This window comes from Lolium perenne, chromosome 3, assembly GCF_019359855.2.
Source record: "Lolium perenne isolate Kyuss_39 chromosome 3, Kyuss_2.0, whole genome shotgun sequence".
NCBI classification, from domain to species: Eukaryota; Viridiplantae; Streptophyta; class Magnoliopsida; order Poales; family Poaceae; genus Lolium; species Lolium perenne.
In genome coordinates, this window is record NC_067246.2 from 211,455,085 (window position 1) to 211,527,173 (window position 72,089).

Below are 72,089 nucleotides of genomic sequence, written 5' to 3' on the forward strand. Positions count from 1 at the left end.
TAGAGAGGGGGCACAGGCCCACCAAACCCTAGGCCGGCGCGGCCAACGGGGGGCCCGCGCCCCCCTATAGTGTCGGCGCCCCTTCGACCTTCTGATGCCGCCTCTTCGCCTATATAAAGCCCCTGGACCTAAAACCTCGATACGGAAAAGTGACGGTACGAGAAACCTTCCAGAGCCGCCGCCATCGCGAAGCCAAGATCTGGGGGACAGGAGTCTCTGTTCCGGCACACCGCCGGGACGGGGAAGTGCCCCCGGAAGGCTCCTCCATCGACACCACCGCCATCTCCATCACCGCTGCTGTCTCCCATGAGGAGGGAGTAGTTCTCCATCGAGGCTCGGGGCTATACCGGTAGCTATGTGGTTCATCTCTCTCCTATGTACTTCAATACAATAATCTCATGAGCTGCCTTACATGATTGAGATTCATATGATGATGCTTGTAATCTATATGTCATTATGCTAGTCAAGTGAATTTTACTTATGTGATCTCCGGAGACTCCTTGTCCCACGTGTGTAAAGGTGACAGTGTGTGCACCGTGTGGGTCTCTTAGGCTATATTTCACAGAATACTTATTCACTGTTATGAATGGCATAGTGAAGTGCTTATTTATATCTCCTTATGATTGCAATGTGTTTTGTATCACAATTTATCTGTGTGCTACTCTAGTGATGTTATTGAAGTAGTTTTATTCCTCCTGCACGGTGTAATGGTGACAGTGTGTGCATCCGTGTTAGTACTTGGCGTAGGCTATGATTATGATCTCTTGTAGATTATGAAGTTAACTATTGGCTATGATGGTATTGATGTGATCTATTCCTCCTTTCTTAGCATGAAGGTGACAGTGTGCATGCCATGTTAGTACTTGGTTTAGTCGTATTGGTCTTTCATGCACTCTAAGGTTATTTAAATATGAACATTGAATTGTGGAGCTTGTTAACTCCGGCATTGAGGGTTCGTGTAATCCTACGCAATGGTGTTCATCATCCAACAAGAGTGTAGAGTATGCATTTATCTATTCTGTTATGTGATCAATGTTGAGAGTGTCCACTAGTGAAAGTCTGATCCCTAGGCCTTGTTCCTAAATACTGCTATCGCTGCTTGTTTCTTGTTTCTTTGCGTTACTATCTGCGTTACTACTGCTTGTTTACTGTCCTGGGCAAAGCACTTTTAAGTGCCGTTGCCACTGCTCATATATATTCATACCACCTGTATTTCACTATCTCTTCGCCGAACTAGTGCACCTATTAGGTGTGTTGGGGACACAAGAGACTTCTTGCTTTGTGGTTGCAGGGTTGCATGAGAGGGATATCTTTGACCTCTTCCTCCCTGAGTTCGATAAACCTTGGGTGATTCACTTAAGGGAAACTTGCTACTGTTCTACAAACCTCTGCTCTTGGAGGCCCAACACTGTCTACAGGAAAAGGAGGGGACGTAGACATCATCCTGCAATTGCATCTTTTTGTCTCTTGTTTTTATTTTCACTAGTAAGGCTTAATGGAAGACAACAACAAAATGAGAGATCTTTATGAACTTTATCTTGAATTAGGACATGATGTGTTTGAAGAGAAAATTAAAAAACCCATGAAACTTATGCATGCTAATGGGAATGTTATTAGTATGAATGCTTTGAACACCATTGTTGCTAATGCTATGGAAGAATTTACGCTTGGGGAGGTCGGTTTTGATGAAAATGATCTCTTTAGCCCTCCGGGTATTGAGGAGAAAGTTTATGTTGATTATGATATGCCTCCCATATATGATAATTATAATGATAGTGGTCTTTTGGTGCCGCCTACTATGGAGGATAAAGTTTATTATGATGATACTATACCTCCTATATTTGATGATGAGAATAATAATGATAGCTACTTTGTTGAATTTGCTCCCACTACAACTAATAAAATTTATTATGCTTATGTGGAGAGTAATGATACTTTTATGCAGGTGAATAAGAATGCTTTATGTGATACTTATATTGTTGAGTTTGTTCATGATGCCACTGAAAGTTATTATGAGAGAGGGAAACATGGTTATATGCATCTTAATAATATTAAGTTTCCCCTCTTTATGTTGATAATTTTGAAGTTGCGCTTGTATTGCCTTCTTATGCTTGTCACTTTGTTCTTCATGAATTTATTTGTGTACAAGATTCCTTTTCATAGGAAGTGGGTTAGACTTAAATATGTTTTGAACTTTCTTTTTGATGCTCTCTTTTGCTTCAACTCTCATCCTTGTGCGAGCATCGTTAAAATTGCTGAGCCCATCTTAATGGCTATAAAGAAAGAACTTCTTGGGAGATAACCCATGTGTTTATTTCGCTACTGTTTTGTTGTGTCTTGGAAGTTGTTACTACTGTAGCAACCTCTCCTTATCTTATTTTATTGCATTGTTGTGCCAAGTAAAGTCTTTGATAGCAAGGTTCATACTAGATTTGGATTATTGCGCAGAAACAGATTTCTGTCTGTCACGAATTTGGGCAGGGTTCTCTGTAGGTAACTCAGAAAAATCTGCCAATTTACGTGCGTGATCCTCAGATATGTACGCAACTTTCATTCAATTTGAGCATTTTCATCTGAGCAAGTCCAGTGCCTCTAAAAAATTCGTTTTTACGGACTGTTCTGTTTTGACAAATTCTGCCTTTTATTTCGCATTGCCTCTTTTGCTGTGTTGGATGGATTTCTTTGTTCCATTGACTTCCAGTAGCTTTGTGCAATGTCCAGAAGCGTTAAGAATGATTGTGTCACCTCTGAACATGTGAAATTTTTATTATGCACTAACCCTCTAATGAGTTTGTTTTGAGTTTGGTGTGGAGGAAGTTTTCAAGGGTCAAGAGAGGAGGATGATATAATATGATCAAGAAGAGTGAAGAGTCTAAGCTTGGGGATGCCCCATGGTTCATCCCTGCATATTTCAAGAAGACTCAAGCGTCTAAGCTTGGGGATCCCCAAGGCATCCCCTTCTTCATCAACAATTTATCAGGTTTCTTCTCTTGAAACTATATTTTTATTCGGTCACATCTTATGTACTTTACTTGGAGCGTCTGTGTGCTTTTATCTTCGTTTTGTTATTTTCATTCTCTGAATAAATCCTTGTGTGGGAGAGAGACACGCTCCGCTGGTTCGTATGAACACATGTGTTCTTAGCTTTTAATGTTCATGGCGAAGGTTGAAACTGCTTCGTTCATTGTTATATGGTTGGAAACAGAAAATGCCGCATGTGGTAGATGCTATAATGTCTTGAATAATTTGATACTTGGCAATTGTTGTGCTTATATAGATCATGTTTAAGCTCTTGCATCATGTACTTTGTACCCATTAATGAAGAACTACATAGAGCTTGTTAAAATTTGGTTTGCATGATTGGTCTCTCTAAGTCTAGATATTTTCTGGTTAAGGTGTTTGAACAACAAGGAAGACGATGTAAAGTCTTATAATGCTTACAATATGTTCATATGTGAGTCTTGCTGCACCGTTTTATACTTGAGTTTGCTTCAAACAACCTTGCTAGCCTAGCCTTGTATTGAGAGGAATTCTTCTCGTGCATCCAAATCCTTGAGCCAAAAACCATGCCATTTGTGTCCACCATACCTACCTACCACATGGTATTTCTCTGCCATTCCAAGCAAATACTTCATGTGCTACCTTTAAACAATTCAAAAGCTATTATCTCTTATTTGTGTCAATGTTTTATAGCTCATGAGGAAGTATGTGGTGTTTATCTTTCGATCTTGTTATTTACTTCTGACAGACTTTCACAATGGACTAGTGGCTTCATCCGCTTATCCAATAATTTTGCAAAAAGAGCTGGCAATGGGGTTCCCAGCCCCAATTAATTAACTTGCATTAATAATTCTCTTCACATGTTTTACTCTGATCTATCAGTAAGCAACTTAATTTTGCAAATAGACACTCCTTCATGGTATGTGATTGTTGGAAGGCACCCGAGGATTCGGTTAGCCATGGCTTGTGAAAGAAAAAGGTTGGGAGGAGTGTCATCTAAAAAAATAAAAAAATAAAAACTAAACTAAAGTACATGTGTAAACAAAAGAGAAGAGGGATGATCTACCTTGCTGGTAGAGATAACGTCCTTCATGGGAGCCGCTCTTGAAAGTCTGGTTGACGAGGTAGTTAGAGTACCCGCTACCATTCGATGACAACAACAAACACCTCTCAAAACTTTACTTTTATGATCTCTATATGATTTCAAAACTTGAAAAGCTCTAGCACATGATTTAATCCCTGCTTCCCTCTGCGAAGGGCCTTTCTTTTACTTTATTGTTGAGTCAGTTTACCTACTTCTTTCCATCTTAGAAGCAAACACTTGTGTCAACTGTGTGCATTGATTCTTACATATCTACCTATTGCACTTGTTATATTGCTTTATGTTGACAATTATCCATGAGATATACATGTTACAAGTTGAAAGCAATTGCTGAAACTTAATCATCCTTTGTGTTGCTTCAATGCCTTCTACTTTGAATCTATTGCTTTATGAGTTAACTTTTATGCAAGTCTTATTGATGCTTGTCTTGAAAGTACTATTCATGAAAAGTCTTTGCTATATGATTCAGTTGTTTACTCATTGTCTTTACTATTGCTTCGAATCGCTGCATTCATCTCATATGCTTTACAATAATGTTGATCAAGATTATGTTGGTAGCATGTCACTTAAGAAATTATCATTGTTATCGTTTACCTACTCGAGGGCGAGTAGGAACTAAGCTTGGGGATGCTTGATACGTCTCAAACGTATCTATAATTTCTTATGTTCCATGCTAGTTTTATGACAATACCTACATGTTTTGTATCGTTTTGTATCGTTTTGATGCGTTTTCCGGAACTAATCTATTGACGAGATGCCGAAGTGCCAGTTCCTGTTTTCTGCTGTTTTTGGTTTCAAAAATCCTAGTAAGGAAATATTCTCGGAATCGGACGAAATCAATGCCCAGCATCTTAGAATTCCACGAAGCTTCCAGAACACCCGAGAGCCGCCAGAGGGGAGCCCTGGGGGGCCCACACATGTGGCCGGCGTGGCCCAGGCCCTGGCCGCGCCAACCTATTGTGTGGTGGCTCCGTACCCCCTCCGACTCCGCCTCTTCGCCTATAAGAAGGTCCCTGACCTAAATCTTCGATACGGGGAAAAGCCACGGTACGAGAAACCTTCCAGAGCCGCCGCCATCGCGAAGCCAAGATCTGGGGGACAGGAGTCTCTGTTCCGGCACGCCGCCGGGACGGGGAAGTGCCCCCGGAAGGCTTCTCCATCAACACCACCGCCATCTTCATCAACGCTGCTGTCTCCCATGAGGAGGGAGTAGTTCTCCCTCGAGGCTAAGGGCTGTACCGGTAGCTATGTGGTTAATCTCTCTCCTATGTACTTCAATACAATGATCTCATGAGCTGCCTTACATGAATGAGATTCATATGAGCTTTGTATCACTATTAGTCTATGTGCTACTCTTGTGATGTTATTAAAATAGTCTATTCCTCCTTCACGGTGTAATGGTGACAGTGTGTGCATCGTGTAGTTCTTGGCGTAGGTTATGATCATAATCTCTTGTAGGTTATGGAGTTAATTATTACTATGATAGTATTGATGTGATTTATTCCCCCTTCATAGTGTAAAGGTGACAGTGTGTATGCTATGTTAGTACTCGGTTTAAGTTGCAAAGATCTATTATGCTCTAAAGGTTACTTAAACATGAATATCGAATGTTGTGGAGCTTGTTAACTCCGGCATTGAGGTGCTCTTGTAGCCCTACACAACGAATGGTGTTCATTATCAAACAAGAGTATATGTAGCACAAAGAAAGAGAACTTATTTATTATGTGATCAATGTTGAGAGTGTCCACTAGTGAAAGTATGATCCCTAGGCCTTGTTTCCAAATACTGCAATCATCGCTTGTTTACTGTTTTACTGCATCTTTACTTCCTGCAATATTACTACCATCAACTGCACGCCAGCAAGCACTTTTAAGCGGTTACTACTGCTCATATTCATTCATACCACTTGTATTTCACTATCTCTTCGCCGAACTAGTGCACCTATACATCTGACAAGTGTATTAGGTGTGTTGGGGACACAAGAGACTTCTTGTATCGTGATTGCAGGGTTGCTTGAGAGGGATATCTTTGACCTCTTCCTCCCTGAGTTCGATAAACCTTGGGTAATCCACTTAAGGGAAACTTGCTGCTGTTCTACAAACCTCTGCTCTTGGAGGCCCAACACTGTCTACAAGAATAGAAGCACCCGTAGACATCAAGCACTTTTCTGGCGCCGTTGCCGGGGATCTGAAGAAAAGTTACACCACAGAGAATTGCCTCCCATGGCAACACATGGCGATGAAGAGACCTCCGGGAGATGATTCCCCTCTCCGGCAGGGTGCCGGAGGCGATCTCCTGAATCCCCCGGGATGGGATTGGCGGCGGCGGCGTCTCTGGAAGGTTTTCCGTATCGTGGCTCCCGGTACTGGGGGTTTCGCGACGAATATTATATGTAGGCGGAAGGGCAGGTCAGGGGGCGTCACGAGGGGCCCACACAGTAGGCCGGCGCGGCCAGGGCTTGGGTCGCGCCGCCCTGTTGTGTGGCCACCTCGTGGCCCCACTTCGTTTCCTCTTCGGACTTCTGGAAGCTTCGTGGAAAAATAGGCCCCTGGGCGTTGATTTCGTCCAATTCCGAGAATATTTCCTTACTAGGATTTCTGAAACCAAAAACAGCAGAAAACAGCAACTGGCTCTTCGGCATCTCGTCAATAGGTTAGTGCCGGAAAATGCATAATAATGACATATAATGTGTATAAAACATGTGAGTATCATCATAAAAGTAGCATGGAATATAAGAAATTATAGATACGTTTGGGACGTATCACCGCCATGTTTACGAGGCAAAGCTCGTTCAGGCTTGGCTCCCGTTTGGCAACGTGGCAACATGTCCTCAAACGTGCATGGAGCGTATCCCCTCCCCCTTGTGGCTCTTCGTTTGGTCGTGGATCGGTGACGCAGCCACTCTCGCACGCATCCCCTTCTGGTTGCCGGCTGACAGCACCGCCTCCCGCTCACCAGCTCACCACCGGCAAGGATTGGGAAATTGGGAGGAAAATGTTTTATATATGAATAAGCGTATCTATTCTGGCAGAACACATCTCATACTGAAAATAGTTGCCGTGCATACCCTAAAACGCTTTTACGGTACAAGTGTTATGATATCTAGAGTTGCTCTTACTACATACGTCTCCATCGTGGAAATTGCTACCTTGCCTTACTGGCAACCAACTTGAGTTGCCCATCATTTCCATTCTTTCTACTCCCTCTTATTTGCACTAAGACTAGTCATAGTGGGAAGTAACATAGAGTAGTAACATGCACATGTTACTACTCTATGTTACTACCTTCATAGTGGTTAGTAACATTAAAGTAGTATCATATATGTCTTCATTAATTAGCTTATAAACTCATTGTATCTTGAGAAGTGTGATGTTATAGTAACTAGCTATGTTACTCCATCCTCCTCTCTCCTCATTAACTCACTGCCACATAAGCAAATTTGCTGAGTTGGACACTTAATTACTAGTGAAGTTACTCCCACTATGAGTAGTCTAAGACTGCTCATAGTGGGAGTAACTTAGCTAGTAACATCACACAACCCAAGACATTTTGGTGACATGGCATGGCAATTAATGAAGAAAGAGAGTGAGGTGGTAACTAGCTATGTTACCATAACATCACACACCCCAAGACAAGTTGAGTCTACACCATAGTAAATGACACAATGCATGATACCACATATAAGTTACTACCCACTATGAAGGTAGTAACTTAGACTAGTAACATATATCATGTTACTAGTCTAAGTTACTCCCCACTATGACTAGCCTAAGTGTCATGGTTTTATTAATGGAGTAGTACTAGTACAAATTTGAACTAAGACCCTGACATTATTATGGATTGGAGGAAGTAGTGGGTTTTCTCTCTTCTTCGCCTCGTGTGGAATGTGTGGCGTGGCACCACACTAGGTGATGGTCGCGGTCAGATGTACTCCCTCCATCCGCAACTAAGTGCACGTTTGGACATATTTTAAGTCCAACTTTATTAACTTTAACTAACTTTCTAGAAAAAAGGTAGCCGTATTTATAACATTAAATTAATATTCTAGATTCATGTAATTAATAATATAGTACTTCGATATCATGTATGTTCCTGTTGTATTGTAAAATTATGGTCAAATTTAAAAATATTTAAATTCTAAAAACAGAAAATATACACTTATTCACAGTTGCTACGCGATAGTCGTCCTAGATGACTAGCACGAAATGAAGGCACTCGACCGCCATTGTCGGGCACAAAGGCACATGGCCGTCGGCCAATAGAGGGAGAGAGCAGCCGTGGCGTCAACTGGGGCGAAACCACCCCTATTGGTGCGGTTCAGTGATCAAAGGAACTCAAGCAGGTCATGCAGAGGTTGGGCGGTCAAAGGAGCTTCTTCAGGTTATGCAGAGGATATTCTTTTGTACTCAGTAACATATTAAATCGGAAGAGAATATACTCTCACGCCATGTTCTGAGACAACCATGACCACACAATGCAGCTCACACAGTTTTAGGAATGGTAACTACATTGAGCACGCACATAACAAATAGTTTGGATTATTTCCATCGAACTGAAGGAACCAAAGGGCGATCAGTATAGTTAGCGCACCACTAACAGGCTGCAACGAACAACCAGCACCTCAAACAAACAACCAGGCGACTACTGAGCACAAGTTCGAAATAACTAGATTGTTCAAATATGTAAACAAAAGGTTTCCAGCAGCACACCAGTGACAAATTTAAAGTCCTGAGTGAAGTTACCTAAAATACCGAACTGAAGAAAATTGAACATAGTAGCAACTACAGAGCAAGCCTCATATATAGAATGGCACAAGAAACACCCAGGCAATGATAGTCACCATTACTTCGCCTCCTTTTCACGATTCCACTGTTCAATCTTGGCCCTGCGCTCCTCACTGTTCTCCCTGACTGGGCTTCTTGCACGCCTCGGAGGGCTGCCACCATACCTACGCCTTCCTCCATCATCCTGCCTATCATACCTGCTGCTCCCGCCCCGGCGTCCGCCGCCACCACCACCACCGCGTCGGAAATCATCACCACCACGGCGGAAATCCTCACGGCCACGGTAGTCATCATGGTCACGACGCTCTCTCCTATGCTGTGGGCTTGGGCTGCGGCTCCTTCCTCGCTGCGACCTCCTGTAACGTCCAAAGAGTTTCTTCCTGAGATCCTTACCAATCTGCTTCACATGCATGAAGTTGCAGTGTCCACCGCGTGTGCAGGTATTCTCCTCATACTGCCTGCAGGTCGCTTCACGGAAGTCAGTCACAGGAGAGAAGTCCACAATTATCAGGCGACCAGAGTAAAAGCGTCCCTGAAGAGCTGTATGAGCTGCTGCTGCCTGATCTTCTTCCCTGAACTGAACATACACATTGCCTATCATGTGATCAGAAAGGTTATCACAGACGTTGAGGGTCTCAATCTCACCAAACTTGCTCAGTTCCTCAAAGATATCCTCATAGAAATCTTCAAAATGCTCCTGCATCTTGCGGGGATCAATCGGCTGGCCTTGAGCATCAACCCCAGGGGTGATCATATCAGGGCGCTGATACATGTTCATGAGCACAATTGTTGGTGATATGGTTGGCCTGTTATGGATGCGAGAGCAGCGATCCCCATGACGACAAGCTCCAATCTTGAAGTAAAACGGGCAGTTGACCCTATCTTTCTCCGTACCAAATATTGAAGCCAAGTGCTCTGCCATTATGAAATCAGTCGAGTTGACAAGAAGCCTGCAAAGACGAATGCATGGTGATGAATGTTATCCAAAACATGGGCTACCATACTCCCATATGCAGAAGGCTCACACTCATTAGAAGTAGCAGATATATAATCAGCTTTTGTCAAGTAATCTGTGTAAGTGTTATTTCTTAGATTCCTGACATAAAACAAAACTTAACCATGACTTGTGTTAGACCTTTAGCAGTACAAGCGTGTGTGATCTTGTGACTATAATTTGTGATGTTGAGCCGCTAGTTGATGCAAGACATAGAGAAGGGCAAAATGTAGATCCAGATTCTAATCCATGTAAAGTTGCACGTCAAGTATGCCTTGAGCACAAATAGTTCAGATTATCTTTTCCAAGTGAATGAGGCTCTAACAACCCACATCCACAACTTTATTTATCTTTAACATTAACAGAAACATTCAGTAACTTTACGAACTTCATTTGAACAATGAGGCTATTTGCTCAGGAAAGGAGCAATAACTAAGACCAGAAGTACAAGGTATAACCGATGTCTTATTCTTGCAAGACAACACTAGTCCAAACCCCGTCTTATGACCTAATCTGCACACTGACTCAAACTGTCAATGTTAGAACATGCACGGTATGAAATAAAACACATACAATGTTGCAACATTTCTCCAATTGTAGCCATTATCTATATTCTGAGTCAGTTATTTAACCTAAATCCATAGGGTGTTCAAATAGTAAAACCAAAAGACCAAATCCTGCAACTGCATAAACAAGAAAGTGTTTCAACTAAGATGCTTAGCATCTCTGTCCCTGCAGCTGCAAAAGAGACTAAGAAACCAAAAGGCAGAAAGAAAGAAACTTTTCGCCTTGCACAGGAATACTTCCTTCTCAGGTCGTCCAACATAGAATTCTATTTCGTCCATTTTAAAACCTAATCTGCAGACCATTTTAGATAGTTAAAATCGCGGAATAAGGTCCAGAAAAAGTATACTACTACCGTAAAACTACGGTACATACAGAGCACTCCTCAATATGTGTAATTACATCAAAATTTTATGCTTACAGAACACAAGTAAATAAATGCTAACATAATGCCGCTACAGTTGCTCAAAATTGTAGTGTCGCATCTACCACAGCCATAAACTTGCACAATACAGCCACATATATCCAACCACCTTACCCCCCAAAAAATAAATCCAACCACCTTAGTTGCAAGCCTTTTGAACATTTCTAGAAAATTTGAAAGGTTGTTTTCTGGAAACATACTACTTCCCTCCATCCCACGAAAGTTGTCTGAAATTTGATGGATTCAGACGCACCTAGACACTAAATAGTATCTAGATACATCCAAATTTTGACAAAACTCAGACAGTTCCATGGGACGGAGGGAGTAGAATACTCCTTATAAAAGGTAAACCTGAAGTGTCTCAGGCGAGGAGTCATGCACTTGCTGTTGCCATGAAATCCACACTAATAGAGTTAATCATGCAATTAGTGTGGGAGGCAGATTCCGGCAGATCCAACTGAGATGAACTTACATGCCAACTGACTGGCACGCAAGCGCACTAACACAAGCACAACAAACAACAAATCAGATGTGATACTACTCGCTGTGTATCACCGCAATGCAAGCATATCCCAACACATGCTATTTTGCGTGCCCCCCATCAATCTCTCTGGCCGCAAAGAAGAAAGCTTCAGTAACAACTTCCACCAGATGAAGGTATTGCCCCCAATCACATACCCATGAAAACTATAAAGCGGGTGGTTTATCACGGGAAGGTCAGGGCAAATAAGGCTTATTCAGTTGCAATTTTATGGCTATGATAAATTCCTCTACACGGGTCTACAAACAAAATCTAATTCCCTCAATCTCAAATCCAGCGTACTAATTGACAGATTCACAGCATCAAATCGAATAGGGGGTTGCGTCAAGATCTGATAAAGTGAAGGGAGAAGAGCTAGGGTTTTACAGAACACAAGTAACATAATTGGCTGCTATGGTTGCTCAAAATTCTGGCGTCGCATCTGTCACAGCCATAAACTTGCATGATACAGGCTGACAGGCAAATATATCAAATCAACCTATTTACAAAGCCCCCACTAGTATAGGAGTTACCACGCAATGCGTGCGGATGGGCAGATTCCGCCAGGTCCAGCTGAGATAACCTAGCACGCCAACTGAAAGGCAAACGAACGCTCCTGGCTAACAACGCATACTATTTCGCGAGACAATCTGTCAATTTTTCTATGTCCCGCAAAGAAGAAAGTTCCCAGTAACAACTTCTACCAGATAACGGTATTACCCCGAATCAAGTACCGAAAAGCAGGCCTCGGAACGGGAAGGTTGGGGCAATAAGGCCGATTCAGCGGCAATTTTACGGCTGTGGTAGATTCCTCTACACGGATCTATAAACAAAACCTACTTTCCTCAATCTCAAATTCAGCGTACCAATCGACAGATTCGCGGGGCCGAATCGAGATCTGATAGAGCGAAGGGAGGAGAAGGGCTAGGGTTTTAGAGGGGGGGAGACGCGCACCTGTGAAGCGACGAGGGTCGGAGAGCTGCGGCCGCCGCGTCGAGAGAGAGAGGAGAGGACGAGCGAACCAGCAGCGTTTGTGGCGGCGCGTGGGCGGCGTCCCGTGGCTATATACTACTGTACTTCGATAGGCCCGGTAAGTCGGTCACGGTCCTGACAAATCAAATCGAAGGCAAAAGAAGTAATGGGCCTTGTTGCGGTGATCTGGCCCGATAAGAACCACAGAGAGCACAGCCCAAGAGGGCATGGGCCCAACAATCGTCTTCTTTCTTGTTGCCTAATCTATAATATCTACAAAGTTCATCCTTTTCTAAAAAAAAAATCTATAAAGTTCATACCCACTAACAAGCAATTAGTAAGCAATTAGTGTTTGCAAGCTTAAACCTCGTGCAGCCACATCGTCTCTATTATTTGTGTCCATTAGATAACAAATATGTGGTCTACATTACTGTCACGGTTCTGCAGTGTTGTGCTTTGGGCTGTCCTCTGTAGACTCTTGCGCTTCAATGGAAATAATAGGATGACGTTTGGTGCTTGCTCTCACCACAGTTAATATTGCTAGATGCCAAGATACGAAACGATTGGGGCATTTAACGGATGATGATGCATCCCGTCGATCGGTCGGGTCGGCTGTTTATTATCCTCCCTCTTCACCTTTCTTTTCCACCAGTTCTCCATAGCCTAGCACCACCGGTCCTGACAAATGAGGTGGGTGGCCGCAGTCGTATCAAACGACGCAGCTGACAGGGGCACCGGACGGCCTCGACAAAGACGTATCCCACCGACCCACCGGCAATGAGCTGGCGACGGCGTATGGCGCGGGAAGCTCCCCTTTTCTTTGTTCGCCCCATAGTGATGGCAGCAGCCGCGGCTCAAAGATGCACAAGGATTTAGACGACTATTTCCTCGACAACCACGTCAAAGCAGCAGCGATTGGGAGAAATTTTGGTTGTGTTCTCTCTATTGATCTGAAGATCCAATGTGTTAATTGTGTCTGTCGCACTCTTGGTTGCAAGTTAGATTTATGGTGTTATAACTTGCGTAGTAAGTTAGCACAACTTTAACAACAACTGGTTAAAATTTATCAACCGTGTGAGTGCCCTTGCAAGTAGTTTCTTTGCGAAGGGGGGGAACACATCGGCTGGGTTATGTTTGCAGAGTATAGAACTGTTAGTTATGCACTCTCTTATCTATTCTAGCACATGTAAGTTGTAAGTGTCTCTATAGGTTTTTAGTGCTTGCGCCCTGCCGATTAACCCCGCAATATTGCCTATGACGTCCTCTTGCGTTCTCTAAGTCCCATGTGTGCATCAAGTACAAAGGATGACTGGTTGACGAATGCGTATACGTCTTTAAGTCTTGTTAAGTACGAAACCGTACTTATTTCTGCTTTGAGACATAACCGGGTAGGTATGAAGATATGTTTGATGAAGACGACGTTAACCGGGCATGGTTATGGACGCCACTGGTTATCTTCAGAACTCTTAGTCCAATTTGTATCTTGTTCGTACTGGGACGTATTTGATCTTCTGTACGATTCGGATCTTTGTGTTGTATATTTGTATTCTTGGCTCGCTAGAGTCGTTGTTGTAATATATGTTTCTTGTGGGCTCTATTGTAAACCTGGTGTAATGTTACTGCTCGTGATAATTCCACCGACATCACGTGCATGTTTCGACGTGTACGAGTTGTTGGTGGGCGTCTCTAAAATCGATATCGTGCGGATTTTGGCGGGATCGCTGAAGTCCTCATGGTACCGGTTCCAGGGCGTCACAATAGGACCGTCCGCGGCGACGCAAATGCAGCCCAAATATGCGGCAGGTTTGCGTCTCCGCGAACGCTGCGTGGTCACGCCGAGCGTCCACCTTTTCTTACCCGGCCCCGCACGTCAGGGACAGCGAAATCGACCGCTTCGATTTGCTTCTTTTCCCCCTTCTTTGCTGCCCTAGTGCGACGCCACCACTCCCCACCGCCCCGCCGCACCGCCGCAGTATACGCCGTCTGCTAGGTTCTGGCGTGCACTTGTCGCCTGTTTGGGGGCCAAACTCTGCCGGTTGCTCCGCCCGGCCTCCATCCCACGACCTGTTCGGTCAATTGCGTCGGTAGGTTTCTTACCCGTGTTTTGGGCACTATTGTGCGTGGCCATTGATCCGCAGTTGCTACCCACGCAAATGGACATGTGGCAGATGCTGGATAAGTTCCGCGCGGAGGCCGTTGACTCCTCTTCCGACGAAGAGTCCGATCAGTCGACGTAGACCATGGCTACTGTTGCGACCTCCATCCTCCACAAGTACAATGCCAGCTAGATGCCGGTGCACCGGGGCTCTGTGAAGGGCCGCTCAAAAAACCTCCCGCGAAACAGAGTGGAAGGACACCTCCGGCTCCGCAAGGACTACTTCCACCGCACCAATCCGTTGTTCCAGGAAAAATTGTTCCGGCGCCGGTACATGATGTCAAGGGACCTGTTCATGGTCATTCTACGGGGCGCTAGAGACTATGACCCCTACTTCCAATGCAGGCCCGATGCAACAGTTGCGCTAGGCTTCACCTCCGACCAAAAATGTTCAGTAGCTATTCGCATGCTATCATATGGAATGGTTGTTGATATATTCGATGAGTATCTTTGAATGGGTTAGAGCACCTGCTTTGAGTCCATGTACCGGTTTTGCCGAGCCGTGATTGTCGTGTTCGGACAACATTGTTGTTATCTATCAACGAGTCTAGAGGGTTCTCAGACATGATTGACATCATAGCTTGCATGCACTTGGAGTGGAAGAACTGTCCATTTAGATGGCAGGATCAGTACAACGGCCATGCGGAGAAACGCACGGTCATTCTTGAAGCAGTGATATCTCAAGATTTATGGATTTAGCATTCATTGTTCGTCACCCGGCAAAAACATGGTCGTTGAAGACCATGCATGAGGTGATGACATGCTGCGTGGTCATGCACAACATGATCGTTGAGAACGAGCATGTTGATGGCCGCAATAAGCACCAATGGGATTTTCAAGGTGAGATGGTTGCATCAATCCCTAGGGCATTATCCTGGGAGGAGTATCTGCATATGAATGTAGAAGCCATTGACAAGATTGTGTCCAAACGCCTACAGACGGATCTGATTGAGTATCAGTGAGCATTGGCTAGCCATGAAGACAATGCCTAGAAGAATACTTTGATGTAGACTTTTAAAATTTTGGATGTAAACAATTTAAACATGTTTATTTTGTTGTTTTAAAACAATTCATTCAGATGCGCAAATGCGTCAGGCTACTGGAGACACCCAGGTGCAAACGAACGCGCACAAAAGCGATCATTTTCATGTTCGCCATGCGACGTAAACGAACGCACGCGGATAATTTGGACGTTCGAAATGCGTCGCCCGGTTGGAGATGTACTAAAGGAAAACTAGATGACACCTAGCTTTGCCCAGTGCTAGCTGGTAAGTAAGAAACCATGCACCCCCACGTTCCGCATCTCATAAATCCCACATTTTTCAGGCGACAACACATGCTCGCTAACATGCAGGATATGAGACAGATCACGCCGCCTTGTAAAGGGGCATACAGTTTTGACAGGGTGGGCGATCATTCCCGCGGTTGCCTGTACTCGATCATCTCCGGGCAGTAGCGCCTGGACAACACCTCAACCTGCTCGATGAAAGGCTTCTCCCTGTGGCCGCCAATGCCACGGACTATCTGGTTCCATCTTTGGCGGCAGACTTCACCAGATCTGAGCAGAGGGAAACACCACAGTTTATCATAACCAAAAGGATAGATAGTACTGTAACACAATTCGTTTCTTTTGGAATACACAACACAGAACAAAGAAAGTAACAAGTGCTAGTGTATGTCAGGATTACCGACAGGGTTTATTGAACTATGTGCATGATCCAACCGCACACTATCCCTAGCTATTATTGTCCATTTACCTAATGTTATAGTATCTCAATAAACAAAGCAAATAGCTCTGTTAGAAAACTCATCAAATGTTAACGGTAAAGACGTTGGCTTTTGCTTCATATCCTTCAAAGCAAATATTATTTACTCCAACAACAAGGCCATCTTAGTTTGATCATAATGCATTCGAATGTTTGGGACTCTTGAAGTCAACATGAACTTGATTGACTCGGTATAAATAAAAATTCGGTAAGTTCACCATACTACTGTGTGATTAGGAACATGGTGAAGTTGAAGGCTGTGAGCTAAATTAGCAGCAACACTCACCTGTGATCGAGAAGGCTGTCCCAATCGACATCTTCGACACAAACAGCATCATCCTTCTGGAGCCTGTTTTTATTTTGTTAAGAAATTAGCACATGGAGGTATACGCTGTTTTCATGACAAGACACTTAAAACATATGTGAAAAAAATCAAACATATCATTTTCAATACACTATAACTTCAACTGCAATGCAAATCAATAGCAATGAACAACTCGACAATCAATAAGAGTGTATGATGGCCTCTAAAAGTTCTCCTATCAAAATCATGTTTTGTGCATATACAGGTTCCAACTAACTCTCCTAGGCTACTAGCCCATCGAGAGAGAAGTAAAAGATTTGTGTTCTGTTGTGTTGATATAAGCTTATGTGCAAATTAGGTGAAAATATGAAACTGTGTAAGATGGATACAGTATATTATGTGGCATCTATGCATGCTACCTGGCAAGACCTCAGGGGGGAATAAAAATCTTCCCCAATCAAGGACAACTCCACAATTCTCAATGCAAAAACAAGCCAGAACAAATCAACTCGAAATTCCAATAATGGCATAACTTCCTTTTGCGGGAGACATAGATGACCACAACTGGGTGCTCAGATGACTACCTAAACATTGGACCCGCAGCTTACAGCAACATTGACTCAATCCTACTGTTTATTGTTGTAAATGAGCCAGAGATGATCTCTTTTAGTTCAAGAAATAAAACAGAAAAGTCATCACACTTTGATCACTAAGGGTGCATTTGGTTCGTGCCCATCACTGCCCTGCCAATATTGGAACGCCAATAATTTGGCGCAAGATTCTGCCACCCTGGGGTTGCCAAAATTTTGGCAACGATTTGTGAAGGAAACACTACAAGGGACATAGGCAGCCAAATAATTGGAAACAAACCAAACAAGTGGCACATCAATCAGCATGACCAATATTTTGCTATGGTGAGTTGGGAACACAAATCAAACAGATCCTAAGAGCCTCTACAGCCCGGAACTTTCCATGGAATGTTAGTTTACAACCAAACAAAGCCTACAATGGAAGTTAAACATGGTGCAAGCTACCAAAAATAGAGAGGGGAAAATTATCGGATTTCAATTTGTCCTCATTACGTCGTGAGTTGTGACCCTGTAGGCCTGTACAACAGAAACATAGACGGCTTGACCAAGCAACATAAACATGACCACGGAACATAAGCATTACACTGAAGTCCCTAATTCTATAGTTCACACCTTCATGGTACTATGTAGACCAGAGCACTATTAGCATCAACCATGCGTCCATAACTTTGGGAATTACTGAAGAAATAAGTTTATGGACCGGAACTTGCGTACGCTACAGCCTACTCTTATCAACAACTGTTTTTTTGTAACTCAGATACAAATAAGATGCAGTGTCAATGGTGAAAAAACAATTGCCATAAGAGTGTACAAACTTACGCTTCCACCATTAGATAATCATCAACATCTGCCCAGATTCCTTTCCTAACCATCGGAGATGCTAATGTATTGTACCTGAAAGTGCACCGGAAATTAGTGGTGCCAACATATAACTTCCATGCAAGAGTAACCGTGTATATGCATATAGACACACAGGATGGGAAACAATAGTGTGCACTAAAGAATACAATGTACAAAGCGTTTACTACAGATTGAGTGAGAAAACAAAGCTGTAGTAGCAAACAGAAGTACTAACCACTTCAGGCAGCAATTCTTGTGATTACGGGTGGTTAATTTATCACTGATGGCCTCCCAGGCAATGTTATCCCTAAGCTGTCACGGACAATAAGTAAACCAACTCATCAGATTCAATCATGATTTATGTGATTTAGCAATATAACTGCTAGAAACATGGAAGCTAGAACGGAGTATAAAATAAACACAGTTCAGACCAAGAAAACTGGACTGAAATACACAATACCAACAACAGAGGTAAATTACAAACCTTCCGATTATCAGGATCTTTTATTTGATGAGCTTTTATACGCAAGTCAAGGTTCACCAGATCGAATAACTTTTGATGCTCATCCTGTGTCCAATGTCCTGAAGAAATACCAGTCAAAGAAGGCACTTATCTCGTGAACGAACTTTCCATATGTTTAACTGATACTCAACAACTTAAAACTGGAAAATAATCATCTACAAAAAGTTTATGATTGTGGAGCCGTATTAGCACCCAACTTAAAATGGTGAACTATTTTTTCAGTAATTTCAATATTAGCACTAAGCAAATATGTTAGGTTTGTTGCTGTTGCATATTCCATGCCTGCACCAAATATTAACTAGTATGCAGAGTTGGGCTCAGCTACTGCTATAATTATACTTCAACATGACCAATATGCGAGTGTGACAGAATGATGTGAGAAAAAACATACCCGAAAAATAAAAAATACTATGCAAAAGAGTTATCCACTGTAAGAAAATAAACATGTGCATCTTTAAGCTAAACATGTGCATATTTGCTAAACATGTGCTGAAATATTAAAGTTTGAAACAGGAAAATTAGGTATAATATGATACAATTTGGTAGCAACCGGCACCTTTTTTCAAGTTCTCAGATTTTATTCTTCTCCAAGTATCTTTTACATGGATATCACACTTCCCAAGTTCACGTGCCAATGTCTTCCACTCCGTGCCATTTTTTCGGACAAACCTTCATCATAATGAAGTGATCTAATCTTAATTACATGAAGCAACAGCAAGGCATACTGGAACTTTTCTCAATAACAAATATCAAAAAGTATGCTACATGTAAGAGAGATGTATTGATGAACTTCACAAGGTACAACACAGTCTAAATCATAGTATCCAACTCGCAGCAGGGCGAACATCAATCTCCACAGCACTATCTCATTCATGATCCACCATGATCTGATATGGGCTGGTGCAAAATTTAATTTGTGGGGAGTGGCAATCCCATATCGTTGCTTGATAACAGGGGTGCATTCTGATGGTGATGATGCCATGAGAGATTTACACCAGCCACCACCCTCACCAATGCAACTAACCTTTGTCATCATCAGATCTCGCTTCAATGCCTAACAGATCAGGACACCGTTGGCCCTGTTGATCAAGCATATCTTCATTCCCCTTCATCTGCAACTAGAAGAGAGGGCTGTCGTCTAAGAAGATTGGGGACAGTCGCTTGAAGGAAGTGGGTGTGGGATGGTGAGCCAAAGTAGATAGATCGAGACAGTGGTGGCAGCAATAAGAAGCCCAAGCAGTGACATGGAAAAATTGCATTAGCTACTGAAGCAGCAGAGCCAGGCCGGCAAAACAAACCTGTATCTTCCTTTTCAATTTTTCAACTCCTAAATACTCACATTTATATCAGTTGCAAAGGAAAACTAATGCATGCAAATCAACTTCTATACACCAGAATTATCGGGTTTGTGAACTGTCTGACAGGAGAACCCTATTTTATCATATCAGGAACCACGAACTATGTATCAAGTAACTTTTCTATGAGATCACAAAGAAAACCTACAGGCAAACTATGCATATTAAACATAAGACAACACGCACCAAAGATACATAAATATAAGTTCACGCAATTAACTATTTTCTTGATTATTTACGGTTTGCTACAGATAAGCACTAGCTAAAGTCAGTTAGCTAATATATTAGTGGCACTTGAGGGTTGTTCTATCCAACTTTGGTGGCACACATAACCACCAAGCAAATGGTATAAACACCAGGAAGGGACGAGGTCAATGGACAACCGTCGCCAATTGACATCTTTAATAGGAGTGAAGACATACTGCTAAGTAGCAGCAAACATTAATTTATTTCAAAACACAATGGAAAAAAATATGATTACTTTTTAATAGTAAAGACAATGGAGTAAATAAGGTAATGCAGATAATAAATATAATTTTATTTCAGCAAAAGGAAAGTATGGTACCGCCGAATATGCTCTTTTTCTTCTTGTGTCCATTTACGTTGATCACTCCTACTGAGTAATACACGTGCCCGCCTGTATATGGCCTGGTGAGGTCTATGGGGTAAACATTTCCCTGCAAAGAATGTGCATCAATGATTAACAATGATAAGTTTCTGCTATCCAGGTCAGGATAAGAGATGAAATTTGGACTGCTTGGAAATTCAAAGTGAAATGGTGAGTCTCAAGAAAGACTGTTCATACAGGTTAGATGCTTAACTGACGTTATTACACAAAGGCAAGCAAATGTGAGGAGAAAACATTGACAAGCTTAGCTCCAGATATTTTCGTCTTACCTATAACATCCCAACAACGACTGAGCTCTTTGTGTTCACGAGGAGACCGAATCATCTCAAAGCCTTTCTCTCCCAATTGCTTCATCTAAAATAAGAAACACAGCAAAAAAATCAAATATGATGGGCATGGCATTTACAATCACGAGCAAGTTTAGTTGTAGATAAAAATGTAAACATCAATCGATAGAGGGTGGGAAGAGAGTGAAACAGAATATTAGTGCGACATTTGCGCAAAATTCAAATCAATTTAACTCCAAGATGAGGTCAATATAGACTTGTAGAAGCTAATTCTGTACACATTTGGACAAAATAAATTAAAATATACTTGATGATTGCTGGATCAAATTGAAAGAACACACAGTTGCAAATTGCAAACAATAATTTGATGTTCAAGAAAAATTATCCATCTAAATGATAAAGTACTCTTGTCTCACACCATCATGTCAGGGGCATAGCTTCCATTCAATTTAAGTTTGTTCATTATGACACAAATGCAAAAAAAAAAAAAACACGAGATGAAACCTCTATAAAATCCCTTATAGCTTCCATGAGGGTGGCGTCTTCCTCTGGGCTAAACCTCTGTCCGTGCACAAATTTAGATTCATCACTGCTCCCACCTTCTCCATTGTCGCCACCTCCGATGTCAAACACCTCCGCAGAATCAGCAAAGCTCACACGCTTACCCTTGTTCTTTAACTGAGCTGCCTTTTCCTTTTTCTTTTTTCCTCCTTCGTTCCCCTCACCATCACCAGCTTCAGTTCTGAACACTTCCGTGGTATCAGCAAAGCTCACCCGCTTGCCCTTGTTTTTTGACTGAGCTGCCTTTACTTTCTCCTTTATTCCATCTCGCGTTCCCTCCTTGCTCTTCTTTTTCTTCCTATCATTCTTACCATCTACTTCAGCCTCCGCTCTCCCAGCAGATGCATTCTCACTAAATTCTGGACTAGATTTATCGCCTTCCTTTCCTCTCTCCTTGATCTCTCCATTCTCATCTTTGCTAGTATTTTTGGTTTGGCTGCTCTTTTCCAGCACAACTGGATGCTTCTTCTTTCTCTTCTTATCTTCATTTGCCACAACTTGATCGGCAGCAGAAGCATCACCAGCATTATTATGCTTGTGTTTGCTCTTCTTTGACTTGCTACATTGCTTCCCCTCAACCCCATCTCTTTCTTCCACTGAATTTTCAGCAGTAGTATCAAGTGTCTCCTTCTGACTGCTCTCTTCCAGCACAACTGGATGCTTCTTCTTTCTCTCATCTTCTTTTACCACAACTTGATCGGCAGCAGAAGCATCACCAGCATCATTATCCCTGTGTTTGCTCTTCTTTGACTTGCTACATTTGTTCCCCTCAACCCCATCTCTTTCAACCACTGAATTTTCAACGGTACGATCGAGTGTCTGCTTCCGGCTGCCCTCTTCCCGCACAACCGGATGCTCCTTCTTTCTCTTCTTATCTTTCCTCATATCGCCATCGGCAAGCTCTAAACAGGGCTCTGCCTCCATCTTCTGCTTTTCAAAATGGGTACACGGAGTCAGAGTTTCGTTTTGCAACACCATGGCAACAGAAATGAAAGTTCACAGTAACAGCGACAAAACTACAAATTGTTCATAGGCGTGACCACGTCCCCAACAATAATTTAGGTGTGTCGCAAGCACAATCGGAAATTTACATTTAACCCTAGGATCTTCCCCTGGGAAGCGAGAAATATGTACCCAGAAACTGTTGGTTAAATTTGATGGATGTTGCTAACGAACCAAACGATAAACTAAGCATCATCCTTTGTTCTCCATTGGGGAAATATTATTGCAAACCGAGAGGTTGAGACACTCGCCGTGATCGTGCTGCTGCTGCTTCATACACCCCTTGGCTTCATACATTTCTCTAAACGGGCCGGTCCAGTAGATCGCTGGCAGTTATGGTTTTGTCGGTTTTTGGAAACTTCTAGTAGATCCTTCAGGTCTGGTTTTTTCAGATTTTCTGGTTTCGTTTGTTTTTTTTTTCTCTTTTTCTGTTCTTTGTTCTTCTGTTTTCTGTTTTTCAATTTTCGTTTTTTCTCCTTTTCTTTTTCCAGTTTTGTTTTTAAATCCGTTTTTCTCAAATTCTGAACATTTCTTTAAAAAATTGAACATTTCTTAAAAAATTGAACATTTTATAAATTCTGAACAGCTCTTATCCGCAGTCTTCCATCATGCCCTTAGCTACATAGGAAGTGGCCTGCTTGGGAGGTGGCTAACGGGAGGATTCAACGGATAGGGGGTTGGGTGAGCGGCAGGGGAGAGGCAGGCGTTCCCCTCCCGCCGTTCCCCATGGTCGACCTAGGGTTTGAGGCGGGCTCATGGAGGGGCAGACGCCGTCGGCCGAGCTATCCTACGAGGACGCCGGGAAGGATGAGAGGGGGGCGGGGTAGGGGATAAGGGGAAGGAGACGAGGGGTGGACTCACCGCTGCCCGCCGCCGGCGCTCGCAGTCCAGGTCGCGCGGCGCTCGCTCTCGGTTCAGGTTGCGCTCGCCGAGAGGTTGCGACAATTCCCAGCGAATTTGGCCAAGCGAGAAAAAGCACTAGGCGGGCGCGGGCATGGAATTTTGCCTCCGTTTCTGGGCTTAAATTCAACACGCACCCAAACGGTGGAATTAGGGGGCCCGAATTCCAATTCCCTAATTTTAAGCCTAATTCTATGCATCCAAACACAGTGTAAGGGTATTTTGAATTTGGTTATGAAAGTTAGAGGGCATGTAAACACACATCTTGTGAACACCTAAAATTTTGTTTTTTAAACTTTTAACACTTACAATTTAAATTTTAAAGAGTAGTATCATGGTATAAAATAAGGTGAGGTATGTTCTCAGATTGATCCTAAATGTCTAGTAATTCGTAACTATTCATTCACTTCGTTTCGTAATTATGTGCCACACTTATCAGAAGGTTTTGCATCGTTTATTAATGTAACCGAGGCGTTTTAGTATCCATGCCGCACAATAGTGCGCAACCCTAAGCGTTGAAAGAAGAAAAAAAAACATATTTGCACTTTCCCTGATTGTAGTTATTCTTGGTGGCTTTTATTGCTGCTTTCAGCACGAGCATAGCGATTAGGCGTGTGGTTTGGCGTTTAAAACTACCCGGTCCATGTGCTATATTGTAGTGGTGGCATGGGCAATCGTAACTTTATGTTGCTGATGTAATTTCATTAGTTCCTCTAAATGTCAAATTTAGAAGAATGATAACCGAGAATAAGTAGGTTGCGCTACCACATGTCCACAATAAGTTCGTGTGAAAAATGTCTAAATTAGGCTTGTTTCTGTTAAATCTATGTATACATATATGATGAATGGACAAACGGTGTTTTGTATCTAGAAACTACAAGTACCACCAAAATTAAGATCTTTACTAGATGGACCTTGCGCGCCCTGCCGCGCCGTTCTTTGTTGTTGTCGTTTATCTTTTCCATGCGGTATGTAGTTTCATGTGAGCTTTTCGCTTGGGCCGTTGAATATGAGTTTCTTTTGGTGAGTTGGGTGTGGGCGGTCGGTGTACGGTGTTTCTATTGCGGCGGCGTCTGCCGTGGGGTTGTGCTACACATGCCCTTTAGTTTTAGTGCAGGAGAGATGTGTCAATTTAATTTTACCAATAGGCGATGGAGGGTGTCAGGCTACTGTCGGTTGAGGGACATGAATAAATCATCATGAGAATATATGTTCCATGTGAACTTGAGCTGCAACGACTAAAATAGGCTATCGAATTCATATGCCATGCTTTGTCACTTATAATTTGTATATTAGAAATAAATTAGATTGATGCATTTTAATTTTATAACAAAAACAACTATTATGCCATTTTTTAGTACAAAATATTGGCCGGGTGCATGGCATACATATCAGATAATCAACCTAAACTCGTCTATATAAGTTTTATGTCGTAGAAGTATAAGTTGGAGGGCACTGAGGCATTGATCAACAACCTGTCCTGAAACTTGCTACTGTAACTTATTCTCAAGAGATAAACTCTTTCCAACAAGGGGTGCCTAAATGTGGTTCTAAAACAAGGACATTTACCTTGTGCTTCGAGCACCTAAAAGAAGTTTTCATTCAAGAGAACTTCTAATAAGGAATATCAGAATATGCATATAATAACACAATTTCCTAATTAAATTCGACATCACAGGGTTTTAGGATCAAATGACGAAAGTATAGTTCTGTAGCGATGCCTTGCTCCCTTCATGTCATAGGAAATATGCATTCTCAATATAAACGTACATCAAACTGTATCATTGCATTTTAAAATCGCTTTAACTAAACAAAGATGTACCGACATGCTTTGGTTCAACCACACTGAGCATATAAATGTTTAAAAAATAGTACGCACACAATATGTAATAACTTGATATCCACCCATATAATGCTTGGTTCAATAACTAAGCCAGGTATCTTAAAAGGAAATAATTATGGGTAGAGTTCGGCGTCATAGTTATCCCAGCGTCTCATTTTCATGGGCATTTCATGCAACAAAAAGGGCAAAGTTTTCAGCGGATAATACACAACACTGCATATAGGTAAAACATGTTCGGTGTACACAACTACAGCACCGACCGTTTTGGAAATGCAGAAAGACCACAATAATGAACTACATATGTGATATGCCTCGCTCCTTTACCTTCCAGCTCCACCTTAGGAAGGAAATATTATCCATGACAAAAAGACCTATGAAATTGTTGTCTTCTCTACATTCTAGCTACAGCTCCACCTTAGGAAGGAACTAAAAGATTGCCAAATTCAACTGTTCTCTACCTAAACTATTTGGTTCATTCCTTCAATTTCATTAAATTAGCACAAGTGTATAAAACTGAATGCTAGGAATTAAATATACATGCCAAGATTCAAGAGCTCATGATTACTGAAGTAATCACCAATACTAAAACAATCTCAAACTCACCCCTCGACGAAATAGAGGTTGTCACGTCCATGGACGCAAACCGTTCTTCATACACCTCAACAAAATATGAAGATTCAGGCGTGCAGGATAAGCTACCACCCCGAGCATATTCTCGCTCAAGTTCAATGGAGGTGTGGATCCTTCAGCCGTCTCAACGGTGTGCTCTTCAGCTGCAGGCGTCCTGAGCGACTCATTAGGCGTATCATTTTCCGAAGCCACTGGATCAGTAAAGTCAGACAATTCTGCATAAAGTTATGTGAGCCAAAGTCAGTGATCACCTCAAAACCTACCTGCATTCCATAGAAGTTATATCAATATCAATTCAATGTGCAGACTTACAGATTAAAAAGTTCCTTGGATAGTATTTGGGATCAGGATAACATATGAAAAACAAATCCCAACTTTATCCAATTCTTTGACTCAAATCGCAGTACTTGATCACCATCCTAGGAAAGCTATGATGCAGAAAGTCACACTAAGTGCAACAGCGATGATGTAACTGGTAAGGGTTGGTCCGGAGCATACGCTGCACACATGCCATGGGTGCAACAGTCAAGCACCGTGAGTGGCTTGTCTCAGAGGTAGTGGTACACAAGCCAAGCTCATGTGTCCAATGGTGGAGGCATCGGTGACCTTCCTTATTTGTGGGTAAAATCAGCAAGAAAGAAGCACTAACTTGAGACATACTTTCTTCACCAATTGTGTACTCATGAATGTGTTTGTCATTCGATCGTGCATATTATTTGTGCTCTTACCATATAAATTTTCGGCGAAGTGACAACTGTGCTAGAATGAGAAAGATCATCAGACTTCATAACTGAAATTGCTAGTTTATGTCTACCATGGAAGGAGTCTTGTGGGAGAAGGAGGACGAAGGCACCGCTCTTGGTTCAGTCGGCCGTGCGGCATTAAATGTCTACCACCGTGTGTGAGCGGCTGGTACAGCTTAACCGTGGCCGGTCCATTCTGTTATGTTGAGCTGTACCGGATGCGAGAGACGGCGGAGGATGGGGTCAGCGTGTGCAGATACGTGGGCCATGGACCAGCAGGAGCGGCAATAAACAATTCCCATACGCTGTATGGTACAGGAACATACCACCGATCTCAAAGCTAATGAACGGTATAGGAAACAGGTCCAGATGTGCCCGGGTTCAGTTATGATTTTTCGCTACCATAAACTCTTCATAACTACTCAGTCATTTCTAAAAAAGTATTATTGGATGAGAAATACATAATCACTGCAAACTATCACTGAATGCTAAAGCTAAACCTGAAGAAGAAGGTAAACATGTGCTAGCTGAAGTCAACTACAAATCTGTCATAGACCAAACTATCACTGCAAACTAAACCTAAATGTTAAAGCCGCAGTAGGCAAAACCGACTCACGACAAAGCAGACATGGCCCACCGTCGCAATACCCAAACAAACAGCCATACATTTGCAAAGACATTCTATTTGTACTTGAGTATATAGCGCTAATGTTTTATATACAGTGTAGGAAAACCAACACCGGACTGAACTCATTAAGTCCTAAAGGATGCAAAACTCACATTACCAGTGCTATGATTTACCGGATAAGGAAAGAATCGATGTTACAAATATCTGCTAGCGGATCTAGAGAATGCAAGTGAGCAATCTAACAAAATATATGGCCACACATTATTATTTCGCAAATGCATATATAGTGTCAAGCAACCAAGGAAGCATGCCAAAACGGTAGAGAAACACAAGATAGTACATTAGATCACCTGATTATTGAATAACAAATAAAATGTGCATAGGCTTCACTCGCATCTGTTCACGCACATATCAAATATTTCAAAGCTAAACCGGTATCATAATTTTAATCACAACAACAAAAGACATTAACCTTGAATTATGAGAAGCTTATAGTATGGAAATAAAATAAGCAATTAAGCACCATACTTATAGAAAACAAATCAGAAACCAGAAACACAATAATTCCCTACACCTAAACCAACTTGTTTTGTCATGATTAGCAAGTAAGAAACATATAATTGTAATCATTCCCATTGAAACACAGAATCATGTACCACATCAACCTGTCATAGACCAACATGTCACTTCAAAAAGCACAAAATTTCTCCCATCCATGGGGAAGAACTGGATCTGCACGATAAACCTGTGTCAGCTAAAATCGACTACCAATCTGGCCTAGACCAATATATAGACTAAGGCGCCAGTAGGCAAAATGGATTCATTCGTATCAAACAGACAGAAAAGCATAGCTCCGGCTCGATCTATCTACCCATCGGAATGGGAATGGGATCACAGAAACAGAAGGGTGTGGGAGGTCAGGGGACCTTGTAGACGCACTCGGGGAGGACCGGCCATGGCACGTCGCAACTGCTGAAGATCGGCCATGGTACCGACACGGACGACGCGGCAGAGCTCGCTGAGATGGATGCGGTGGCGCTCGAACTCCTCACGGATGCGCTTCCGCTGGTTCCGGCGGACAGCCGGCCACGCAGGCTCCCGTGGCGGGGACCAGGGCCACCGCGGAGCGGGGAGCGGCGTCGCCTAGGGGTAGGGGGGCAGCCGCGCCGCCTGGTCCCACAACTAGTACTCCACGCGGCTCATCAGTGGCGTTCGCCATTCACGCACGGCACAGACACGAAACTGAAGAATCCTACAACTAAATGCAGTGCTCATTTTGGCTCCAGGCCCGAACTCGCCAATTCTAAATCTAAATCTAAATCTAAATCTAGGCTCAACAGCACAGTCCCATCCCCAAATGGTGGCCGCACACTCCCATCACAACCAGGCCACATAACACACACCAGCACACAACCCACTCCACTGGAGAAGAAATAAGGGGAAACGAACCTGCAGCGCAAAGAACAATATGGAACGGGAAGAAAGAAGGTCACAACAGCGCCGCCCAAGAACCGCACGCGCGCCATCGCAGATGCACCCTACGAAGAGGAGAAATAGAACACTGGGCGAGGAGAACCGCCTCGCAGCAAAGAAACAGAGAAGAAGAAAGAACCTCCGGTCAAAGCAACTCGAACCGAGGCGCGACCCCTTTGGCTCGACGACACGTCGACCAAATGCGATCACAGACACCGCCTTGCGACGACGCACGTGGCAGGCCAACATGCCGGGCTAAACATGTGCTGATTTCACGAAGGCAAACGTTCCTAGCAGGGGGTGTGGGACCGCTGTGAAGAGGGGAGAACACACGAAGGCAAACGTTCCTAGCAGTTGGGACTTGGGACCGACGACAATGACATGCCAATCGCTGTGAAGAGCGGAGAACACTGGGAGCTTAGAGCTCTTAGAAGATAGATATGATTTCTCCATAAAAAAGTAATTATTCTTAAGGATAACTTAGCAGAACAAAATTTACATGGTTGCAAGAAATGCATTTTTTGTGATTCCAAGGATTCCATCAACCATCTAGTTTCGATTATCCTTTTGCTCGCCTTGTTTGGAGAGTTATTTATTTTACTTTCGGGTTGTATGGCTACCCATCGGATCTGCAAATGATCCTATCTTTTTCCAAAGACGTAGTGAGCGTATATAAATTCTGGATGCACTCGTCTGTAGACGGTTGCACGGGCTATCTATCTACAACAAGAGTGATTGTTGGCTTTGTGGAAGATTACAAGATGCATATGCATTTCATCTTATTTCCTTTCCACTTGTTAATCTTTGTGAGCACTTTCTGTGACCCTTAATCTGTAAAACAACGAATTCTGGCATGTTGAATAAAAGCGGTAGTATGCATCAATTGATGGAGACGACGAAGCTATTCTCCTTATTTCAAAAAGAGCATGTGTATGAGTAAAACAATCTCAATCATAGAGGGCGAATTTATTGAGATTGTTAGTGACATAAGTCCTACCGGTTGTACGTACTAAAATCTATGCTAACTGGATTAGTTACTTAGTGCACGGGTTTTTATTCCAGAAACGGCTGGGAATACTTGCTTATGGCAAGGTGCATCAAGCATATTGCAAGTGAGCTTGTAAAGCAATCAAACTGTATGTATACAATATGCCGAATGCATTACAGTTTATTATTAGTTGGTGATTTCTATTAGCACTGCTATTTCAATACCAAGTAAAAGCTTACTCATGTTGATAACTTGTATTGATCCAATATAACTAAAAAAAAAATGCACATTTCAGTAAAACCACCAAAGAATCTTACCAACAATTCTCCTTACACTATGAAAGTTCAGTTTTTGTTCTAGATGTTTCTATAAATGCTAACCTACTAATATACTAAAAAATATTAAGATATTTTTAGACCATATGGTTTAGAGATCTCTACCATAAATTTGTATAAATATTTAAGGTTTTCTTGACTGGAGAATAATGAAACGAAAAATGTTACAAAATCGGTTTAAATATTGCACAATGGAAGCGTACATTCTATATACATACAATAAAAGTGGATAGCAAACAAAAAATAGCATTTACAAACTTTACTACGTGGTTTACCTTGTAAAATAACTAACAAAAATTTATACTCGCTAAGACCATAGCATTCTACAAGCAAGTCCAAAGTATAAGAGTTTAGTGTAAAATTATATCTATTTTAGTTCTTTCCAGGTCCTAATTATGATAGGGCCGGCCCTCCCTACAAGTAATAAGATTGTTTTTCTTGCTACCACACATTTTGCATTAATTGTAGTACCGACATCTCTCAAAACAGCGAATACCGAGTTATTGCTAGCCTTTCTTATAGTCACTCGAGATGAGATTGTCAGGTTTGTGCAAGATAGATTGCAGGTGTGCACATGCTGGACCCACTCTCCCCCTTCCTGTTTGTGGGAGTGTCTGAGCTTTTGCAAGCCATGGTTAATGAGTTGTTTCATTCTAGGACCCTTTTGGCACCTCTCAATATCCCAAATTCTGATTTTCCTATTGTACAATATGCGGACGATACTCTTCTAATTCTTCAAGCTTGTCCAACTTAGTTAACTGATCTCAGATTGGTGTTAGAGGATTTCGCTCAAGTTACTGGTTTGCGTGTGAATTATGGTAAATCTTGTCTGATCCCCATCAAGGTTTCTGAGGAACTTTTGCATTCTCTTGCTGGTACTTTTGGTTGTGCGGTTGGTCAATTACCATTTACCTGTTTTGGGCTCCCTTTGGGTGTGACTAAACCTACTATCCAGGATCTTTCACCTCTGGTTGGTTTGGTGGAAAGGAGGCTAAATGCAAGCGCTCGCTTTCTTGGTTATGGTGGACGTCTGGAGTTTGTAAGATCAGTGCTTTCAACCTTACCTTCCTTTTATATGTCATCTCTTAAAATTCAGAAAACGGTGATTAACATTTGTAATAGAGCACAAAGACATTATCTTTAGGCCAACGATGAAGATTCCTCGTCGGTGAATATGTTGGGAGTTTTGTCCCTGGTTTGCCGCCCCAAGAAGCATGGGGGCCTGGGGGGTGTTAAATCTTGAGCTTCAAAATAAAGCGCTGCTTATGAAACACAGTTGAACGAATTTTATTCTCGAGCAAATGTCCCTTGGGCCAAATTAGTATGGTCTTTATACGGGGACAGTGTACCGCATACTAAATCTCGGAGAGGATCATTTGGTGGAAGGATATCTTCAGTTTGGTGGATGAATATAGGAGCATTTCTCAGTGCAAAATTGGAAATGGTTCCTCCGTTTTATTCTGGAAGGATTTTTGGGCCAATGGGAAGATTCTTTGTGATAAATACCCACCTCTTTTCTCATATGCACTAGATGAAGATGTCTCTATGGCGATCATTAGCTTCAAATGATGATATTACCTCTTGTTTCGCACTACCACTCTCTGTTGAGACGTTCCAAGAGCTCCAGGAAGTGAGCCAGATCGTGCAAGCAACTACCATTGATGGTGTTGTGGTGGATCAGAGGGTCTTTCTGTGGGAAGCCAAATACACTCCGTCCAGCTACTATAATTTCTTATTTGGGCAAGTTCATGTAGATGAAGCGCTTAGTGCAATTTGGTCTTCTAAGGCTTTGCCTAAACTCAAGGTCTTCCTTTGGCTGTTGATGCATGATCGGCTGAACACCCGAGATATTATGATTCGTAAGAATTGGAATGTGGACACATGTCCGGCTTGTGTTCTCTGTGGTACTACGCATATTGAGACAAGGAATCATCTGTTCTTTCAGTGTGAGGTTGCGATCAATTGCTGGAATACGGTGAATATTCAGTGGGCGCCAAACTTAACTTTTTCAGATATGTTTCTCCTAGCTAAGTCTACCTTTCAAAGTCCTTGTTTTTTGGAGGTGGTGGCTTGTGTATCTTGGAACATTTGGAAGATTAGGAACGAGCTCATATTCCAATCAATCCCAACTTCTTTTGTTCGGAGAAGGATTTTTCAGAGCGATCTTTGGGTTCATAAGTTCAGAATTAAGCAATGCAACCACTTATTGACTGGTTGTTGTCTATTTCATCTTTGTTTTATGTATTTCCCTTTTTTTCCACTGTGATGTAATCTGTTTAAAACTTTGGGACTTTTAGTCCTTGTACAGTTTCTTTTGCCATATATATAGAAAATTACACCGTAGGGGTTTCCCCTACGGTAAATGTGTCAAAAAAATCCACTGGAATTCCTCCTAGCTTTTGCAAAACACACATTCGCAATCCACATTCTTTTTGTTGTCACCCTCAGCACCTCCTTGACGCATCCACCTTCTTTTCTGGTTGTTGGTGGTTACGCCGGGTCCCAAGGATGGAAGTGAGGACTCCCTGCAACCATACATAGCCGGATGATTGGTGTCAAACTGACGCAAGGGTTGCGATAACTGAACGGACCGTAAAGTTCGAACTATTGGGATGGTGGCATCGTAGGAAAGGAGTCAACCCACACTCGGAGATGGGATAAAGTAGGGAGCAATCAACCATTTTGGCTCAAACAACCTAGATATACAAGCGCTCGAGGCGGCTGTTGATACGTCTCCGACGTATCGATAATTTCTTATGTTCCATGCCACATTATTGATGTTATCTACATGTTTTATGCACACTTTATGTCATATTCGTGCATTTTCTGGAACTAACCTATTAACAAGATGCCGAAGTGCCAGTTCCTGTTTTCTGCTGTTTTTGGTTTCAGAAATCCTAGTAACGAAATATTCTCGGAATTGGACGAAATCAACGCCCAGGTTCCTATTTTGCCCGGAAGCATCCAGAACACCCGAGAGCCACCAGGGAGGGGGCACAGGCCCACCAAACCCTAGGCCGGCGCGGCCAGGGGGGGCCCGCGCCACCCTATGGTGTGGGCACCCCTTCGACCCTCTGGCGCCGCCTCTTCGCCTATTTAAAGCCTCCGTCGCGAAAACCCTGATACGTTCGACGAAACCCACGTAAACCTTGAGCCGCCGCCATCGCGAAGCCAAGATCCGGGGGACAGAGTCTCTGTTCGGCACGCCGCCGGAACGGGGAAGTGCCCCCGGAAGGCTTCTCCCACCACACCGCTGCCATCTCCACCGCCATCTTCATCACCGCTGCTACTCCCATGAGGAGGGAGTAGTTCTCCATCGAGGCTCGGGGCTGTACCGGTAGCTATGTGGTTCATCTCTCTCCTATGTACTTCAATACAATAATCTCATGAGCTGCCTTACATGATTGAGATTCATATGATGATGCTTGTAATCTAGATGTCGTTATGCTAGTCAAGTGAATTTTACTTATGTGATCTCCGGAGACTCCTTGTCCCACGTGTGTAAAGGTGACAGTGTGTGCACCGTGTGAGTCTCTTAGGCTATATTTCACAGAATACTTATTCACTGATGAATGGCATAGTGAGGTGCTTATTTATATCTCTTTATGATTGCAATGTATTTGTATCACAATTTATCTATGTGCTACTCTAGTGATGTTATTAAAGTAGTTTTATTCCTCCTACACGGTGTAATGGTGACAGTGTGTGCATCCGTGTTAGTACTTGGTTTATGATATGATTATGATCTCTTGTAGATTATGAAGTTAACTATTGCTATGATAGTATTGATGTGTACTATTCCTCCTACATAAGCATGAAGGTGACAGTGTGCATGCTATGTTAGTACTTGGTTAGTCGAATTGATCTTTCATGCACTCTAAGGTTACTTAAATATGAACATTGAATTGTGGAGCTTGTTAACTCCGGCATTGAGGGTTCGTGTAATCCTACGCAATGTGTTCATCATCCAACAAGAGTGTAGAGTATGCATCTATCTATTCTGTTATGTGATCAATGTTGAGAGTGTCCACTAGTGAAAGTCTAATCCCTAGGCCTTGTTCCTAAATACTGCTATCGCTGCTTGTTTACTATTTTACTGCGTTACTACTGCTGCAATACTACCACCATCAACTACACGCCAGCAAGCTATTTTCTGGCACCGTTGCTACTGCTCATATATATTCATACCACCTGTATTTCACTATCTCTTCGCCGAACTAGTACACCTATTAGGTGTGTTGGGGACACAAGAGACTTCTTGCTTTGTGGTTGCAGGGTTGCATGAGAGGGATATCTTTGACCTCTTCCTCCCTGAGTTCGATAAACCTTGGGTGATCCACTTAAGGGAGAACTTGCTGCTGTTCTACAAACCTCTGCTCTTGGAGGCCCAACACTGTCTACAGGAAAAGGAGGGGGCGTAGACATCAAGCTATTTTCTGGCGCCGTTGCCGGGGAGGAAAGGTAAAAGGTACTCACACTCCGGATCCCGGCTACTAAGCTATTTTCCGGCGCATTGTAAGTACTCGAAGCTATTTCCTTTAGATCCTGCAATTGCATCTTTTTGTTTCTTGTTTACACTAGTTTGGCATAATGGACAAGAATGATCTTCTTATTCTATTTCCTGATTTAAAACATGGATTGTTTGATGCGAAAATTAAAAAACCTATGGAATCTTATTTGCATGCTGGTAGTAATATTAGTATGAGCGCTTTGAACACCATTGTTGATAATGATATAGAAAGTTCTAAGCTTGGGGAAGCTGGTTTTCATGATCTTTTTAGTCCCCCAAGCATTGAGGAGAAAATTTTCTTTGATGATACTTTGCCTCCCATATATGATGATTATAATGATAGTGGTCTTCTGGTTCCACCTACCATGGAGAGTGAATTTGATTATGATTACAATATGCCTCCTATATTTGATGATGAGAATAATAATGATAGCTACTTTGTTAAATTTGTTCCCACTACAACTAATAAAATTGATTATGCTTATGTGGAGAGTAATAATTTTATGCATGAGACTCATGATAAGAATGCTTTATGTGATAGTTATATTGTTGAGTTTGCTCATGTTGCTACTGAAAGTTATTATGAGAGAGGAAAATATGGTTGTAGAAATTTTCATGTTACTAAAACACCTCTCTATGTGCTGAAATTTTTGAAACTACACTTGTTTTATCTTCCTGATCTTGTCATTTTGCTCTTCATGAATTTATTTGTGTACAAGATTCCTATGCATAGGAAGCATGTTAGACTTAAATGTGTTTTGAATTTGCCTCTTGATGCTCTCTTTTGCTTCAAATACTATTTCTTGCGAGTGCATCATTAAAACTGCTGAGCCCATCTTAATGGCTATAAAGAAAGAACTTCTTGGGAGATAACCCATGTGTTATTTTGCTACAGTACTTTGTTTTATATTTGTGTCTTGGAAGTTGTTTACTACTGTAGCAACCTCTCCTTATCTTAGTTTTGTGTTTTGTTGTGCCAAGTGAAGCCTCTAATCGAAGGTTGATACTAGATTTGAATTTCTGCGCAGAAACAGATTTCTATCTGTCACGAATCTGGGCTGTTTTATCTGTAGAAAAATCAGAAAAATATGCCAATTTACGTGCGTGTTCCTCAGATATGTACGCAACTTTCATTAGTTTTGAGTTTTCTGATTTGAGCAACGGAAGTATTTATTAAAAATTCGTCTTTACGGACTGTTCTGTTTTGATAGATTCTGCCTTTTATTTCGCATTGCTTCTTTCGCTGTGTTGGGTGGATTTCTTTGTTCCATTACCTTCCAGTAGCTTTGAGCAATGTCCAGAAGTGTTAAGAATGATTGTGTCACCTCTGAACATGGGAGTTTTTGATTATGTACTAACCCCTCTAATGAAGTTTATGAGAAGTTTGGTGTGAAGGAAGTTTTCAAGGGTCAAGAGAGGAGGATGATATACTATGATCAAGAAGAGTGAAGAGTCTAAGCTTGGGGATGCCCCGGTGGTTCACCCCTGCATATATCAAGAAGACTCAAGCGTCTAAGCTTGGGGATGCCCAAGGCATCCCCTTCTTCATCGACAACATTATCAGGTTCCTCCCCTGAAACTATATTTTTATTCCGTCACATCTTATGTGCTTTACTTGGAGCGTCTGTATGCTTTTGTTTTTGTTTTTGTTTGAATAAATGCTTGTGTGGGAGAGAGACACGCTCCGCTGGTTCGTATGAACACATGTGTTCTTAGCTCATAGTATTCATGGCGAAGTTTCTTCTTCGTTAAATTGTTATATGGTTGGAATTGGAAAATGATACATGTAGTAATTGCTAAAAATGTCTTGGGTAATGTGATACTTGGCAATTGTTGTGCTCATGTTTAAGCTCTTGCATCATATGCTTTGCACCTATTAATGAAGAAATACATAGAGCATGTTAAAATTTGGTTTGCATATTTGGTTTCTCTGAGGTCTAGATAATTTCTAGTATTGAGTTTGAACAACAAGGAAGACGGTGTAGAGTCTTATAATGTTTACAATATGTCTTTTATGTGAGTTTTGCTGCACCGGTTCATCCTTGTGTTTGTTTCAAATAACCTTGCTAGCCTAAACCTTGTATCGAGAGGGAATACCTCTCATGCATCCAAAATACTTGAGCCAACTACTATGCCATTTGTGTCCACCATACCTACCTACTACATGGTATTTCTCCGCCATTCCAAAGTAAATTGCTTGAGTGCTACCTTTAAACAATTCAAAATTTATCACCTCTGATTTGTGTCAATGTTTTATAGCTCATGAGGAAGTATGTGGTGTTTATCTTTCAATCTTGTTGGGCAACTTTCACCAATGGACTAGTGGTTTCATCCGCTTATCCAATAATTTTGCAAAAAGAGTTGGCAATGGGATTCCCAGTCCCAAATTAATTAACAAAAATAGACACTCCTCCATGGTATGTGATTGTTGGACGGCACCCGAAGGATTCGGTTAGCCATGGCTTGTGTAAGCAAAGGTTGGGAGGAGTGTCATCATAATAAAACTAAAAAAAAAGGTACTCCTTCATGGTATGAGATTGTTGGCAGGCACCCGAGGATTCGGTTAGCCATGGTTTGTGAAAGAAAGGTTGGAAGGAGTGCCACCCAAAAATAAAATAAAATGGGAGCCGCTCTTTGAAGGTTTGTCTGGCAAGGGGGTTAGAGTACCCACTACCATTCGTTGACAACAACATACACCTCTCAAAACTTTATTTTTATGCTCTCTTTATGTTTTCAAAATAAAAGCTCTAGCACAAATATAGCAATCGATGCTTTCCTCTTTGAAGGACCATTCTTTTACTTTTATTGTTGAGTCAGTTCACCTATTTCTCTCCATCTCAAGAAGCAAACACTTGTGTGAACTGTGCATTGATTCCTACATATTTGCATATTGCATTTGTTATATTGCTTTGCATTGACAATTATCCATGAGATATACATGTTACAAGTTGAAAGCAACCGCTGAAACTTAAATCTTCCATTGTGTTGCTTCAATGCCTTTACTTTGAATTATTGCTTTATGAGTTAACTTTTATGCAAGACTTATTGATGCTTGTCTCGAAGTACTATTCAATGAAAAGTCTTTGCTTTATGATTCAGTTGTTTACTCATGTCATATACATTGTTTTGATCGCTGCATTCATTACATATGTTTACAATATGATCAAGTTTATGATGGCATGTCACTCCAGAAATTATCTTTGTTATCGTTTTACCTGCTCGGGACGAGCAGAACTAAGCTTGGGGATGCTGATACGTCTCCGACGTATCGATAATTTCTTATGTTCCATACCACATTATTGATGTTATCTACATGTTTTATGCACACTTTATGTCATATTCGTGCATTTTCTGGAACTAACCTATTAACAAGATGCCGAAGTGCCAGTTCTGTTTTTCTGCTGTTTTTGGTTTAATAAATCCTAGTAACGAAATATTCTCGGAATTGGACGAAATCAACGCCCAGGTTCCTATTTTGCCCGGAAGCATCCAGAACACCCGAGAGCCACCAGGGAGGGGGCACAGGCCCACCAAACCCTAGGCCGGCGCGGCCAGGGGGGCCCGCGCCACCCTATGGTGTGGGCACCCCTTCGACCCTCTGGCGCCGCCTCTTCGCCTATTTAAAGCCTCCGTCGCGAAAACCCTGATACGTTCGACGAAACCCACAGAAACCTTCCAGAGCCGCCGCCATCGCGAAGCCAAGATCTGGGGGACAGGAGTCTCTGTTCCGGCACGCCGCCGGAACGGGGAAGTGCCCCCGGAAGGCTTCTCCATCGACACCGCTGCCATCTCCACCGCCATCTTCATCACCGCTGCTACTCCCATGAGGAGGGAGTAGTTCTCCATCGAGGCTCGGGGTTGTACCGGTAGCTATGTGGTTCATCTCTCTCCTATGTACTTCAATACAATAATCTCATGAGCTGCCTTACATGATTGAGATTCATATGATGATGCTTGTAATCTAGATGTCATTATGCTAGTCAAGTGAGTTTTACTTATGTGATCTCCGGAGACTCCTTGTCCCACGTGTGTAAAGGTGACAGTGTGTGCACCGTGTGGGTCTCTTAGGCTATATTTCACAGAATACTTATTCACTGATGAATGGCATAGTGAGGTGCTTATTTATATCTCTTTATGATTGCAATGTATTTGTATCACAATTTATCTATGTGCTACTCTAGTGATGTTATTAAAGTAGTTTTATTCCTCCTACACGGTGTAATGGTGACAGTGTGTGCATCCGTGTTAGTACTTGGTTTATGATATGATTATGATCTCTTGTAGATTATGAAGTTAACTATTGCTATGATAGTATTGATGTGTACTATTCCTCCTACATAAGCATGAAGGTGACAGTGTGCATGCTATGTTAGTACTTGGTTAGTCGAATTGATCTTTCATGCACTCTAAGGTTACTTAAATATGAACATTGAATTGTGGAGCTTGTTAACTCCGGCATTGAGGGTTCGTGTAATCCTACGCAATGTGTTCATCATCCAACAAGAGTGTAGAGTATGCATTTATCTATTCTGTTATGTGATCAATGTTGAGAGTGTCCACTAGTGAAAGTCTAATCCCTAGGCCTTGTTCCTAAATACTGCTATCGCTGCTTGTTTCTTTTTATCGCGTTACTACGCTGCAATACTACCACCATCAACTACACGCCAGCAAGCTATTTTCTCGCACCGTTGCTCTTTGCTCATATATATTCATACCACCTGTATTTCACTATCTCTTCGCCGAACTAGTACACCTATTAGGTGTGTTGGGGACACAAGAGACTTCTTGCTTTGTGGTTGCAGGGTTGCATGAGAGGGATATCTTTGACCTCTTCCTCCCTGAGTTCGATAAACCTTGGGTGATCCACTTAAGGGAAAACTTGCTGATGTTCTACAAACCTCTGCTCTTGGAGGCCCAACACTGTCTACAGGAAAAGGAGGGGGCGTAGACATCAGCTGTCTTGATGCAAAAGTTTTTTCAAAATAGTTCTTCCAAAATTTATTTTAGATCTCAAGAAAATAGTTCTCCTCCTAGAGACAAACTTTTTCGCTAATAACTTATTTGCATAAAAATCATCAAAAAATCATACACGGAGTAATCTACATATTTATAAAATTGTATTGTTTTTATTTAGATATGTGCAACCTATCTAAAAATAAGAATTTTGGACCTCTTTTCACAATTTTGAATTTGCTTTTTGAGCCGCTGATGCATGGTTTTCTTATGCAACATGCAAAAGTCGATATTATGCAAAAAGGAAAATCAAGGTAAAGAAGATCTACATGTATGATTCTTTTGATGTGTTGTTTCAATGTGAAGAATTATTGTACTCCCTCTGGTTCTAAATAATAACCCAAAAATGGATGTCCTTGGCAATTATATTGAACCGAAGGAAGTACACCGCTGCCCGCTAAACTTGACGAAGTAAACAAAGATGTTGAGCCCCTCAAAAATCCACTTCACCCAAGTAAACCACATTTTAGCACATGATTGTAAACTGTATTTTCCTTTTATACGTGCAAAACTCTTGGGTTAGCCCATTGCAGTGAGCCTATTTTTTTATTTTCCCAATCATAAGTTTCTATTCATAGTTTTAAATAGCGGGCTAATTTAGTCGCGATACTTTCAGAAGCTAAGAAAGATTATAGCCGGACTATAGTGGAGGTGGTGTTTTGGCACATGGGTGCATATGAATCTATTATATAAAATGCAGAAAAAAAATGTCAAAAACACACATCGCAGTCTCTCGTTCCTTTTCTTGTCACCCTCAGCACCTCCTTGACGCATTGACTTTCTTTTCTGGTTGTTGGTGGTTACGCCTAGTCCCGAGGATGGAAGTGAGGACTCCCTGCAACCATACATAGCAGCCGGATGATTGGTGTCAAACTGACGCAAGGATTGCGATAACCGAAAGGACCGTAAAGTTCCAACTATTGGGATGGTGGCATCGTAGGAAAGGATTCAACCGACACACGGAGATGGGATAAACTATGGAGCAATCGACCATTTTGGCTCACACAACCTAGAGATACAAGCGCTCGAGGCGGCTGTCTTGATGCATAAGTTTTTTCAAAATAGTTCTTCCAAAATTAATTTTAGATCTCAAGAAAATAGTTCTCCTAGATACAAACTTTTTCGCCAATAACTTATTTGCATAAAAGTCATAAAAAAAATCATACACGGAGTAATCTACATATTTATAAAATTGTATTGTTTTTATTTAGTTATGTGCAACCTATCCAAAAATAAGAAATTTGGCCCTCTTTTCACAATTTTGAATTTTCTTTTTGAGCCGATGATGTATGGTTTTCTTATGCAACATGCAAAAGTCGATATTATGCACAAAAAAAATCAAGGTAAATAAGATCTACATGTATGATTCTTTTGCTGTGTTTTCAATGTGAAGAATTATTGTACTCCCTCTGGTTCTAAATAATAACCCAAAAATGGATGTCCTTGGGTTAGCCCATTGCAGTGAGCCCATTTTAGCACATGATGTACTTTCCTTTTATACGTGCAAAACTCTTGGGTTAGCCCATTGCAGTGAGCCTTTTTTTTTGTATTTTCCCAATCATAAGTTTCTACTAGGAGGCAATGGCGCGGCGACACGCCGCGCCCGTGGCGGAATCTCGAAAGAGTGATGGCAGAGTTGTATGTAGGTTGATAGTTATGTGGAGTTACAAATTAACTCCGATGGATAAAATAGTAAGAAAGGACGATCTAGTAACACACGTTATACATGTGCATCTGCCCCCGGGCCGAGAAAAGCCCGATGCGTGAAAACCATGCCCAAACCTGGCCGGGACAAAAATAGGGAAAGCCCGTTGGACCGTGGGCCAGGCCACTTTGTTAAATGGAGATTTCGGGCTACCTAGGCCCGGCCTGGCCATCGGGCCAACAAACCTAGGTCCAGGCCCGGGATCGGCCCATGGCCAGGTATAGTGCACATATATGCAATCAGGGGTAACTGCCTTGCAGGGTGTCGACCCTATGCCAAACGGAGTTCATGTGTGTTGTAGCAAAATTACACGGTGGAGATAATAACTACCATAAGGAGTGGATCTTCGTGGCTCTTTATGAGAGGCGTGGTGTGGTTCAGCTCTTCTTATTTGGTGCTTAGTAAGTGAAGCTTTGCACACCAGATTTTGTTCATGCTAAATCGCTGCTCGTGTGCTGTGCTCATGCAAGAGGCACTGATATTGACGATTTGCTTGAGAAAACCCTTTATAAGCTGGGCAACGATATGAGCAGGCTAATTTAAATGGGCCACGGCAGGAAATGCGGCCCATACTTAGTTTAGCAACTCCAGTGATATTCTCTGCTTCCCCTAAAAAAAGTGATGTGCTCTTGTGAGGATGCTGTAAAGGCGAAGGCCGAAAGAGAAACAAAAAGAAAAAGCAAGTGAGCAATCTGGGGGAAGAAGATGGTGAGAATGGGCGTAGAAGGGGGATGGAGGCGATTGTCGTCGGGGGGCGGCCGGGCGTGAGATTGTTGGGCAGCAGGCCCTCTATTTGCTTCTTTTTGGGCGTTGGCATTGGTGTGACCGGAGCACCGGATCTAGACCCTCCGTGGCTAGTTCGTGCTCTACCTTGCAGGTGCTAATGCCGACCTCCATCAGCGTTGGCTACTGGCCTGGGGCGGTGGTTGGGGCTGAAGCAGCTGGGTATGCGCTCTCTTCCGCTGCAGAGGAGTTAGCAAGCTAGGAGGCGCTCTGTCGGAAGAAGATCCATGGGGATGTAACTGTGTGACGATGAGCAAGAGTGAGCATGGACCAAGCCATCAATGACTGGTATGTTATCTTCTCCTGTAGTGTCCTATACTGTGGTTGGTTCCTGAAAACTGAAGAAAGAACAAACAACGTAGATGCAGTATTTCTAAATCTAACAGTCCACTGTCTGTTGGAACACATGAGTAATTTGCTCTATCGGTACTCTCTCTATCGAAGTCTTGCTTATTTAGAATCTCTAAGCTAAATTGATTAGGCAGCTTTAGGTCCTGTAGATAGCTTTGGGCTTGAGAGGTGACAGTGGCGAGGTGCAGATTCAGTGAGCTGAACTCTAGCGTGAGCGTACAGTTGCACGTATTGTCAACAACAATAGAGAGCAGCATAAAAACATGAATCATAAAAAACTACCTTTTACATGTTTGTACAATACAGATATGCAAGATAACATACATCACATAATAAACAGTCAGACGAAGCAGTTCTCAGCTTATTGCTTGAAAATGTAACAAAGCTAAGTGTTGGCCTTGGCCGTATGCTCCTTATATCGCTAGAAAACATACAAAAATTTAAGAACTGGCCATGGCCACTCTTCTTGTATTTAAACCAAATGCACGAAGCGACTTTAGCTCCTGAGGTTTGTACACAACTTCTAAACTTGCGCCTGCAATTAGCGCTATGCGGTCAGCTTTGAGATTGTCCATTTTAATAGAGATGACTAAACAAAATAGAATCTGAGAGGTTACCATAGCAGTACCAAAACAGAAAGGGTTCCATGATAGCGACAACATATAGAAATAGATAGAGCACCACGCATTTGCACTTTGTCTGGATATATGTCCAGGCTAGATCAGCTAAGTGCAATTGCAGGACCTTAATTTCCAGCGTTTTTGGTATAGTTTCAGTAGTGGTACACCATGCGGTGCACTTATAAGCAGTTACTAAAAGATAGGCATTTATCCCTGAGGACAAAAGCAAAATGAACAAAAGCATTAGCCAGCAGGTCCAAGTAATAATAATTAATCTACATACAGAGAATGGAAGAGCATAAGAAAACTAACATCCACCGAAAAATGTGACAGTGCAGAAAAAATGTAGTACATGGAAACACGTGTATAAGAACGCCTAGAGATGACCAAGCACTTCTCAGTATACTATATTACTTGGTCGCTTCACCAGATTCATCGAGCGCTAACACTTTCAATCCCTCCCTTAATGTGAGAAAGCCGGCTTTGCAAGTAAATGCCAACCTTGTTAAGAGCATGACCCTGAAATTTTGTCAATGGTCATTGCATACTATCACAACTTTCGAAAACTATTTCTTCTGAAGGTACCCATAGAAGACAGCCGCCAAGTAAGATGCATCGGAATACATCTCAGAAAGACATGATCAGAAAAAAGGCAGCTGTGTTATATCAAGTGGCAAAGAGATCCAAGAAGGGCTAGCTTACCCCTCTCGTGTATCCATGGGCATTGCTCCCTCACCAACATGAAGAACCCACTGTGCAAATTCTTTCAGACCAGCCTGCTCCTCATCTGATAGCGCATGATTAGACAACCTCGTGTTTATGGGCAGCCTAAGCACAATCACATGCTGCTATAGGGACCTAATAAGCAAAGAGTCGACGACTTCAGCTATGCTGCTCCTTTCTACAACAGGCAACACTTGCCTGAAATCACCTCCCAAAACAACATTTTTTCCACCAAAATGAAGAGAACCTAACTCAGCATCTAGCACACGGAACACAAACAATGCAGATTTCTCAAAATCATTATTTGTAACTGTGGAACCATGTCAATTTTGATCTCATGAAGCAGCAACACCTATGATGCAAAGAATCATTGATCTGCATTTTTTTCCTTAGATAAAATAAAAGTTTGCGTTGTCGCAGCCTCTAATGGATCCCTTCGAAGCCAAACTAAATGTTCCCTTGCTCATTTATCTATCTATGCTAAAATGAGTAATAATAACAGGAGCATAGAAAATAGGTGGTTGAGGATAACTAAAAGTTGTGAGAAGGCAGTTTTTATACTTCTTCTACCAAATTTGTCAAGAAGAACTGCAACATCATATAAATGTATGGCTCATATCTATGGTAACGTAGATATTATTATAATTGAGTTAAGCCATTTCTGGTAGTTCTGGGCTAACTACAATGTCATGGCTAGAACAACTTGCTGATGTATTTGGCAAGCTGAAATCTCCCATGGATGCATCATTCAGCACAGAGATATCAAAGTACATACCTGCTGGATCTGACTTTATCAAATAGGTAAATTAGTAAAATCAATGAAACTCTGGTGCCATAGTATACTGAGTTTTTTGTAGGAGGCTTTGTAAAATCCTGAAGCGAATTAACTACCTATAAAATCATATAAAATCCATGCAAATCAACTACTTGTAGTACCATATAAATCCAGCAAACCTAAATAAGACGAAATAAAATCTGATGTGAGTATGCTCATAGGAAAGTGCATACCTGATGAACACACATAGCTGATTTTATCAAATGGGTAAAGTAGTAATATCAATGGAAGCTCTGGTGCCTTAGTATACTGAGGTTTTCTAGGTGTCCTCCTAATATCCAGGAGTGGATGAACTACCTGCATCATCTATAAAATCCATGTCTGCCAACTTGCACAAAATCTGCAACAATTGAGATGAAGTGAATCAATGATGCGAGTGATTGGACCTAAGCAATAAGTTGCAAAGACAAAAGGAAAAACGATGTGTAATACTCCATACACATCTTATGCATCGTGTTCTGCATGAATTGGGGAACAACAATATTGATGTCATCTAGAATATTGAGGAGCACAACGATTTTATTTGTAACCTGAGAAGGTAATTAAGAAACCAAAGAGGAAAATAGCTCGTGAACGCACACCTCAACGACTCCGGCGCGGGAGGGAGAGAAACCGGAACCAAGCATAAGGCAAGTGAGCCAATCGACCATGTCCTTGCCTCTGTAGTAGTCCTCCGACACCGGCAACCTAGAAGTGGTCGAGTACAACCCTTTGTGTGAACCGGCAGCCCACGGGATGCCCACAACATGGATCAAGGGAGCAGCCCGATCTATGCGTGCTCCGCTCGTTGTCATGTCGCCCTGCTCCTAGCGGCTTCAGGCGAGGCCAAGCAGGTGGCGGCGCTGCTGGCTGCTGAGCAGGAACACCGTGGACCGGCCAGCAAGGTCGGGCGGAGCTGCAGACGGAAAGGCACCCCATGGCCGCGCCAGCCGCCAGCCACATAGGACGGCAGCCACGGAGGGAGAGGAGAGCGCCGGACCTTGGGGTGGAGGTGGGCGCCAGGGATGGATTCTTTTTTTTGACCTAACGATAGGGATTGGGGAGGAAGATAACGATGGGGCTGGGCATTGGGTTTGGATTGTTCAGGGTGGGACATGCCCACCGTTTTGACCATGTGGGAAAAGGAAACCGGGAGGCAACCGGTAACCGAAGAAGGAAAGAGGGGAAAAAAATGGTGAGGAACCAAATTTACGGATCTACAGTAACTAAAGAGGCACGTGTCCCTGATCGTATGGACGTAGCAAACTAAAATTGTGCATCTACAGTTGCCGATCAATCCTGGAGACGCTAAAACGTTTAGCTTTTATATAGTGTGTGTATGTGTATTCACAGTTTAAAATAGCTGGCTAATTTAGTCGTGATATTTTGAGAAGCTAAGAAAGATTATAACCGGGCAATAGTGGAGGTGGTGTTTTGGCACATAAGTGCATATGAACCTATTATAAAATGCAGAAAAAACAAAAATTACATATGGACATCCTATATTCGCACACAAGTTTTCGGGGGAAACAAACATTTTACGTGGTTTATATAAAAAGACAAAAAAATGTCCTGTGAATAGTCATGTTTTGAACATTAAAATTTATCTTTTTTACACGGGACACAAAAAATGTTCCTTTTTCCTGAAAACATGTGTGCGAACATAGAATGTCTAGATGTTCATGCGCAATTTTATTTCAGAATTTTCAAAATGTGTTTTCACATAGTGGGTTCATATACACCCATGAGCCGAAATGAATATTCCGGCTATAGTGGGCTAATCCATTTAACTTTTTCCAAAGAAATAGGGGAAATTTCAATTATCTTGCCAAAAAAGAGAAAAACTATGGCTCTAACATGATCCGAGCTAAAGCCCATTCAACTATTCAACGCAAACAAATATTAAACTATTCAGCTGACAAGTTTTATTGAATTAGTGAACAGGAATTTAGAAAACATGAAATAAAGAAGAGAAGAGAAATTCAGAAAAGAGTGATTTTGGCAGCTAAATTAGAGACTAATTAGAAGCTAATAGGGCTATAACTGGCTATCAACGAGTTTTCTCATTTAACCTATAAACGATATAGCTCGGTTATTTAAAACTTTGGTTCTATCTTAGAAAAGAACTTGCAGTCTCGACATCACCAGCCATTGCAGCTTTCAAGCTTTTCATAAAGAGTTAATCCCATTTGCAACGGCTACTTGAGCTCTTATGCCACGAATTTTTTTTCTAACGTGGAACATGGGGACATGTAGCTACCCGAATCTATTTCATCCCAACTCCCAACTCCCAATTCAGTGCGTCGCCAATTGCAGGCCATGTAGTATGGCCATAGCCTCCGCCATCTCCACATTGTGAACCATCATCAGCAGGTGGTTACTAGATTTAACGCAGAAGTCATTTGAATCTAGATAGCCGTGTGCATCTATTGATGCAGAGGCTGAGCGATGCTCCCATATCTAAAAAAAAAAGTCATTTGAATTTAGAATAAATAGCTCCATGTGTGTTAGACTGTATATATAGCTTCCGTATATGTATCTGTATTGTAACTCTTGTACCCTTGTACACTATAAATATAAACCAACGCCAACCCTATTGGGTGTCGAGCGTTCTCCAAACTCATTGTCTCACATGGTATCAAACTAGGTTTAGGTCATGTCTTCCGCTGCCAACACCTGCGCCGCCGCCGCCTCTTCGGCCGCCGCCGCGACGCTCCCTGCCGCCTCGACCACCTCTACAACCGCCGCGATGGCGTCCTCCTCGTCGCGGCCTCTCGTGTCGCCGTTTCTCGCGGCGCTCCTCGATGGCCGCACGCCGCCACCGCTTGGCGTCGCCCCGGTATCCACCTCGGCTGGCCTCTTCATGGGTGCAGCCTCACGTACCGGGGCCTCGTGGCCCTTCGCCTCTGCCGCCGCATCCCTGCCCGCTGTGGCTGGTGCGATCGGGTCGATCTCGGCGCCCTCTTTGTCGCCCAGCGTGGCTGCTCCGGCTCCCGCGTCGGCCTCCGGGACCTCTGCCCTGGCCCCGTTCTCCGCTACCCTAGGGCAGCCGCTGATGCCAGCCCCTGCTCCCTCACCGACCGCTGCCCTAGCCACGCCGCCAACGTCGTACGGTGCGGGTCTCTATGGGCAGCCCCTCTTCTACGGCGCCCCGCCGATGGCATATGGTGTTCACTCCCCGCCTTCGGCCTCGGCACCGTCCTCGGCGGTCTATGTGCGGCCGGCCGCTCCTGCCTCGGTCGCCCATGAGGCTGGACCTGTGCGTGATCCGCCACCAGTGCATCTGGCGCACCTTGTGACGGTCAAGTTGAATCCTGACAACTACCTGGTGTGGCGAGCTCAAGTGCTCCCCCTTCTGCGCAGCTACTACCTTGATGGCTATGTCGATGGCACCATCCCGTGTCCACCGTCTATGGTGCATGTGCTTGCTCCTGATGGTACACCTATGGCACTCCCGAACCCGGCTCATCGTCCATGGACAGCGCAGGATCAGGTTATTCTCAGCGCCATCCAGTCCTCTCTTATGCCAACAGTGGCAGGCATGGTCCTCTTCGCTGCCACTTCGCACCAGGCCTGGAGTACCCTTGACGCCAGTTTCTCCTCTCAGTCCATGGCGCGGTCCATGGCCATCCGCAATAAGCTTGGCAATCTCAAGAAGCTGGACAAATCTGTGACGACCTACTACAATGAGGCCAAAGAGTTGGCTGATATATTGTCTTCCATTGGTCAACCTCTTCGCGATTCTGAATTCATCGGGTTCATCCTCAAAGGACTTGGCGAGGACTATGACTCTCTTGTGGAGAATGTTGAAGGGCGGGATAGCACCAATCCGATCAGTGCACATGATCTGTATGTCTCCTGAACACGGAGCAGCGCCTCGGAGCTCGTCGCCCGGATGGTCCCTCCTTTGATGCGTCCGCACATGCAGCCTATCGGGGTGGTCGCACCCAGCTGCAACCTCGCCCGCCCAGCGGGCCTCCTCAGTAGCCGCCCAAGCCGGCCTTGCAGCCGTGCCCCGCGACCACGCCGGGCGGCCGTGGCCGGGCCTGGGTGTGCACTTCATGTGGTGCTAAGGCACCCTGCCAGCTATGTGGCATTGAAGGCCATCTCGCTGCTCGTTGTCATCGTCGCTTCAAGCAGGATTTCTTGGGCATTGGGAATGACGGTCGTGGCAATGAGAAGCAAGCCGCGCTTGCGACACATACACACGGGTCTACTACAACCTATCCCGTTGATCCGACTTGGTACATGGACACTGGTGCTTCTGATCACCTGACACATGAGCTTTCTAGGCTCAATCCTCGGGAGACCTACACCGGCCACGACCAAGTCCGCACCGCCGATGGCTCAGGTATGCGCATCTCCCACGTTGGCCAGGCATCGCTCCTTTCACACACCTCTAGACATATTCATCTTCGTAATGTCCTTCGTGTTCCCTCGGTCACTCGTAATCTCCTTTCAGTTAAAAAGCTTACCATTGATAACAATGTCTTTGTTGAGTTTCACCCGTTTTATTTTTTTGTCAAGGATCGAGCTACCCGGGACGTTCTTCTTAGAGGTCGGAGTCGTGATGGTCTTTATGTGCTAGATGCTCCTGCCGCCCCTGCCGCCCCCGTCGCCCATCAGGTCTTCAGTGGCGTGCGTGTTGCCCCCCACAGTGGCATGCACGCCTTGGCCATCCTGCCACCCCAGTTGTTCGCCATGTGCTTCGTCGCCATGATCTCCCTTTTGTGTCTAGTACTAAAGAGCCAGCAGTTTGTGATGCCTGTCAACAGGGCAAGAGTCATCGGTTACCTTTTTCTGAGTCTACTCATATAGTTACAGCTCCTCTTGAACTTGTGTATTCAGATGTGTGGGGCCATGCCCAAACTTCAGTCAGTGGTCATAATTATTATGTCAGTTTTATTGATGCTTATAGTCGCTTTACATGGCTGTATTTACTTAAGCGCAAATCTGATGTGTTTACTGTCTTTCTCCAGTTTCAAGCACATGTTGAGTGCCTCCTAAGAACAAAGATTGTCCACGTACAGTCAAATTGGGGGGGGGGGGGTGAATATCATAACCTCAACACCTTCTTTCAGACCCACGGGATAGCTCATCGTGTTGCTTGCCCCCATACACATCAGCAAAATGGTGCTGCTGACGCAAGCACCGCCACATAGTTGAAACTGGTCTAACCTTGTTAGCTCATGCTTCTGTGCCTTTTCGCTTTTGGAGCGACGACTTTACCACTGCTTGCTATCTCATTAATCGCTTGCCCACACGCCTCCTTCATATGAAGTCTCTTGTTGAGCTGCTTTTCCATGAGCCCCCTGACTATACCTTTCTCTAAGTCTTTGGGTGTGCATGCTAGCCACACCTTCGCCCCTATAATAGTTGCAAGCTCGAGTTTCGTTCGAAAAAATGTGTGTTTCTTGGCTATAGTTCCATGCATAAGGGTTGCAAGTGTCTTCATGTACCGTCTAACCGCGTTTATATCTCTCGCGATGTCGCGTTTGATGAGTCATTTTTTCCTTTTGCCTCGCTTCCCACAGCCGACTCCTATACACCTCCTACCACTTCCTCTCCTGCGTTGCCTGGTCAATTTTTGGATATTGCGTATTCGCCTGCGTTGTTGTCTAACCATGGTGCAGGAACTGGTCGTGGTGCTCGGCTCGAGCTTCTGGATGATGCTCCTCCTCCTGGTGCTTCCGCACCGGCTGATTGCGGTGCATCTGCTCCTCACGTCGATCGCTGCATGGGCCATGCAGCGCCCTCGGCGACTGTGCCGGCCACCGCGCCTCTGGACGCGTCGCCTGGGCCGTCCACGTCGCCCCCGGCGTCGCCGCGGCAGCCTTCTCGCTGCCCGTCGCCCACGACGTCCGCTTCGACTAGGCCGGCGTCTCCTCCGCCCAGCACTGGGCCGGTCCCCTCGTCTGCACCGCCCACCCCGCCGGATGGGCCAACGCCTCCGGCGTCACCTGCTCCGCCGTCGCCCGCGGCGCGATCTCCAATAGGGTGCCCGCCCGCACCTGATCCGCTTTTTAGTTTCATCCTGAAAGAGAGGCATCGGCATTCAGCTTTACCAATCCTACCGAGGTTTTTGTCCAACCATGTCACCGGATGCCCTTCTACCTTCTCTGGCTGCACCCAAAAATTGGTCGCGATGATTGTGATCGACTGTGATCGCCATTGCCATGCTATGTGACAATTGCGGCTTCTTCTCTGAGATATCATGAACGCTCCCACCAAATATACCAAGTTCCAATAGTGAACATGGTCAACAGCTCCCACTGCCTACCACCGGCGATTTCTTTCGCCAGGACAAATCAAATATTCTAGTGTCAACTAGCCAAAATAATCGACTGATACAGCTTCTTTTACGAATTCTTCGAGCCCTAGTGATTTTAAAACTTCCACTGCTCTATCACATTCAAGTAGCTCATATCTGCTATCTTTAGCTCCCCGGGAGTGAATAGTGTTAACGTCTATGTATCACTAGTGTAGATCAATGCAGGGTATGTTCGATATAGGTGTGTGTACTGCGAAAGAGAGATAGGTCGAGGGGAATTACCTTATCCCTGCGAGGAGGAACCTGAGGGCGTCGACATGTTAGCGACGGTGGTGGCGTGGGTGATGCAGTGGCGGCGGCGCTGCTTCCCGTCGGCACGCGCTAACCCTAGATCGGTAGGAAGGTGTCGGTGGGGCGAGCAGCGCGTCAGTCAACCTCGTACCGCGTGCGTCCGGTCCCCACCTGTCTTTATAGCGCGGCGACAAGGGCCCACCAACCAGGGTTAAGGTTGGGCAACCCCGATCAGGGCGCAGTCAAGGTTCGCGTCGAGCCGTTGGGCTCGGGCGCGTGGAGATCATCCTAACATTCTCCCCCTTGATCTCAACTTCACTTTTTTTACTTTACTCGTTTCATCATGGATCAGTACATAGAGCATGTTTTCTCGTCACAACTCAATTGCCGATAGAATCAGACAGCTACAATATACTTCTCTGTTTCGAAACAAATTCTTTTCTTTTTGGCCTCTCATGATCTAGGAATGGAAAGGCTTTCCCTTAAATCCATGCTGGCTAAGTGTTCCTTGAACAAACTGCGTGGTAAGCCTTTCATTTGCGGATCCGCAAGCATATCCTTTGTCCTGATATGCTGAGACTTATAGTGTGATCCTGGATCTTGTGTTTCATAACATAATACTTTACCTCAATTGGTTTTGTAGCATTACTCGGCTAGTTGTTGTGAGCATAAAATACTATGGACTGATTGTCGCAATACATTTTTGGTGGTTTGTCAATACAATCTACCACTTTCAAATCGGGTATAATCTTTTTTAACCATAATGTCTACCCCGTGGCTTCATAACATGCTACAAATTCTACATACATCGTGGATGATGCAATTATTGACTGTTTGGAGTTTCTCCACAAAATACCCATCTCCTTTGGTCCTTTGTACAGGCGGCATGAAGGTACCCATTGCGATACTTTGTTGAAACATGTGTGTTGAAAAGTCTTGGTAGCCCGGTGTAAGGGTATATTGCCCCTATGTGTGGTTTTGGTAATTAATGACAACCCCTATGGACTAATGTTTTCATTGAGTTTATATGAAGGAATATTCCATAGGTACTACTTGTATTCCATGTGTTGGATTCAAGTATGGATACCATGAAGATAAAGATACACCTTGTGTATTGGCATCAAGATCATTGTTTTAAAGATACATATGTGACATGATCAAGAAGAAGAAATGAAGATGGAGTTCTTATGTGGAACTCAATATTAGCCATGCTCTATCTTAAGTGAGTATGAGAAGATACAAAGTTGATTTGGGCAAGTTCAAGATGAGCATCTCAAGTGGATCACATGCTTGAAGCTTGCCGTCCATTGGTGATAATGGACATGTGAAGATGTACATCTATGGAGCTTTCCCATCATGGTGTATGGGGGAGCATTTGTGAGTCTTCACGAAGCAACGATGATCAAGTTGAGGCATACAGGCTTGTATGGAGCTTGAAGAGCTATCATCAAGATCAAGCGGGATGCGCAAGGCAAAGGTATGACTTTGCTAGGTTTTTTCTTTTACCGGTCTCAAGGTGGTTGATGGGAGACCGGATTATAGGATACATAGCCGCACTATTAAGAGGGGCTTTCGGTTGGGTAACTTGATCACATCGTCTTAGGGAGCTCAATCCTTTGCATACTTTGCATATCCCTATTGCTTCTTGGTGTTTCTCTGTGAGAGGTTCTTGAGCTTGTTGCTAGCTTTACAACAAGCCCAAGTTCATCGAAAACGGAATCCGCATGCATCTTCTATTGCGTTTTCGAGTTTGGACGTCTTCACCGTTTTAACGGTGGGAGACTCCCTCTCTAAAATCATCTAAAATGTTCTGTGAGGAGTCTCCATATTTCCAGTTTTTGTTGGGGTTCTATTCATCGTTATCTTTCCAACAAAATTGGTTTCATGTCAATCGGGGTCCGGACACAAAAGTTATCACAGTTTTTGTATAACATGATTTCCTTGGCCGGTTTCTAGCCCGGCGTGACCGCCGTACGATCGGATGGCCGGTTCAAACCGGCCCCTGGACCGGTGCCATCCGGCACTATCCGATAAGCTTTAATCTTGGTCCTGGTTTCTAGCCGGCGTGGCCGGCCGGATCGATGGCCGGTTCAAACCGGCCCCTGGACCGGTGCCATCCGGCACTATCGATAAGCTTTTCGACTTGGTAGGTCACTAGCCCGGTCGGCCGGCTCGTGGACCGGATGGCCGATCATGGCCCGATCGATCGGGTCTGAACCGGTCGGCCCGGTCCCAGGCCCGGTTGACCGGCCTCCTCGACGGCTGACTCAGCCCAACTTTTCTCCAACGGTTATATTTGCTCTTGGGATATAAATAGCCCTTCTTCCACCTTGGGCTGAGTACTTCTTCCCTTTCTCTCACCTCCATTGTTGCATTTGAAGAAGTTGCTCTCTCTCTTGTTCCCCCCCATGATTCTTGCTCATATTTGAGGATTTGAGAGAGGAGATCTAGATCTACACTTCCACCAAACCAATTCTTCTCTAAGTGAGGGAATCTCTTGGGATCTAGATCTTGGAGTCTTTGGTTGACTTTCCCCCTTGTTCTTCCTCTCCAATCTCATCCTAGCATTCGTTGCTTTGGTGGGATTTGAGTGTGAAGGACTTGAACACCTCCGGTGTTCTTGCTTTGCATCATTGCATAGTGTTGAGCTCTCCACCACGATTTGTTCGAGTGAGAGACCGTGAGCTTGTTACTCTTGGAGGGTGACCTCCTAGTTGGCTTGGTGATTGGTGCTCCGGTGATCTCTTCAAGAAGATTGTGAAGAGGCCCGGGCTTCTCCTTCGTGGAGCTTGTGAAGTGGTTGTGGAGCTTGCCATCTCCGGAGCGGAGGAAAAGCTAACCATAAGGAAAGGGCCATTATCCTTCGTGGGTGTGGTTCGGAGAATAGGGTGAGCCTTCGTGGCGCGGGGAATCCTTCGTGGGACCTCCACTCCTCCAAACGTGACGTACCTTGTTGCAAAGCAAGGGAACACGGGAATACATCCTCGTCTCCGCGTGCCTCGGTTATTTCTATACCCGAGCTCTCTTTCCTTGTGATAGCCATCGTGCTTGAAGTTCATATATCTTGCTATCACTTGTGCTACATATATCTTGTGCCTATCTTGCTTAGCTCTAGTTGCTATTGTTACACTTAGTTGAGCTTAGCATACTTAGGGTTTGTGCTTGAAAACTAAACGTTAGTTTAATTCCGCATTCTTACAAGACAAATCCGCAAGAGTTTTTTAATTGCCTATTCACCCCCCTCTAGACGACATCTCGATCTTTCAATTGGTATCAGAGCAAGGTCTCTCCTTGTTTAAGGCTTCACCGCCTTGAGAGTAAAGATGTCGGCTAGTATAGTGCACAATGACACAATTGTCTTTAATGGCACAAATTATCTTTTGTGGAGAAATTGCTTGCTTTGTAAGCTTCGGACCTTGTGTCCACATATAGAGCAATTTCTAGATGTCGGTTTTTCTCCTTCGATGGATTCTCAAAATCTATCTTTAGAGGATGAGAAAAACCTACATCTTGAAGCTCAAGTATCTAATGAGCTTTTATTCTCCTTGAGACCCGATTTTTGTAGGTTCTTGATATATATAAAGCGAAAGTCGTCTCATGAGATGTGGATCAAGCTTAAGGAAATGTTTGGTGGATCCACTTCTCATTTGGTCGGTGGTGACTCTGAGGAGCTCTCTTCTTCTTCACATCATGAAGAGCTCCAAGTTGCTTCCACCTCCGGCCGTGATGAGTCATCATCTTCTTCCACTTCACCAACGTGTTGCAAGACACAAGGTAATGATATGGTGAGTGGTGAGGGAAATTGCAATGTTGATATTGTGCTCAATAGTGATGACTCTTCATCTCTATCTCATTGCAATGTTTCCTCTTTGGACTTAAACACATCTTGCATTGAAAATAATCTACATGCTTGTGTTGATAGTCCTTGCATATCATGTGTAAATTGCTTACATAGATCTCATGGGGATATGCTTGCCTTGTCTTGCTCCCATAATCAAAATGTTTCTATTTCCTCTAGTTGCTTGTTGACTAACATTGTAGAGGAAACCGAACACTCTATGGATCAAGACATGATTTCAAATGAGGATTCAAGAATATCTTCATCTTCATCCTCCGGTATGCACATGTGCCTTATGGCAAATGGACCAAAGGTATCTCCTACTTTGACTCCTAACACATCCTCTAATGATGAGAGTGATGATGATGATAATGATGAAGAACATAATATCTTGGTGCATGATATGGCAATGGTATATGCTTCTCTTCGTGGTAATAAAGAAGCTCGTGCTTATCTCGAACACTCTATGGATACCTTGAATAAATATAGGGAAACCATAGTGGAGTTGGAGTCCCATGTTGAAAATGGGGAAATGAGATTCACTCTCCTCAAGCATGAGCTAAAAGATGAGAAGCATGCTAATTTCATGCTTACACAAAAAATTGAATCCTATATGCATGAAAATGAGAAAACTATTGTTGATGCTTGTGCTACTAACTCTAATTCTTGTGAAGCATCGACCTTAAAGGAGAATGTTGAGCTAAGGGCTCAACTTGAGTTGCTAACTAGCAATTATAGGGAATTGGAAGAAAGTCATAAAAAGCTCTCAAGCTCTCATGATGATCTTCTAATTTCCTATGATGGGCTAAAGTTAGCTCATGAGGCAAGTATCACTAAGGTAACATCTTGTGAGCCTCATATGGATGTTAGCACAATCTCTACTACAAATGTTATATTGCCATGTGCTAGTCATTGTAATCCATCTAGTCAAACTAGTGATATACCTTGTGTTGGATTACTCACTTTGCCTTGTTGCTCTAACAATGAAGCTTCTACTTCCTCTAGTACTTGTATTTCTACTAACCATGTAGAGGAAATAAAAGAGCTCGAGGCTCAAGTTCTTTCTTTGAAGAAAGACTTGGAAAAGCGTCATGAAGGGAAATCCGCACTTGACAAGATGCTAAGTGTGCAACAATCCCCCAATGACAAGAGTGGACTTGGATTCAACTCCAATAACAAGAACAAGTCCAAGAGCAAGAGCAACAAGAAGAAGGGCCAAGACAAAGTCAAGGATCCGGCCAAGTTGGTTTGTTTCAAGTGCAAGGTTGAAGGGCATCATGTTAGATCATGCCCATTGAAGAAGAAGAAGAAGCACTTGAGTGAGAAACAATAAGGGAAACGGCCACAAGGTGAAGGTCAAGCTCATGCTCGACCTCAAGTTGAAGATAGGCCACTTCCCAAGAAGAATCAAGATATTGTTCCCCAAGAGAAGAAATCAATAAAGAAGAGAAAGGGGAACACTTGCTACTTATGCCGTGAGAAGGGGCATTTTGCTTCTTCTTGCTTAGGTGGTACCTTATCTAACCCTATAATTGTTGATAATGATTATTCTCTAGGGAAGGATAAGGATGGCAATGTGTTTGCCAAGTTTGTTGGAACTCAAAGTGGTTTCAAGAAAAGAACCATTTGGGTTGCCAAGCCTATTGTGACTAACCTCTTAGGACCCAACTTGGTTGGGGACCAACAATCTCAAACTTGATCAATAGGTACATATGGAGGGCATTGGAGATTTGGCTACTTCATGAAGAATTAAGGGATCTTCATATATTGTATTTTTACCAAGCCAAGTCGTATGGATTATTATCTATATCTTATATCCAATGTTCCTCTTTGCGGTAACTTATACTTCAACTCTTCATGTTTATTGTAAGTTACTTGCCCCTTTGCATGTTTGGTTTTGTACCAAATATGTGTATGTATGTGTTGTGTCTTACTTGCTTATCTTGTGTATTCAAGTATGTTTGTTTGACTCATCATATACTTATGTATTGTTTTGAGCCTAATGCATCTTGATGATATCTTATTTGGCTCTCTTTGAGTGATTAATGGAGCATCCCATTTTGGGGGAGTGATATGCTTTGTGCATCTCTCTTTCTTTAAAATGTGTACATGGGTACCACCACTTAGTATTGATATTGCAAGATTATCTAGTCACTATGTGGTGTGCCATACTCATGAGAAATTCAAATTCTAAATATCCATTAATCATCTCTAGTTGAATTTTTGTTGCCTCTTATTTAGAAGAAATGTTTTGTCACATTATGGGGGAGTAATATGTTTTGTACATATCACAAGCCTAGAAAATGTGAACATATGAGGTTATGCCACTTAGAGTTGATGCTCTTAATTATCTTGTTCCTAGGAGGCATGTTTGCTCAAACAAGCTCCATTCCTAATAAAAATATTTTATTACTCATCTTGTGGGCTTTTGTTTGAATAAGAAATTCTTGGTACGGTTCTTCCTCAAATACATATCTCTATATCTTATTTGGGACACCGTTTGCTTCAAGTTATTCTAATCATTGCCGTGCGTGATTGTTTGACTAGTTGAAGCTATCAAGAATCTTCATCCGTGCATAGTACTTAATTCTATATACTTATCCTATGCCTTTTTATTGTGAAATTGATCCTTACTATCCTTGTTGATATACCACCGGAAGCTAATTCCAATATTCTCATTGTCTTTGACAATTGATAACTTTGTATGTGGTTGAACTTATGGATCATCTTCACCTTGGATTGTTTCTTATTGCCTTATTTTATTTCCAACAAATCTTTGTTGCTCCATGTGTCTTCCTTGTTCATTTGAAAAATCTTTTGATAAATTCTCTTGATTAATATCAAGAATTTGTTTTGGAAGACAAACCTTTTCCTTACGGTACATTGTGCCATTGTGAAAAGTGTAGAGGGTTTGGTTTGTTTGTTCGAACCTTGCTCTTTTGGGGAGTTTTGCTATCTCATTCCTTCTTCTATGCCTTATATGTTGAATGAGATAAGATCTTTGAGCATGTTTGCTTTATTTCATCCTTTATGCTCAATGGTCTCTTCTTAGTTCATTTGTTGAACTTTGTTGAACAAATCTTTTGTGATTTGCTTCTTAGATATAATTTGGACAACAAATTTGTTTTGTGAAATCTCTATACCTTATTCAATTCTTTTGGTGTTTTGTCCAAAGTATATCTTCCTTGGATCTTTAAAAGTCTTTGTGCGTGCTTATATGTAATTTATTTATAGCATGCTTGCCTTCTTTCGATCCATTATGTAGGATATACTCCATCAAATCCTAAATGGCTAAGATGTGCATGAAATTCAAATTTCATCTAAATATGCACATGTGTATATGGAGTGTGTCCTATATATTGTGGTTAGTCTAACCATGTTGGACCCAATAAGTTTGGGGACCAAGATGTACTTGAATGATGTTTTAGGTACATTGGAGATGCAATGGAGGCTTGTCTCATCTATAAGGAAGGTGTTGTCACCATATGTGGATTGGAGTCAAGCTAGGATGATCGATGAACTCTTATCTACTACATCAAGCCATTGCCATCTCGGTAACAAGTATCTTATTCATGCACTCTCATATAGCATCCAACCTCTTGTAGGTTGTATCTTGGCATGAAATTATTTATTTCGAAAATATTGCGGTTCTTGAAAAACCCTTTTAAAGTAAAACTTCTTATTGAGCATTTGAGTAATTTGAGAAGATGCATATGATAGGTTATATATATATATATCATATTTTATGATTCACCTATCACAAATATGCCCTCTAGCAATTTATTGCATATCAATTCCTCAAAGAGCTCTTGTGTGCAATATTGATGAATTTGTGAAATAAATCCATTTTTGTGATACTTGTTGCCTTTCTCAAAACACTCCAACTAGCTCTACTTCCCTTATTGTTAGTTGTAATGTTTTTGAGGTTTAACTTGGTTGAAGTTCATTCATATATACCATAAGTGAAAATTGGAGCCATAGGCTATATATGCTTCTTAAGCAAACATCCTTTGGTATATTTTATGACTTCATCTTGGATATCTTGTCTTATCTATTTTGTTAACCTCTTGTGTGTGCATGTTTCTTTATGGATCACTTTGTCCACTTTAGAAACTCATATACATAAGAGCGTTAATCCATCACCTTGATATCCTTGTTCTTTGCCAACTATCTTCTTATCCTTTTGATTTTAGTGTTATTGGTAAACAAGATTTATGAGTGCTTGGTTTATTTGTTTCTCTTCATGCACTCATATCTCGTAATTGTTGGACTCAAGTTGTTCTTGATAAGCATATTCTCTTTATCTTTGTTGTGTTCTAAATGATATATAGGGAGTAAGGATTCCATGTTTGTGCATATTGTATTCAAATGCAAACATTATAAATTGTGCACGAACCTTGGGGAGCTTTCTTATTTTTAGAGCACTATATCTCTCTTATCATGATATCTTTGTTTGTCCAATTGGATCTTTGATTGCTTGCTTTATTTGTTGAAGCTCATCTCACCATGTTATCTTTATGCAATCTTTGATCCTTAATATAGTTTGGTTTCCTTCAAGTATTCATCATTGGATATGTGCACTTGATTCCACTCAAATTATGAGAAGTGCACACTTTGGGGAGGAACTCACGTTATATTGGCCTTCTAAATTTTTCACCCATTTTGACAATCGATGCCAATGGGGGAGAAGTTTAGAGGGTTTAAGGGAATGGTTTTATACTTAAGTTTGGTTTGTGCTTAAGTGTTTTGCCTCTCATGCATTCCATATTTATATGTCTTGCATGGTTGTATATATATAGTGGAAATTGTCCCAAAGGTTAATCTTGACAATGTATGCAATGAATTCATGTTCATCACACGTGCATACATTGTGGGGGAGTTTTCTCTATATATATTGGTTCTACTCACATCCCGTGCATTTGTTGTAGTTGTGTGAGTAGAGCCGGTTTTGTTATGGGCTAGTAGCTTTGTGTTACTCGACCATATCAAATACAACCTCTTGTATACAACTTATTCTCGGATAAGTTGCGTACTTGTTCCTAATATTCATTATATAAACCCTCTTATTGTGGTTGTCATCAATTACCAAAATGGGGGAGATTGTAAGGGTATATTGCCCCTATGTGTGGTTTTGGTAATTAATGACAACCCCTATGGACTAATGTTTTCATTGAGTTTATATGAAGGAATATTCCATAGGTACTACTTGTATTCCATGTGTTGGATTCAAGTATGGATGCCATGAAGATAAAGATACACCTTGTGTATTGGCATCAAGATCATTGTTTTAAAGATACATATGTGACATGATCAAGAAGAAGAAATGAAGATGGAGTTCTTATGTGGAACTCAATATTAGCCATGCTCTATCTTAAGTGAGTATGAGAAGATACAAAGTTGATTTGGGCAAGTTCAAGATGAGCATCTCAAGTGGATCACATGCTTGAAGCTTGCCGTCCATTGGTGATAATGGACATGTGAAGATGTACATCTATGGAGCTTTCCCATCATGGTGTATGGGGGAGCATTTGTGAGTCTTCACGAAGCAACGATGATCAAGTTGAGGCATACCGGCTTGTATGGAGCTTGAAGAGCTATCATCAAGATCAAGCGGGATGCGCAAGGCAAAGGTATGACTTTGCTAGGTTTTTTCTTTTACCGGTCTCAAGGTGGTTGATGGGAGACCGGATTATAGGATACATAGCCGCACTATTAAGAGGGGCTTTCGGTTGGGTAACTTGATCACATTGTCTTAGGGAGCTCAATCCTTTGCATACTTTGCATATCCCTATTGCTTCTTGGTGTTTCTCTGTGAGAGGTTCTTGAGCTTGTTGCTAGCTTTACAACAAGCCCAAGTTCATCGAAAACGGAATCCGCATGCATCTTCTATTGCGTTTTCGAGTTTGGACGTCTTCACCGTTTTAACGGTGGGAGACTCCCTCTCTAAAATCATCTAAAATGTTCTGTGAGGAGTCTCCATATTTCCAGTTTTTGTTGGGGTTCTATTCATCGTTATCTTTCCAACAAAATTGGTTTCATGTCAATCGGGGTCCGGACACAAAAGTTATCACAGTTTTTGTATAACATGATTTACTGCTGGCCCGCTTTCTACCCCAGCCTGACCGGCCGTCGATCGGATGGCCGGTTCAAACCGGCCTCGGACCGGTGCCATCCGGCACTATCCGATAAGCTTTAATCTTGGTCCGGTTTCTAGCCCGGCGTGACCGGCCGTCGGCCGGATGGCCGGTTCAAACCGGCCCCTCGGACCGGTGCCATCCGGCACTATCCAAGAAGCTTTTCAGCTTGGTCCGGCCACTAGCCCGGCCGATCTGTGGACCGGATGGATGGCTCGTGGGTCTTGGCCCGATCTGGGTCCCCGAACTCGGCCGGCCCTGGCCCGGTGACCGGCCTCCTCGACGGCCGACTCACCCTCAACTTTTCCCCAACGGTTATATTTGCTCTTGGGCTATAAATAGCCCTTCTTCCACCTTGGGCTGAGTACTTCTTCCCTTTCTCTCACCTCCATTGTTGCATTTGAAGAAGTTGCTCTCTCTCTTGTTCCCCCCCATGATTCTTGCTCATATTTGAGGATTTGAGAGAGGAGATCTAGATCTACACTTCCACCAAACCAATTCTTCTCTAAGTGAGGGAATCTCTTGGGATCTAGATCTTGGAGTCTTTGGTTGACTTTCCCCCTTGTTCTTCCTCTCCAATCTCATCCTAGCATTCGTTGCTTTGGTGGGATTTGAGTGTGAAGGACTTGAACACCTCCGGTGTTCTTGCTTTGCATCATTGCATAGTGTTGAGCTCTCCACCACGATTTGTTCGAGTGAGAGACCGTGAGCTTGTTACTCTTGGAGGGTGACCTCCTAGTTGGCTTGGTGATTGGTGCTCCGGTGATCTCTTCAAGAAGATTGTGAAGAGGCCCGGGCTTCTCCTTCGTGGAGCTTGTGAAGTGGTTGTGGAGCTTGCCATCTCCGGAGCGGAGGAAAAGCTAACCATAAGGAAAGGGCCATTATCCTTAGTGGGTGTGGTTCGGAGAATAGGGTGAGCCTTCGTGGCGCGGGAATCCTTCGTGGGACCTCCACTCCTCCAAACGTGACGTACCTTGTTGCAAAGCAAGGGAACACGGGAATACATCCTCGTCTCCGCGTGCCTCGGTTATTTCTATACCCGAGCTTGATGACCCACAAGTATAGGGGATCGCAACAGTCTTCGAGGGAAGTAAAACCCAATTTATTGATTCGACACAAGGGGAGACAAAGAACACTTGGAAGCCTTAACAACGGAGTTGTCAATTCAGTTGCACCTGGAAACAGACTTGCTCGCAAGAGTTTATCAAGAGTAATGCTTTATAGCAAGAGTGAGTGAAATAATAGCAAAGAGAGTAACAGAGACGAGTAGTGATTATAGTAAACAAGAAGATTAAAATACTGTAGGCACGGGGACGGATGACGGGCGTTGCATGGATGAGAGAAACTCATGTAACAATCATAGCAGGGCATTTGCAGATAATAATAAAACGGTGTCCAAGTACAAAGCAATCAATAGGCATGTGTTCCATATATAGTCGTGCGTGCTCGCAATGAGAAACTTGCACAACATCTTTTGTCCTACCAGCCGGTGGCAAGGCCTCAAGGGAAACTACTGGATATTAAGGTACTCCTTTTAATAAAGTACCGGAGCAAAGCATTAACACTCCGTGAACACATGTGATCCTCACATCGCTACCATCCCCTCCGGTTGTCCCAATTCTTGTCACTTCGGGGCCATTGGTTCCGGACATCGACATGTGTATACAACTTATAGGTAAGACCATAAACAATGATTATCTTCATGAAACAATAACATGTTCAGATCTGAGATCATGGCACTCGGGCCCTAGTGACAAGCATTAAGCATAACAAGTTGCAACAATATCATCAAAGTACCAATAACGGACACTAGGCACTATGCCCTAACAAGCTTATGCTATTACATGACCAATCTCATCCAATCCCTACCATCCCCTTCACCCTACGGGGGAATTACTCACACATGGATGGGGGAAACATGGCTGGTTGATGTAGAGGCGTTGGCGGTGATGGCGGTGATGATCTCCTCCAATTCCCCGTCCCGGCGGAGTGCCGAAACGGAGACTTCGGCTCCCGCGACGGAGTTTCGCGATGTGGCGGCGTTCGGAGGGTTTCGGCGACTTCCACTTCTCTGGGTGCGTTTTTAGGTCGAGGCCGATAAATAGTCCGAAGGAGGGCGTCGGAGGCCGGCCGAGGGGGCCACACCACAGGGCCGCGCGGGCCCCCCTGGGCCGCGCCGCCCTATGGTGTGGGGCCCTCGGGCCTCCACCTCAATTGTCCTTCTGGCTCCGTTAGTTTCCTGGGAAAATAGGGCCTTCTGCATAAATTCCGAGGTTTTTCCCGAAAGTTGGATTTCTGCACAAAAACGAGACACTGAGCAGATTCAATAAAACAGCGTTAGTCCGTGTTAGTTGTATCCAAAATACACAAATTAGAGGCAAAACAATAGCAAAAGTGTTCGGGAAAGTAGATACGTTTTGGACGTATCAACTCCCCCAAGCTTAGCTTATTGCTTGTCCTCAAGCAATTCGATTAACAACCGAGCGATAAAAGTACTTTAACGAACACATTTGCTCTTATGATGTATATATTCTCATGAAATTGCTAATACTTAAGCAGTTCATAATGAGATACATGCAAATAAGATCATCTAACAACTATGTCAATCATGGAGAGGTACCAACAATTAATAAGAAGCATCATGAATCATGTATATAAGCAAGATTGCAATGTTCATAAGAGAGTATGATAAAGTGGTATCTCGCTTGCCCGTATTTGATTGGCAAAACATAAATGCCCGGGCACCTCTCGAGTTCATAGAAAGACTAGAAGTAGTGATTGTCAAAAGATAAATGCATCAAAGTTATACCACAATCAATCATATTTTGAGACAAGCATATTATACTAAGAATGACAGTTGTGCTCTCAAGATAGTGCTCAAAGAAATAATGGAGACACAACATAAAAGTAAAAGATTGACCCTTCGCAGAGGGAAGCGAGGGATTAACATGCGCTAGAGCTTTTCATTTTTATAAAGACAGGAGTAAAATTATTTTGAGAGGTGTTTGTTGTTGTCAACGAATGGTAATGGGTACACTAACTACCTCGCTAACCGGACTTTCAAGAGCGGCTCCCATGAATTATTGCATATTTATTTGGCACTCCTTCCAACCTTTCTTTCACAAACCATGGCTAACCGAATCCTCGGGTGCCTGCCAACAATCTCATACCATGAAGGAGTGCCTTTTTTATTTTGGTTTTATTATGATGATGACACTCCCCCCCAACCTTTGCTTACACAAGCCATGGCTAACCGAATCCTTCGGGTGCCGTCCAACAATCACAAACCATGGAGGAGTGTCTATTTAAGTTAATTAATTCGGGACTGGGAATCCCATTGCCAGCTCTTTTTGCAAAATTATTGGATAAGCGGATGTGCCACTAGTCCATATGAGAGTCCGTCAAAAGTAAATGACAAGGTTGAAAGCTAAACACCACATACTTCCTCATGAGCTATGAAACATAAACACAAATTGAGAAGCATTTTGAAGGTTTTAAAGGTAGCGCACGAGAATTTACTTGGAATGGTTTGAAATGCCATGCATAGGTATTTATGGTGGACACTTCTGGAATAACTTGGTTTTCATGTGTTTGGAAGCACGAGCAGCGTTCCCGCTCGGTACAAGTGAAGGCTAGCAAAAGACTAGGGAGCGACAAATCAAGAGAGCAAAGAATCGTCATAATCATGCTTGCGGCAAAATAAATTAACGGAGGCATAAAAGTGATACAAGAACTCGAAGCAATATAAATCATCGAGGCTTAATTGACTTTTTGTTCAGTCATATGCATGCGTGAGCATGTGCCAAGTCGATATAAATGAATTATTCAGAGGAGGATACCACAATGCCATACTTACTTATGAATAAAACAATGCAAACAAACATACATGACATGCTACTCATATTAATAAATCGGAGCTAAACATGAGAGATCATGAACTACTAGACTTTCTCAAATAACATATACCTCACATGAACCAACTAAGCATGCTCACATGGATGAGTATATGTACAAAAATGAAAACAAATAGAGTTCATACCAGCCTCTCACCACAATCAAAGTTGTCGTAGATCGTCATTATTGCCTTTTCACTTGTGTAGCTTGGATAATATGAAATGAAAACCACGCTCCAGCCACCGAAGACCATTGAACTCATAAAGAACTTTACAAACCAGAGAAGAACAGCAAATATTTTTGGTGTTTTCAAATTGCAAATAAGAACAAGAGGAAACAAACAAACAAAGCAAAATCTTTTTGGGTTTTCTTATAGCAAACTAGCAATAGCAAATAAAGTGAAACAAATGCAAGAAACTAAAGCAAACAAATGGTGAAGAGAAATAACAGAAATATTTTTGGTCTTTTTGTGTTTTGGGAAGGAAACAAAGCAAAAACAAGAAATAGCAAACTAAAAGAAACACAGAAAAGCGAGATGGCAGAAATCTGCCAAAACCTGACAGCAGTACAGAAATCGATTTTAACAAAAATCTTACGTTGCTCAGATCGAAAAGTGTTCAACTAATGAAAGTTAGATAACAACCTGGGGAACCTGCACAAAAATTTGCAGCTTAAAATGACGCTCTGGCTATTTTTGAAGATTTTTACAGTAACGTTCCAGAATCTGTTTTCAGGCAGCATTTCCCCAAATATCATCTTCCTCTCATTAGAAAGCCACTCAATCGAACAAAACAAGTATGTACAAGTATCCAGCAACCATAATATGCAAAGAATGAGTGATGCCGGTATACCTCCCCCAAGCTTAGGCTTTTGGCCTAAGTGGAGTTTAATCCCATCGATCCCATGAGGTAGTGTCTCCGTAATATGAAGATGGGTCGTATTCCGGGTATGTGCTAGAAGAAGCACCCGGATATGTGACGGTGTGGTCATAGGAGGTCCCGACGTCCTCGGAGTCATGTTGCTGGTGGAAGTCTTTTATCTTCAAATGTTCATCCACCTCCTCCTTAGTGCACGACCATGACTGCCTGTCAATACTCAACAAACCAGGTTGGGGAAGAGGGATTTCCTTCTCCTCCCCGTCAGAAAACAACATTCTATACACCATACTATCTAAAGTAGAGTCAGTAGTAACAAAATGATGACTCTTCATAGCAGTAATATCGAGTCTCCTAGGGGCCAATGGCACATCATTAGGATCAATAGGAAGATTAAGAAAAGTTAAAACACGCAGCACAATAGTTCCTCCAAAAATAGGCCCCCTGGTAGTCTGGCGGCGAGCAATAAGAGCACCAAGGTGATAAGATGTATGACCAGTAAGTGCAATATTCAGGAAAGCAAGATGGTAGCTAGAGATATTACTAGTGTTCTCCCTACCAAGAATGCTAGTAGCAATGTAGTATGCAAAATATTTAATGGCGGGGAGTTGAATGTTTCTTATCTTGCCCCGCTGAATGGTGCGACAATCATCATCGGTGATTCCACGGTAGAGCTCCAGCAAGTCCCGGGGGTTGTCATCAATCCTACTTGCTGTACCTACAGGGGCAATATCCAGGGCACAACAAAAATCCTTCAATGGCATAGTCACAAGATTACCATAAATCCTGAACGCAACTGTTGGCTCATAGTGTTTGTTGTTGAACTGGAAACTCTCGACGAAGATTTTGGTGAGCAAGTAGTATTGCTCCCTTTCATCGCCCATATAAGTGGTTAACCCTGCCCTATTGACAAGGGTTAAGAAATCCTCCAGTATCCCTGCATTCCTTAGAAAATCATAACATGGAAAAGTAGAAGCATTAGGGGGACCGTTGTCCTCTTCAGGCGCGAAACTAGGCGCGAGGATGTCTTCATTGTATGATTGCCTAATCCGGGTGGCGGCCCTAGAAGGCCTCCCGGTGCTGGTTGTCCCCTTCTTGAACAACTCCCCAAAGCTAAACTTCTTCATAGCTTCTCTGAAATTTTCAACAAATGACATAAAAATTTGGTTTGGTGACATATAATTGAGGGAAACTACCATAGGAACTTGCTAGAGTACTAATCATGCATCAAAACTAGTTTCTACCACTTAGAACAAGCATGCAAGCTCACTAAACATGTTACCTACAGCAGCAAAGTATTCAAGATGTACTCAACCAAACGAAATTCTACTTGGATGGGTGGAGGAGTCACATACCGAAGAGCAAATGTGCCAAATTTCATGTAAATCTGGGCTGAGCAAAGAGATCGAAAAATCCGGAGCTCGGAGCAAAAACACGAGTGAGAGGAACTTGGTGTCGATTTTTTCGGAGAGAGAAGAGTCTCGGGAGGAAGAGATGGCAAAGTGGGGCGAGAGGGGGACCCACACCACATGGTGGCGCGGCCACCTCCTTGGCCGCGCCGGCTGTGGTCCGGCGCTCTACGGTGCCCCACAGTCATCCTCTGGTGCTCCCAGTGCCTCGTGGAAAAATAGGACCAACGGTATAATTTTTGTGAATTTTTGAAAACTTTGAAAAACGCACATTTACGGGTATTTAGTTTATTATTATCGGCCAGAAATTTTTTTGAAATCTTCGAATAACTCAAGAACTTTGCAAATTAAAAGTGCTACAGCAACTAGAGCAAGTGGAGGAAGAAAGACATGTTGTTTACCTCCTCTATGCATATAAAAGGTATTCGTTAACAAGGTTGATCAAGTCTTGTCACCAAATAAATTTTACATAGCATAAGAAGAAATAAACCTCAAATCAATCATGTTACCTTGAATTGTATTGATATGGATCCAATCACGAGAATTTGATATTCTTCCTTAGGCTCATATATAGGACAATCAATAGTTCCCACTTTGATAGTTCTCACATTAGAAATAGTATTAACTCCACACGCTTTCTCAATCTTCTTAGGAAAATAAACGGTATGCTCCCTATCATCAACATTGAAAGTAACCTTTCCTTTATTGCAATCAATAACAGCCCCTGCGGTGTTAAGAAAAGGTCTCCCAAGAATAATAGACATATTATCATCTTTAGGCATTTCCAACACAACAAAATCGGTTAATATCAAGCAGTTAGTAGTAACTTGAACAGAACATTCTCACATATACCAACAGGAATAGCAGTAGATTTATCAGCCATTTGCAAAGATATATCAGTAGGTATCAACTTATCTAAGTAAAGTCTCTTATAAAGAGAAAAAGGCATAACACTAACACCGGCTCCCAAGTCACATAGAGCAGTTTTAACATAATTATTCTTAATAGAACAAGGAATAGTAGGTATACCTGGGTCGCCCAACTTCTTTGGAATTTTGCCATTGAAAGAGTAATTAGCAAGCATAGTGGAAATTTCCTCATTGGGGATTTTCCTTTTGTTAGTAACAATATCTTTCATATACTTTGAATAAGGAGGCAATTTAATAGCATCAGTCAAAGGGATTTGCAAGAATAAAGGTTTCATCCAATCGCAAAATTTATTATAGTGTTCCTCTTCCTTTGATTTTAGTTTCTTAGCAGGAAAAGGCATTTGCTTTTGCACCCAAGGTTCTCTTTCATTACCATGTTTCTCAGCAATAAAGTCTTCTTTAGTGTACTTTTTATTTTTTAGCATGCTTTTCAGGTTCTTCTTCAACCTCTTCTTTATCAGGAGTATCATTCTTAACATTATCATTATCATTATCATGTTCATTACCACTTTCGGTTCAAAGCATCGAAATAGAAATACTATTAGGATCATTAACAGGTTCAGAGGATTCTACAACATTTTTATGTTTCTTCTTCTTTTTCTTCCTAGAATGAGCACTAGGTTCAATGCGTTGAGAATCTTGTTCAACTCTTTTGGGATGCCCTTCGGGATATAGAGGATCTGGGTAGAGACACCAGGTCTAGTTGTTACTTCATAAGCATGTTTCTCTTTAGAATTATTCCCTAACAAGTCATTTTGCACTTTAGTGAGTTGATCAATTTGAGTTTGAATCATTTGAAAATGTTTAACAAGCATCTTAACATCATTGGAGGTTCTCTCCACAATATCATGCAATTCACTAATAGCTTGAGAATTTTCCATTAAATGATTCTCTACTCTCATATTAAAATTTTCTTGCTTAACAATATAATTATCAAACTCATCTAAGCATTGTGCAGAGGCTTTGAATACGGAATATCCTCCCTAGTAAAGCGTTGAAGGGAATTTACCTCAATCATGGATGCGGGGGAATTATCTCACATATATCTTCAATAGGAGGTAGATTCTTCACATCTTCAGATTTAATACCTTTCTCCTTGAGAGACTTCTTGGCTTCCCTCATATCTTCATCATTCAATTCAATTAAACCCCTCTTCTTCAATATTGGAGTTGGAGTTGGTTCAGCGTAGTCCATTCATCATGATTCCGGCTTATTTTAGCCAATAATTCTTCAGCGTCATCCGGAGTTCTTTTCCGAAAACACAACCAGCACAACTATCCGGTATGCCCTAGACTCAATGGTTAGTCCACTATAAAATATATCAAGTAAATCATGCTTTTCCAGATCATGCTCGTGCCGAGCTCTAATAAGAGAGCAGAATCTCGACCAAGCCTCGTGCAATTTCTCTTCATCTTCTGATTAAAATTATAAATTCTCTGCAAAGCAATATGTTGAGCACTAGCAGAAAGTATTTGCGGAAGAAAACATCAAGCAATTCTTTCGGACTTTTAATAGAATTAGGTGGCAAATTATTATACCAAGTTTTAGCGTCATCCTTTAATGAGAATGGAAATATTTTAGCAACAAAGTAAGTACGCATCTTAACATCATCGAAAACAAGCTACTAAGAGTAGATAACTCGGTCATGTGTTCAACAGCACTTTCTTTTTCAGGTACCACAAAAGGGTGTTTTCTCAACAATAGCTATATGAGATAGATCAAGAGAAAAATCATAATCTTTATCCCTAATGTTTATAGGAGATGTGGCAAACTTAGGATCGGGAGACGGTTTATATCTAACGGCATGTTACGCAAGCAACTTTTTAATTTTTCTTGCATCAGTAGTAGCATTGCATTTTTCAAGAAATTCATGAGTAAGCTCCACATAATCTTCCTCAGGATCATCACTAAAATAACCAAGTTCAGGTGAACTAACAGTGTAGTAGCATTAGGAGTTTCAAGATTTTCAATTTGTCTAGACCTAGCAATTGTAGCATCTAGAAAAGATCCCAATGAACCACTATCATCAAGCACAAAGAAACATTATCAATATTATGAGAGTGTTCAGATTCAAGAGATGTACCCGCATGCGAAGCATGTGGCGGTGAAACAAGTTTATCAATCACGAGATGGTGAATCAAGAGCAGCAGAGGTATTCAGAATTGTACCTTTTCTTGTAGTGGATGGTAATATGGCGATCTTAGTATCGCGAGGTTTACCCATGATGGAGAATTTGCAGCGAACAATATTAATCCAAGTGAACTTCCAAATAAAGCTATGCTCCCCGGCAACGGCGCCAGAAAATAGTCTTGATGACCCACAAGTATAGGGGATCGCAACAGTCTTCGAGGGAAGTAAAACCCAATTTATTGATTCGACACAAGGGGAGACAAAGAACACTTGGAAGCCTTAACAACGGAGTTGTCAATTCAGCTTGCACTGAAACAGACTTGCTCGCAAGAGTTTATCAAGAGTAATGCTTTATAGCGAGCATGATAGTGAAATAACAAAGACAGAGTAACAGAGACAGCAGAGTGATTATAGTAAACAAAGAAGATTAAAATACTGTAGGCACGGGGACGGATGACGGGCGTTGCATGGATGAGAGAAACTCATGTAACAACCATAGCAGGGCATTTGCAGATAATAATAAAACGGTGTCCAAGTACAAAGCAATCAATAGGCATGTGTTCCATATATAGTCGTGCGTGCTCGCAATGAGAAACTTGCACAACATCTTTTGTCCTACCAGCCGGTGGCAGCCGGGCCTCAAGGGAAACTACTGGATATTAAGGTACTCCTTTTAATAAAGTACCGGAGCAAAGCATTAACACTCCGTGAACACATGTGATCCTCACATCGCTACCATCCCCTCCGGTTGTCCCAATTCTTGTCACTTCGGGGCCATTGGTTCCGGACATCGACATGTGTATACAACTTATAGGTAAGACCATAAACAATGATTATCTTCATGAAACAATAACATGTTCAGATCTGAGATCATGGCACTCGGGCCCTAGTGACAAGCATTAAGCATAACAAGTTGCAACAATATCATCAAAGTACCAATAACGGACACTAGGCACTATGCCCTAACAAGCTTATGCTATTACATGACCAATCTCATCCAATCCCTACCATCCCCTTCAGCCTACAGCGGGGGAATTACTCACACATGGATGGGGGAAACATGGCTGGTTGATGTAGAGGCGTTGGCGGTGATGGCGGTGATGATCTCCTCCAATTCCCCGTCCCGGCGGAGTGCCAGAACGGAGACTTCTGGCTCCCGCGACGGAGTTTCGCGATGTGGCGGCGTTCTGGAGGGTTTCTGGCGACTTCCACTTCTCTGGGTGCGTTTTTAGGTCGAGGCCGATAAATAGTCCGAAGGAGGGCGTCGGAGGCCGGCCGAGGGGGCCACACCACAGGGCCGCGCGGGCCCCCCTGGGCCGCGCCGCCCTATGGTGTGGGGCCCTCGGGCCTCCACCTCAATTGTCCTTCTGGCTCCGTTAGTTTCCTGGGAAAATAGGGCCTTCGCATAAATTCCGAGGTTTTTCCCGAAAGTTGGATTTCTGCACAAAAACGAGACACTGAGCAGTTCTGCTGAAAACAGCGTTAGTCCGTGTTAGTTGTATCCAAAATACACAAATTAGAGGCAAAACAATAGCAAAAGTGTTCGGGAAAGTAGATACGTTTTGGACGTATCAACTCCCCCCAAGCTTAGCTTATTGCTTGTCCTCAAGCAATTCAGTTAACAACTGAGCGATAAAAGAACTTTCACGAACACATTTGCTCATATGATGTATATATTCTCATGCAATAGCTAATACTTAAGCAGTTCATAATGAGATACATGCAAATAAGATCATCTAACAGCTATGTCAATCATGGAGAGGTACCAACAATTAATAAGAAGCATCATGAATCATGTATATAAGCAAGATTGCAATGTTCATAAGAGAGTATGATAAAGTGGTATCTCGCTTGCCTGTATTTGATTGGCAAAACATAAATGCCCGGG

At 42.7% G+C, this 72,089-nt stretch overlaps 2 protein-coding genes and 1 long non-coding RNA gene across 7 annotated transcripts; all 3 read right to left on the reverse strand.

The window, feature by feature from the left end:
* Window positions 1–8,747: 8,747 nt before the first annotated feature.
* On the reverse strand, window positions 8,748–12,472 carry LOC127343248 (splicing factor U2af small subunit B). The gene is made up of 2 exons (XM_051369376.2): window positions 12,343–12,472; window positions 8,748–9,836 (listed from the first exon to the last, which is right to left on the reverse strand). The coding sequence occupies exon 2, from the start codon at window positions 9,806–9,808 to the stop codon at window positions 8,945–8,947; it is 864 nt and encodes a 287-aa protein (XP_051225336.1). The 5' UTR covers window positions 9,809–9,836; window positions 12,343–12,472; the 3' UTR covers window positions 8,748–8,944.
* A 3,267-nt stretch (window positions 12,473–15,739) lies between these two features.
* Window positions 15,740–23,355, reverse strand: LOC127343249 (uncharacterized). Its single transcript, XM_051369377.2, has 10 exons — window positions 23,233–23,355; window positions 21,313–22,296; window positions 20,791–20,875; window positions 20,459–20,570; window positions 19,095–19,207; window positions 18,500–18,597; window positions 18,251–18,327; window positions 17,995–18,069; window positions 16,568–16,630; window positions 15,740–16,073 (listed from the first exon to the last, which is right to left on the reverse strand). The coding sequence occupies exons 2-10, from the start codon at window positions 22,291–22,293 to the stop codon at window positions 15,929–15,931; spliced, it is 1,749 nt and encodes a 582-aa protein (XP_051225337.1). The 5' UTR covers window positions 22,294–22,296; window positions 23,233–23,355; the 3' UTR covers window positions 15,740–15,928.
* A 19,170-nt stretch (window positions 23,356–42,525) lies between these two features.
* Window positions 42,526–45,167, reverse strand: LOC127343250 (uncharacterized). Of its 5 annotated transcripts, none has more exons than XR_007877089.2 (4): window positions 45,033–45,167; window positions 44,625–44,791; window positions 42,891–44,507; window positions 42,526–42,808 (listed from the first exon to the last, which is right to left on the reverse strand). It is a non-coding gene; the product is annotated as an uncharacterized lncRNA (long non-coding RNA). The 5 variants fall into 5 exon arrangements; XR_007877092.2 differs by having other exon boundaries at window positions 42,891–43,412; window positions 43,596–44,791; XR_007877090.2 differs by having other exon boundaries at window positions 42,891–43,106; window positions 43,246–44,791.
* Window positions 45,168–72,089: the final 26,922 nt, after the last annotated feature.

What these genes read in the sequence shown, in the direction of transcription:
- LOC127343248 (XM_051369376.2), bottom strand. Translation starts at nt 9,808, where the DNA reads ATGGCAGAGCACTTGGCTTCAATATTTGGTACGGAGAAAGATAGGGTC.
- LOC127343249 (XM_051369377.2), bottom strand. Translation starts at nt 22,293, where the DNA reads ATGGAGGCAGAGCCCTGTTTAGAGCTTGCCGATGGCGATATGAGGAAA. An exon ending in CTATAAGGGATTTTATAGAG is followed by an intron (nt 20,876 to 21,312) that starts GTTTCATCTCGT and finishes TTCTTATTTTAG; the next exon opens with ATGAAGCAATTGGGAGAGAA. An exon ending in AAGATCCTGATAATCGGAAG is followed by an intron (nt 18,328 to 18,499) that starts GTTTGTAATTTA and finishes TGTCCGTGACAG; the next exon opens with CTTAGGGATAACATTGCCTG.